Below are 60,975 nucleotides of genomic sequence, written 5' to 3' on the forward strand. Positions count from 1 at the left end.
TCCAAGTCACCTCTATCTCTCTCCTTCCTCTTCTCTTCTCCGTGGTAACCCTGCGAACCTCTCTGGGTGTCCCTCACTGTGGAGAATCTTTTCTCCATTAACCTAGCGTTATCATTATCATCAGTGCTGTACGGATAGAAAAGTTTTGAGGTTACTGTAAGAATAAGACTGAAAGCCAGAGGCAGAAGGCTTAAGTACAAAACCTGAGAACACCAGAAAACTCCTGACTCCAGGGGACATTAATCAATAAAGGCTCATCCAAAAACCTCCATACCTACACTGACACCAAGCTCCACCCAAGAGCCAACCTGTTCCAAAGCAAGACATACCAAGCCAATTCTCCAAAAATGCAGGAACATAGCCCTGAGCTTTAATATACAGGCTGCCCAAAGTCATACCAAACCCAGCTCAAAACTCACTGCTGGATTCTTCCTTGAACTCCAGAGAGGAGACATCCAGCTCCACCCACCAGAACACTGATGCAAGCTTCCCTAGCCAGGAAACCTTGAAAAGACACTTGTCAAATCTCACGCACAGAGAAGAACCTCTACAATAAAGAGGAACCAAAAATTTCCAGCATACAGAAAGGGCACCCCAAACAACAATCTAAACAAGATGAAAAGTCAGAGGAATACTCAGCAGATACAGGAACATGATAAATGCCCACCAAACCGAACAAAAGAGGATGAGATAGGGAGTCTACCTGAAAAACAATTCCGAATAATGATAGTGAAAATGATCCAAACTCTTGAAAACAAAATGGAGTTACAGATAAATAGTCTGGAGGCAAGGATTGAGAAGATGCAAGAAATGTTTAACGAGGACCTAGAAGAAATAAAAAGAGTCAATATATAATGAATAATGCAATAACTGATATCAAACGTACTCTGGAGGGAAACAGCAGTAAAATAACTGAGGCAGAAGATAGGAAAAGTGAAGTGGAAGATAGAATGGTGGAAATAAATGATGTAGAGTAGGAAAAGAAAAAAATAATGAAAAGAAATGAGGACAACCTCAGAGACTTCTGGGACAATGTGAAATACCCCAACATTCGAATCATAGGAGTCCCAGAAGAATAAGACAAAGAGAAAGGCCCACGGAAAATACTGCAGGAGATAATAGTAGAAAATTTCCATAAAATTGGGAAGGAAATAGCCACACAAATCCAAGAAACCCAGAGAATCGCAAATAGGATAAAAGCAAAGCCAAACACCACAAGACAAATACTAATCAAATTAATAAAGATCAGACACAAAGAAAAAATATTAAAAGCAACAAGCGAAAAGCATCAAATAACTCACAAGGAGATCCCCATAAGGATAACAGTGGATCTTTCAATAGAAACTCTTCATGCAAGAAGGGAATGGCAGGACATACTTAAAGTGATGAAAGAGAGAAACCTCCGGTCCAGATTATCATACCCAGCAGGGACCTCACTCAAATATGAAGGAGAAATCAAAAGCTTTACAGACAAGCAGAAGCTGAGAGAATGCAGCACCACAAAACCAGCTCTTCAACAAATGCTAAAGAATCGTCTGTAGACAGGAAACACACAAAAAGAAATGTGTATAAATTTGAACTCAAAACAACAAAGTAAATGGCATTGTGATCATACTTACCAATAATTACCTTAAATGTAAATGGGTTGAGTGACAAAGACTGGCTGAATGGATACAAAACCAAGACACCTATATATGCTGCCTCCAAGAGGCCCACTTCAAGACAAGGGACAAATGCAGACTGAAAGTGAAGGGCTGGGAAAATATTTCATGCAAATGGAAACCAAAAGAAAGCAGGAGTGGCAATACTCATCAGATAAAGTAGACTTTGAAATAGAGGCTGTGAAAAGAAACAAAGAAGGACAATACATAATGATCAAAGGATCAATCCAGGAAGAAGATATAAAAATTATAAATATATATACACCCAACATAGGAACACCACAATATGTAAGGCAAATGCTAACACGTATGAATGGGGGAGCTAACAGTAACACAGTAAGAGTGGGAAACTTTATACTCAACTCACACCTATGGATAGATCAACTAAACAAACAGAAAATTAGCAAGGAAACACAAACTTTAACTGATACAATGGAACAATTAGACCTAGATGATATCTATAGGACATTTCACCCCCAAACAAATTTCATCTTTTTCTCAAGGGCACACAGAAACTTCTTCAGGATAGATGACATCCTGGGCCATAAATTTAACCTTGGAAAGTTTTTAAAATATCAAAATCATTTCAAGCATCTTTTCTGTTCAAAATGTAGCAAAATTAGATGTCAGCTACAGGGTGAAAATTATCTGTTAAAAATGCCAAAATATGGAGGCTAAACAACACGCTTCTGAATAACCAGTAAATCACAGAAGAAATCGAAATATGCATATAGATGAATGAAAATGAAAACACAACAATCCAAAACCTATGGGACATAGTAAATGCAGTACTAATGGGAAGGGTCATTGCAATGCAAACTTACGTCAAGAAACAAGAGGAAAATCAAATAAATAAACTAACTCTATACCCATAGCAACTAGGAAAGAAAGAAATGAAGAACCCCAGGGTTAGTAGAAGGCAGAATATCATAAAACTTAGGCAGAAATAAATGCAAAAGAAACAAAGGAGACCACAGCAAAAATCAACAAAGCTAAAAGCTGGTCTTTTAGAAGGTAAATAAAATAGACAAACCATTAGCCAGACTCATCCAAAAAAAAAAAAAAGTTGGGGGGTGGAGAATCAAATAAACAAAATTAGAAATGAAAATGGAGAAATCACAGCAGACAACACAGAAATACAAAGAATCATAAGAGACTACTATCAGCAACTATATGCCAATAAAAATGACAGTTTGGAAGAAAGGGACAAGTTCTTAGAAAAGTATAGCTTTCCAGAACTGAACCGGGAGAAATATATAATTTAACCTACCCATCAAAAGCACGGAAATTGAATCCATAATCAGAAATCCAGCAAACAAAAGCCTAGGACCAGATGGCTACACAGCTGAATTCTGCCAAAAATTTAGAAACTAGCTAACACGTATATTACTCAAACTCTTCCAGAAAAGTGCAGAGGAAGATAAGCTTCCAAACTCATTCTATGAGGCCACCATCACCCTAATACCAAAAAAAGGCAAAGATGCCCCCGCCCCCAACACACACACACACAAAACTTCAGGCCAATATCACTGATGAACATAGATGCAAAAATCATTACAAAAAATTCTAGCAAACAGAATCCAACAACATATTGAAAAGATCATACATCACGGCCAAGTGGGCTTTATCCCAGGAATACAAGGATTCTTTAATATACATAAATCAATCAATGTAATACACCACATTAATGAACTGAAAGGTAAAAACCATATGATTATCTCAATAGATGCAGAAAAAGTCTTTGACAAAAGTCAACATCCATTTATGATATAAAAAATAGCTCTCCAGAAAGTAGTAATAGAAGGAATATACCTCAACATAATAAAAGCTATATATGACAAACCCACAGCAAACATCATCCTCAATGGTGAACACTTGAACGCGTTTCCACTAAAGTCAGGAACAAGACAAGGGTGCCCACTCTTACCACTACTATTCAACATAGTTTTGGAAGTTTTGGCCACAGCAATCAGAGCAGAACAAGACATAAAAGGAATCCAGATTTGAAAAGAAGAAGGAAAACTCTCGTTTGCAGATGACATGATCCTCTACATAGAAAACCCTAAAGACTTCTCAGAAAATTAGTAGAGCTAATCAAAGAATAGAGTAAAGTTGCAAGATACAAAATTAACACAGAGAAATCCTTTGCATTCCTATATACTAACAATGAGAAAACAGAAAGAGAAATTAAGGGAAAAATTCCATTCACCATTGCAACGAAAATAATAAAATAGTTAAGAGTATATCTACCTAAATAAACAGAAGACCTATATATAGAAAACTATAAAACACTGATGATAGAAATCAGAGGACACAAATAGATGGAGAAATATACCTTGTTCATGGGTTGGAAGAATCAATATAGTGAAAATGAGTATACTTCTCAAAGCCATCTATAGATTCCATGCAATACCTATCAAACTACCGACAGTATTTTTCCAAGAACTAGAACAAATAATTTCACAATTTGTATGGAAATACGAAAAACCTCGAATAGCCAAAGAAATCTTGAGAAAGAAGAATGGAACAGGAGGACACAACCTGCCTGACGTCAGGCTCTACTACAAAGCTACAGTCATCAAGACAGTATAGTATTAGCACAAAGACAGAAATATAGATCAATGCAACAAAATATAAAGTCCAGAGATAAATCCACGCACCTCTGTGTTCTGTTCTTCTTGACAAACCAGAAGCTGGGGACAGGATCTGATGAGAAGACGGCAAAGAAAAGAAGACGGAGGTGACTCAAGTGTCTAGTTGAACAACGGTGTTTTAATCATGGACGAGTGTGCTTATGTATGGTTATACAAGGTATAACCTTTTCAGTTCAGTTCAGTTCAGTCACTCAGTTCAGCTCAGTTCAGTCGCTCAGTCATGTCCGACTCTCCGCGACCCCATGAATCACAGCACGCCAGGCCTCCCTGCCCATCACCAACTCCCGGGGTTCACTCAAACTCACGTCCACAGAGTCGGTGATGCCATCCAGCCTTCTCATTCTCGGTCGTCCCCTTCTCCTCCCGCCCCCAATCCTTCCCAGCATCAGAGTCTTTTCCAGTGAGTCAACTCGTCGCATGAGGTGGCCAAAGTATTGCAGTTTCAGCTTTAGTCTTTCCAACGAACACCCAGGATTGATCTCCTTTAGAATGGACCGGTTGGATCTCCTTGCAGTCCAAGGGACTCTCAAGAGTCTTCTCCAGCACCACAGTTGAAAAGCATCAATTCTTCAGCGATCAGCTTTCTTCACAGTCCAACTCTCACATAAATACAGAACCACGGGAAAAACCATAGCCTTGACTAGACGGACCTTGGTTGGCAAAGCGATGTCTCTGCTTTTTAATATGCTATCAAGGGTGGTCATAAGTTTCCTTCCAATTTCTTTTAATTTTAAAATAAATAATTAATTCAAAGTTCCATTGTCCATGAAATCACTCCCTTGTTGTTGCTGTTGTTTTCGGTGCCAGTTGATTCCTTTCACCCCCTTGCTGATCACGTCAAGGCCCTCTTCCACCTTTACGTGTTATCCTGGAAGATTCCAAAGTCTTGGGGTTCTCTTGTGTGTGGGACCGACCTGCAAAGAGGCACGCAGGTCTGGAAGTGCTTGCCACAGACAGCAGAGTGCTCTGCACTTTGTGTTCTGTATGCTCCCATTGCCTTGGAGAGGTGCACAGCTCCAGTCATTTTGGCATCACTCCACTCCCTGAGTTTTCCTTCCAGGAACCACACCCAGAGGCGGGGGCCTTGGGCTCAGCTGACTTGGAGCTTGTGCTTCGCAACCTGCACCTCTCAGGATCATTCCTGGTCAATCTCCTGCCCTCATCACGGGTCCAGCACTGCCCTGGGACCCAAACCCTCCAGAGCCAGGTGCCCCTGTTCTTCCTAACTGGATACTTCTCACTTTGCAGCCGCTTGCCTTTTCACCCAAGGGTTATGTCCCTGTAGAAGGAAAACACCAAATAGACTGGAAATGGACTATGATTTGTTCTGTTTAGTTCCTTCGTCTTCATTCTAACTTATGTTCTTTTCTCTTTGCAGACCTCTTGACACTGAGCTAGTGACCCACGTTTGCTCTCCTAAGCCACCAAATTAGCTCTCAGTTTGCAAACCTGCCAGGGAACTTGCAGAGGCGGGAACGCTTGGAACTCAGAGCAGGATTCGCAAATCATACCTTACTGGCATTTGCCAGCCTGGCAAAGGGTCAATGAGGGGAAATGATTGAAAACCACAATAGTTCACTCACCTCCTTTCTCTCTGAAAGTAGAAATAAATGCATGTGATGTTACCTTCCCTGTGACACGAGGCTAGAAAGAATCCTTGTCCAAAGAATGAGGGAATGGACGGGTAAGAGGGCAACAAAAACAAAACGCTCACGGTTCTTTATTTCTGTAATTTTCCAAGCAAAGATTCTTTGTTGGGGTAAATCTATAAATAAACATTTGTCCAAAGTCATATGCCCTCAGCCTGCTTCAGGCACTTCAGGGATCCTATTTCTGACTAAGTTGGCTGGGGGTGTCTGGGAGAGATTTTCCTCCGTGATTAGAGAGAAGTTCCTGAGACCTGTTCCCTTTTCATTTGAATGGTGGCATGTTAGTATGTGAGGTATGGCGCTGTGGCAGCTGTTATGAAATCATGAGGCAATATAGCAGGAACGAAAAGGCCCAGGATGTGTAGAAAGTTAAGAGCAAAGTGATGCAAAGTGATACTTGGTGAATTTTAGGACGAACTCAAACAATCTAAGGTACCTCTACTTCTAATCTTGTTAGGTGAGCAGGTGTTGAAGTCTTCATTACAGCTAAAAGATACTGAGCCTTTTCACTGGCCTCAAGTATTAACTGAGTGAACAGAGGGTGCTTGATGAACATATATGAACGCCCCCAGTTCTGTGGTATATCTGCTGCCCTGAGAGGTTCTAATCCTAGAGCCGAGAAACTATACAAGTGTCCTTTTGGTTGCAGGAGCACAGAAACCCTTTCCTGCCGCTGGGGCCCCTACACTTTTGATAGCTGGGTCAGGGCAGGCCTCACTGGAGGGGTGACACTTCAGGAAGCCCCAGAGAATGGGAAGGCAGGGGCCATGCAAATGTCGGGGGAGGTAGTCAAGGCTGAAGACACAGCAAGTGCAGACGCCCTGAGGAGGGTTTGAGCTTGGGAAGTCATGTTCTCCGCTGCCTATGTGCCTCTCGGTCCTCAGTGGGCACTTAATATTTGTGGAATGAATGAAAAAAGGAAGGGAGGGAGAAAAAGAGGGGTGGTGACTTTCTCAAAGTCCTCGATGGACAGTTCCTTTCCTCTTTTGCCCAAATGAAGCAGAAAATGATCCATCATGGGCAACAGATGCCATCTCTTTCATGCCTTTCAGCTCCCCACTCTCCTCCCCTCAGCCTGGCTGAGCCTTTCATTCTGTGCACCGATGGATGTTGGTGGCAACATGGTCAAACCAGTCCCTGTTTAAACAATGTAATTAATGTTTCTGGGAGGAAATGAGCACAGGGCAAGAGACAGTTTCAGCAGCGTCCCTCCCAGGACTGGTGGCTGCAGAGCCCAGGTGGATTTATCACTGGTGGAGAGGCGGAGACAAATGACCTGCTCAAATGGAGATGTTGAGAACCCGGTCAGTGTGAACAGCCAAAGCCCCCCGGCCTGTCTCCATATTTCACAGTGTTCAGGTGTCCATGGCCGGGGCTAACGAGGCCCATCCATCAGGCCAGGAGAGCAGCTAGAGCACAGAGTTTCTCATGAACGGGCTGAGGCTGCTGCTTCAGACACTGGTGGGAATTTTCAGGGGAGCTTGTTGTAGCGGGGCAGTGTATGCTAGTTTTCTTTGGTGGACTCCACTCTCTTTTTACCGGCTCAGGCACGCGGAGCGACAGTGTTTGAAACTGCTAAGTCCACCTCCTTCCTACCAGGTGTTTTCAGCAAAACACATAGCAGTTTACATGTACCAGCTGTGTGTCTTTCCGTTCCGTTCCGTTCAGTCGCTCAGTCGTGTCCGACTCTTTGCGACCCCGTGGACTGTACCCTACCAAGCTTCTCCGTCCATGGGGTTCGCCAGGCAGGAATACTGGAGTGGGTTACCATTTCCTTCTCCAGGGGATCTTCCCGACCCGGGGATCGAACCCGGGTCTCCCGCATTGGAGGCAGACGCTTTAACCTCTGAGCCACCAGGGAAGCCCCTGTGTGTCTTTAAGTAAATTAAATAACCTCTCTGAGTCTCTCTCTAAACTGAAGGGGTATGGTACCCATTTGTTGGGGGGGGGGGGCAGTGGTTGGAGGATTAAATAAAATGATGACCATCAGTAATAAAGAGTAGTGCGTAAGTCCTCGGATTAGGTAGGGTGCCAGTTACAGCCCCACCAGCTGCCAGCTGTGATGCAGACAGCTGACTGTCTCCCTGCATTCGTTCTCCCATTCTCTCTCAGAACATCTCCCGTATTTGTTTCTCTCCTTGCTAGGCAGGAGTGGCTGAAAATAAAGGGTACATCTTCCAGCTCCCTTGGTGGCAAGGTGTGATTTTTCTGACTCGGTGACGTGGCTGAAGGGATCTGAGCGGCAGTGATGTCGACATGTGTCAGCTGTGCTCTTAAAGGGAATAGGAGTCGATCCCTCTTCCCTCCCCCTTTACTTTCCTGATGCAGGGGGATTGCAGTCTTGAGGGGCTGAGAAGCCAGCTTGGCCTGTGTAGTTAGAGCAGTACTTGGATTGGCGGAGCAACAAGACAAAGGGGGCCTGGGTCCCTGGTGCTCTGGTAGCTCTATGGGCAGCTAATGGGAGACAGACCGCTCTCGACTGTTGAAGCCGCTGGTCGGCATCACTGGCAACACAAACTCTGTCGCACAGAACCTGGCCCCGCCTGGGACCACCTCATCCCCTCCCTCAGCCTGGATTCAGTGATACACTGCTCCTGTGGTCTTTGCCCAAACAAGACATTGAGGTGAGTTTCCTTACGTGCACAGATTTTTGTTTTGTCCTCCTCTCTTAAGGTATTTTATTAGCTACTTGCAAATTAGGTCAAATGAATACTTTTCCTACTTCTGACATTTTAGTATTATTTTCATCTTAAAATTCATTTGCTTGATATTTGAAATTTGGCTTTATTTTTGATATCAGTTTACTTTGTGTCTTCTTTTTGTCAGACTTCTCCTGTTTCTTTTATCAATTCTCTGCCCTATTAAAAAGATAAATAAAAGCTATTTATCTTTGGTTATGTTTGTCTTCATTGCCATGAGGGCTTTTCTCTTGTTGAAGGTGCCAGGGGCTACTCTTTAGTTGTGGTATTCAGGCTTCTCATTGCAGTGGCTTCTTCTTTTTTTTAATATAAGTATATTTATTTCAATTGAAGGCTAATTACTTAACAATACTGTATTGGTTTTGCCATACATTGACATGAATCCACCATGGGTGTACATGTGTTCCCTATCCTGAACCCCCTCCCACCTCCCTCCCCATCCCACGGAACCTGTGTCTCTTATGTCTCCTGCATCTGCAGGTTGATTCTTTACCACTTCCGCCACCTGTGGGATGTTGCATACAAATGATTTGTCTTATCTCTTAAAAAATCTTTTTAATGTGGACCATCTATTTTTCTTACTGTTGTTATTTTATTGTCTTACTCTTATTTTTCCAACGTAGTTTTGTTTGTTTAAAAAATGTATTCATTTTAATTGGAGGCTAACTATAGAATATTGTAGTGGTGTAGCCATACATTGGCATGAAACCGCCACGGGTGTCTTGTGTCCCCCTTCCTGAACCCTTCTCCCACCTCCCTCCCCATCCCATCCCTCTGGGTCATCCCAGTGCACCAGCCCCGAGCCCCTTGTCTCATGCATCCAACCTGGACTGGAGTTCAGTTTCACATATGATACTGTACATGTTTCAGTGCTATTCTCTCAAGTTATCCCACCCTCCGCTGTTCCCACAAATTCCAAAAGACTGTCCTATACATCTGTGTGTCTTTTGCTGTCTCGCATACGGGGTTATCGTGCAGTGGCTCCTATTGCTGTCCAGCACGGACTCAGGTCAAGTGGACTCAGTAGTTAAGGCTCCTGTGTTCTAGAACACAGGCGCAGTAGGGGTGTTTCATGGGCTCAGCTGCTCCGTGGTCTGTGTCAGGGGTCGAACCAGTGTCTCCTGCATTGGCAGGTGGATTCCTTACGACTGAGGCACCAGGGAAATCCCCTCTTCTTTGCTTTATTGTTAATCAGAATGTCTGCTCATTCAGTCTTTCCCCTTTGTTCTGTGCAAATTCAGACTTCTGCTCCTGTCTTCCTTCTCCGCTTGCTCCCCTGGAGAGAGAGCATCCTCTGAGTTTCTGAAGATGAATTTAGCTTTCGCCCCTCTCCCCTACCCCCCACCCCCACCCCACAGGCACAGGGAGTATTAACCACACCCGCTTTGGGTTACTGAGGGCTAACTCTGCCCAGTTCCTCGGCTGGGCCCCCTTGGCATCTGTTCTCTGCAGGTGTGACAGATAAAAAGGCAGCTCTGAGAGGGCTTCTGCTGGCTGAAGGCCACACAGCCAACAAAGGCAGAGCAGGGATATAGGGCAACATGCGCTCTCCTGGTCACCTGTTTCTGAGAGAGCCAGGTGGCTGTAGGGTGAGGTGAGGGAGGCACCTGGGACACAGAATTGAAAGAGGCACCTCCAGGACTTCCCTGACGGTCCAGTGGTTAAGACTCTGTGCCTCCCCTGCAGGGGGCGTGGGTTCAGTCTCTGGTTGGAGAACTAAGACCTCAAAAACGAAAAGAAAAAAGAACTCTATTATTCGTCTTTCCTCATAACTCACTTGGTAAAGAGTCCACCTGCAATGCAGGAGACCCCAGTTCCCAGGTTGGGAAGATTCCTGGGTTGGGAAGTTCACCAGGAGAAGGGAAAGGCTACCCACACCAGGATTCTTGGGCTTCTCTGGTGGCTCAGCTAGTAAAAAAATCTGCCTGAAATGCGGGAGACCTTGGTTTGATCCCTGGGTCGGGAAGATCCCGTGGAGAAGGGAAAGGCCACCCCCTCCAGTATTCTGGCCTGGAGAATTCCACAGCCTGTATAGTCCATGGGGCCACAAAGAGTCGGTCACAAATGAGCGACCCCACTTCACTTTAGTTTATGAAGAGGCATCTCTGTCAACTCTGCCTCCTCCTGGTTCACTAAGGGAGGGCGACCCTAGACTAGGCGACCCTAGTTCTTGAAGAAGGAGTGACTGTGACAAATTCTGGTGGTATGATTTTTGACTGTTGTCACGTTATGGGGGGCACGACACATGGTGGCTGGTGCCTGCTTCATCGCATACCTTGGGCTTGAATGGTTTTCAAATGTTCTGCCAGATAGTTAAGTAAGTACAAACCCATTCATAATAACCTGAGTGGAGACCGTTACCTGCTCTTTGTCACTTAAATTTGATAAAAAGCTTTCCAGGGCTGCAACTATTGTGTAAACTGGAGAAGTCTATATTTTGTTTTATTCAGAGCCAGTTTGTGGCAATCACATGATGGCCACAATACCTCCACGGCTTTGTGCATGGCCAAGGTTGCACACTTGTGTCATCTTGCATTTGCCAGGCAGAATCTCAGTGTTGGCACATTTGGGTGCAAGGCTGTGTGCTCAAACATTTACCTACTGGAGCACGTGCTATTGTGAGTATAAATACTTGTGTGTGCTCAGTCGTGTCGAACTCTTTGTGACCCTATAGACCCCAGGCCCCTCTGTCCGTGGGATTCTCCATGCAAGAATACCAGAGCAGGTTGCCATGGCCTCCTTCAGGGGAGCTTCCTGACCCGGGGATCGAACTTGTGTCTCTTATATCTCCTGCATTAGCAGGTGGATTCTTTACCACCACCGCCACCTGACGAACCCTTGTGTATAAATGACTTTGTCTTATTTCTTAAAAGAATTTTTTTTTTAATGTGGACCATTTTTTTCTTACTTTTGTTATTTGTATTGTCTTACTCTTATTTTTGCAACATAGTTTTATTTGTTTAATAAGCATTTATTTTAATTGGAGGTAACTACTTTACAATATTGTAGTGGTTTGGCCATACATTGACATGAATCCACCACGGGTGTACATGTGTTCCCCATCCTGAACCCCCCTTCTCCCCTCCCCCATCCCTCCCTATCCAAACCCTCTGGGTCACCCCAGTGCACCAGCCCCGAGCACTCTCTCTCATGCCTCAAACCTGGCATGGCGATCTGTTTCACATATGCAATATACATGTTTCAACGCTATTCTCTCATATCATCCCACCTTTGCCCCCTCCACTGAGTCCAAAAGACTGTTCAATACATCTGTGACTCTTCTGCTGTCTCACAGATAAGGTGGTCATTACTCTCTTTCTAAATCCCATATATATGCCTGAGGATAGTGTATTGATGTTTTTCTTTCTGACTTCACTCTGTGTAATTGGCTCCAGTTTCATCCAGCTCATTAGAACTGACTCAGAGGGCTGAGTAATATTCCATTGTGCATATGTACCACAGCTTTCTTATCCATTCGTCTGCTGATGGACATCGAGGTTGCTTCCACTTTTGAGCTCTGTATTGCATTTGTTATCATATCGCTTCTGTTTTATGGTGTGGTCTTAAGACCTGTGGGATCTTAGCTCCCCGTGGATAGAAGCTGCACCCCCTGCATTTGAAGGTGAAATCTTAACTACTGGACCACCAGGGAGTTCACTCCCTATCTCTCTGTGTTACTAGATGTTGATCTCCAGGACAGTGTTTTTTCTTTTTTCGTTTTCTTTCTGATTTTATGTTTTCCTGGGGCAGGACAGTTTTGTTTTAAGGAGGTTTTGTTATCCATTAGTATATCATTTCAGGAGAGTAAATGATCATTTCAAACCATAAGCTACCCCAGCCTAAGAAACCCCCTTTAACGTGGGAAGGCAAGTGAATAGCAGTGACAGCTCTATGGACTTCTCTGTCATTCTCCAGGTAAGAACGAGAGGGCATGAACGAGGGTCATGGGGTGCCCATGAACGGAGGCCTAAGCAGGTTCTCCATCTAACTTTGATAGAAGCAAAGTTGATTTTGATCGCTGGCACATGCTCGGGGCAGAGGTTCTTCTCAGTTAGATCTGTACTTGGAAAAGGGGCTCTAGACTCCCCCTCCCACCCCAACAGAGGGCTTCAGGTAGGCTCAGCAGAGACCAGCTCTTGACCTGGCACGCCAATTCTGGATTCATGTGATGATTCATGAGGCTCACAAAAATGTTTTGGTCCGATCATGGTGTATCACCCCTATCAGTCAGTTCACTGACTCAGTCGTGTCTGACTCTTTGTGACTCCATGGACTGTAGCATGCCAGGCTTCCCTGTCCATCACCAACTTCCGGAGCTTGCTCAAATGCATGTCCATTGAGTCAGTGATGCTATCCAGCCATCTCATCCTCTGTCGTCCCCCTTCTCCTGCCATCAATCTTTCGCAGCAGCAGAGTCTTTCTAATGTGTCACTTCTTCCCATCAGGCGGCCTGGTTATCGGGACTTCAGCATCAGTTCTTCCAATGAGTTTCCAGGACTAATTTCCTTTAGATGGGACTAGGTGAATCTCCTTACTGTCCAAGGGACCCTCAAGAGTCTTCTCCAGGCCCACAGTTCAAAAGCACCAATTCTTTGGTGCTCAGCTTTTCCCATGGTCACCCTTATAGCTCTTATTAATATTGACTCCTCTGAATTGAACGTGTGCCATGCCATGAGGCATGTGGGATCTTAGGTCCCCAAGAGGGGTCAAACCTGTGCCCCTGCATTGTGGTCACTGAGCCACAAGTGTTAAGGACAACCAGGTAACAAAGTCCCCCTAAATCAATTCATTTTTAAAGTTACAGGAAACTGCTTTAAAAGGAAGTGCTTGGACTAAAAGTTGAAGTCCCTCCGAAGGCCCCAGGCACCTCCATGACCGCACCGCCCCCACCCTCCCTGCCCTTTGCTTTGTGCATCCCTGAGGGCACTTTGGCTCTTCACAGGAAGCTCTAGCCTTTGGACCTTTGAACTCTTTGCTTCCTCTCCTGAAATTCCCTCCCTCTGATGCTCCCTCGGCTTACTTCCTTTCCTCCCACCTTTGTTCTGCTATCACCTTTGAAACCAGGCAGGCCTTGATCACCACCGATACTCCCAGCCTGCCCAGCCCTAGAGCCTCCTCTGTTCTCCATTCTCCACTTTACCTTTCTCCAAAGCTCTGGTGGTCAACTGACACGCTTGTTACGCTTAGGTGCTGCCTGCTTGTCCTCAGGCTGTGAGCTGAGTGAGGGGTGAGACGGCCTGTGTGTTCTGCTCCCTGGGCGTGCACAGCGATTGTGCAAGAGAGGCCAGCACACAGTAGGTGCTCAGCTAATGGAGCTTACCCTCCGTGTGGAGGGTCGGTGATGAAGCCACGTGTCACAAAGGTAACTCTTCCTTGACAAGAGGGGATAACGCCTTGGAGGAGGAATATGGGGAGCTGGGGGAAGGAAGTGCAGGCAGGCCTGACGAAGCTGGAAGGTGGAAGTGTGAGCTGGGAGGGAATGCTTCCTCCGGAGTGAGGCTGAGGCTGGGAAAGGATGAGTCCAAAGAGCTGGGCAAGGGGCAGAGCCTTCCAGGCCGCCGGGATGATGTATGCAAAGCTCTCTAAGCTTTTCCTTTCCTGAACCCCTCTCTCAGGACCCTCCTTCTTCTCGTGGGTTTCACCCCTAAACATTTCTGCATTTCCTTAGGATCTGTTTCTGAGGCAGGAAGGGGAAAACCAGGTCCCCTCAATTAAACTCTCTGACATTAACATTCCACTTGCCAGGCCTCTGGGTGGGGCGGAGGTGGGGGTGGGGGGGCAGGCTCTCTGGGATGGTGTACACAGGTCCAGACCTAGGATTGTACCAGCTCCTTCTTTTCCAAGAACAGAGCTGTGGCCACCATAATCCCCCCTGCAATGAGAAGCCCTTGCATCACAACCCTGAAGAGTTGGCCCCTGCTCTCTGCAACTAGAGGAAAGGTCCATGCAGCAACGAAGACCCAAAAGAAATCAACAGAGAAATTATTTATAACAAATTCTGGCATTACAGAGATGTTGCAAAGAGCAAAAGAAGCTATTACTATTAGACAAAAAGCCTTCTTAACAGAGCCTAGCTTAGAGGAAACGCTCAATAAACGTTCACTGTTGTCAGAAGTGCAACCACAGAAGAGACAGTAAATCTCTCCTGTAGAACTGATGGTCTATCCGCAGAAAGCAGACAACACAGAAGAATCTAAAAGACTTTCAAGCAAAACTGAAAGGAACTAGTGACGAATGCTACTGAGTGCCTGCTGCACTCCGGGCACAGAATCTTTCCTTTTGTGTGCATTAACAACAAACCTTTCAGTCACCAAGGAAGCAGAATTACTGTTATCCCCATTTCACAGACTTAGAAACTTAGGCTTGGGGAGTAAGAAAGTGGCGGCGTTGGGACTCGAAGTGGGTTCCGTCCAGCTCAGTTCAGTCAGTCGCTCAGTCGTGTCCGACTCTCCGCGACCCCATGAATCACAGCACGCCAGGCCTCCCTGTCCACCACCAACTCTATTTTCCACCTAGTCAAATGCAGCAATCTTGGAGCCCAAGAAATAGTCAGCGACGGTTTCCAAAATTTCCCCACCTATTTGCCATGAAGTGATGGGACTGGATGCCATGATCTTAATTTTCTGCATGTTGAGCTTTAAGCAAACTTTTCACTCCCCTCTTTCCCTTTCATCAAGAGGCTCTTTATTTCTTCGCTTTTTTCTATAAGGGTGGTGTCATCTGCATATCTTAGATGATTGATATTTCTTCCGGCAAACTTGATTCCAGCTTGTGCTTCATCCAGCCTGGCGTTTCTCATGATATACTCTGCATATAAATTAAATAAGCTGGGTGACAATGTACAGCCTTGACGTACTCCTTTCCCAATTTGCAACCAGTCTATTGTTCCCTGTGTGGTTCTAACTTTTGCCTCTTGATATGCATACAGCTTTCTCAATGGCAGGTCAGGTGGTCTGGTGTTGCCATATCTTTTAGAATTTTCCACAGTTTGTTGTGATCTACACAATCAAAGTCGTTGGCAGAATCAGTAAAGCAAAAGTAGATGGTTTTCTGGAACGCTCTTGCTTTATCCATGATCCACCAGATTTTGGCAATTTTATCTCTGGTTCCTCTGCCTTTTCTAAATCCAGCGTGAACATCTGGAAGTTCACAGGTCACATACTGCTGAAGCCTGGCTTGGAGAATTTTGAGCATTACTTTGCTAGGGTGTGAGAGGAGTGCAATTGTGTGGTACTTTCAGCATTCTTTGCCTTTTCCTTTCTTTGGGGTTGGAATGAAAACTGACCTTTTCCAGTCCTGTGGCCACTATGGAGTTTTCCAAATTTGCTGACAAAATGAGTGCAGCACTTTTTCAGCATCATCTTTTAGGATTCGAAATAGCTCAACTGCAATTCCATCACCTCCTCCAGCTTTGTTCATATTGATGCTTCCTAAAATCCTTTTGACCTCACATTCCAGGATGTCTGGCTCTAGGAGAATGATCACACCATCTTGGTTACCTCGGTCGTCAAGATCTTTCAAAAAATTCTAATAAGAGGGACTGATATTTAAGAAAGATTATCTGACATCCACAGACTGCTCTTTGAACTAAGTAGTGTGCATATGTATTTTGTGGTTACAACAGTGCAGTCCCTTCCATTTGCGAACTTTAAAGACCCAGTCACTGTGAGGCTATGACTCTGCTATGACTCTGAGATTAATGTGAGCATCCCTGTGACACTAATTCCTTACTTCGATAGGCTCTCGAGTTTCAATCATTTCTTCTAAAGCTACACACTTTCTTTCTGTGACGTATAGATTAAATTTATGTGTTGTGGCTAGACTATGAGCCAGGGCCTGAGTCAAGGCCTTTTGAAGGATTTTAAGTGTTTGTGGCCCTGGGGTCCAAAGCAACTGATCAGTACTTGCTTTTCGAGTCTGCCAGTGAAAGTCGCTCGGTCACGTTCAACCCTTTGTGACCCCCGGCCAAAATATTGGAGTGTGTAGCCATTCCCTTGGAGAAGGCAATGGCAAGCCACTCTAGTACTCTTGCCTAGAAAATCCCGTGGACAGAGGAGCCTGGTAGGCTGCGGTCCATGGGGTCGCTACGAGTCTGACATGACTGAGCGACTTCACTTTCACTTTTCACTTTCACACATTGGAGAAGGAAATGGCAACCCACTCCAGTGTTCTTGCCTGGAGAATCCCAGGGACGGGGGAGCCTGGTGGGCTGCCGTCTATGGGGTCACACAGAGTCGGACACGACTGAAGTGACTTAGCAGCAGCAGCAGCCATTCCCTTCTCCAGGGGATCTTCCCAGCCAGGGATCAAACCTCAGTGTCCTACACTGCTGGCAGATTCTTTGCCAGATGAGCCACAAGGGCAGTCCAAGAATACTGGAGTGGGTCAGTTCAGTTCAGTTCAGTTCAGTCGCTCAGTCGTGTCTAACTCTTTGCAACCCCATGAATCATAGCACCCCAGGCTTCCCTGTCCATCACCAGCTCCCAGAGTTCACTCAGAATCATGTCCATCGAGTCGGTGATGCCATCCAGCCATTTCATTCTCTGTCATCCCCGTCTCCTCCCGCCCCCAATCCCTCCCAGCATCAGTCTTTTCCAGTGAGTCAACTCGTCGCATGAGGTGGCCATAATATTGGAGTTTCAGCTTTAGCATCAGTCCTTCCAATGAACACCTGGGACTGATCTCCTTTAGAATGGACTGGTTGCATCTCCTTGCAGTCCAAGGGACTCTCAAGCGTCTTCTCCAGCACCACAGTTCAAAAGCATCAATACTTCGGCGATCAGCTTTCTTCACAGTCCAACTCTCACATCCATACATGACCACAGGAAAAACCATATCCTTGACTAGACGGACCTTGGTTGGAAAAGTAATACCTCTGCTTTTTAATATGCTATCTAGTTCGGTCATAACTCCTTCCAAGGAGCAAGTGTCTTTTACTTTCATGGCTGCAATCAGCATCTGCAGTGATTTTGGAGCCCAAAAAATCAAAGTCTGACACTGCTTCCACTGTTTCCCCATGTATTTCCCATGAAGTGATGGGACCAGATGCCATGATCTTTGTTTTCTGAATGTTGAGCTTTAAGCCAAGTTTTTCATTCTTCTGTTTCACTTTCCTCAAGAGGCTTTTGAGTTCCTCTTCACTTGCTGCCATAAGGGTGGTGTCATCTGCATATCTGAGGTTATTGATATTTCTCCCGGCAATCTTGATTCCAGCTTGTGCTTCTTCCAACTCAGCGTTCCTCATGATGTACTCTGCTCATAAGTTAAATAAGCAGGGTGACAATATACAAACTTGATGTACTCCTTTTCCCATTTGGAACCAGTCTGTTGTTCCATGTCCATTTCTAACTGTTGCTTCCTGACCTGCATACAGGTTTCTCAAGAGGCAGGTCAGATGGTCTGGTATTCCCATCTCTTTCAGAATTTTCCAGTTTATTGTGATCCACAAAATCAACGGCTTTGGCATAGTCAATGAAGCAAAAATTTATGCTCTTCTGGAACTCTCTTGCTTTCTCCATGATCCAGCAGATGTTGGCAATTTGATCTCTGGTTCCTCTGCCTTTTCTAAAACCTGCTTGAACATCTGGAAGTTCACGGTTCACATATTGCTGAAGCCTGGCTTGGAGAATTTTGAGCATGACTTTACTAGCGTGTGAGATGAGTGCGATTGTGCGGTTGTTTGAGCATTTTTTGGCATTGCCTTTCTTTGGGATTGGAATGAAGACTGACCTTTTCCAGTCCTGTGGCCACTGCGGAATTTTCCAAATTTGCTGGCATATTGAGTGCAGCACTTTCACAGCATCATCTTTCAAGGTTTGAAATAGCTCAATTGGAATTCCATCACTTCCACTAGCTTTGTTCATAGGCCCACTTCACTTCACATTCCAAGATATCTGGCTCCAGGTGAGTGATCACGCCATTGTGATTATCTTGGTCGTGAAGGTCTTTTTTGTACAGTTCTTCTGTATATTCCTGCCACCTCTTCTTAAAATCTTCTGCTTCTCTTAGGTCCATACCATTTCTGTCCTTTATCGAGCCCATCTTTGCATAAAATATTCCCTTGGACTCTCTAATTTTCTTGAAGAGATGTCTTGTTTTTTCCTATTCTGTTGTTTTCCTCTATTTCTTTGCATTGATCGCTGAGGAAGGCTTTCTTATCTCTCCTTGCTATTCTTTGGAACTCTGCATTCAGATGCTTATATCTTTCCTTTTCTCCTTTGCTTTTCGCTTCTCTTCTTTTCACGGCTCTTTGTAAGGCCTCCTCAGACAGCCATTTTGCTTTTATGCATTTCTTTTCCATGGGGATGGTCTTGATCCCTGTCTCCTGTACAATGTCACCAACCTTCATCCATAGTTCATCAGGCACTCTATCTATCAGATCTAGTCCCTTAAATCTATTTCTTACTTCCCCTGTATAATCATAATGGATTTGATTGAGGTCATATCTGAATGGTCTAGTGGTTTTCCCTACTTTCTTCAATTTAAGTCTGAATTTGGCAATAAGGAATGCATGATCTGAGCCACAGTCAGCTCCTGGTCTTGATTTTGCTAACTGTATAGAACTTCTCCATCTTTGGCTGCAAAGAATATAATCAATCTGATTTCAGTGTTGACCATCTAGTGATGTCCATGTGTAGAGTCTTCTCTTGTGTTGTTGCAAGAGGGTGTTTGCTATCACCAGTTTGTTCTCTTGGCAAAACTCCATTAGCCTTTGCCCTGCTTCATTCCGTGCTCCAAGGCCAGATTTGCCTGTTACTCCAGGTGTTTCTTGACTTCCTACTTTTGCATTCCAGTCCCTAGCCTATCTCTACTCCAGGGGATTTGTCCAACCCAGGAATTGAACTCCGGTCTCCTGAATTGCAGGTAAATTCTTTATCATCTTAGCTCTCAAGGAAGCCTAAGACTCATTAAGGAGATGATGTATAAAGCAATTATCCATATCCAGGAATACAAATCCTACAGTAGCCCATGATTCCTAAAAATCTTATCTCAAAATATCCAGCTTAAGAATTGATCTGACTCTCATATCCCAAGGCTTTGGTGCCCTGGAAGATTATAAGACCCAGATATTGGACCAAAAGCCTGAGGTGTTTGTCCTTTAGTCTTTGACACCTTGTAATTACAGTCTTCTAGGAAATTTAATAGTTGCTCTGTGGCTGAGGAGCCTAATTCCTCAATGGCCATACATGACAAGATATCATTAAAAACTGTAGCCTGTTGATCTGCAAATCTTTTTAAGTCCCAAGACAAAGCCAGTTTGAACAAGTGAGAGCTGTCTCAAAGCCCTTTGGGACAAATGCGGTCCTTGAAAACAAACAAAAACTGACTTACCTAGGCTGATGGAATGTTGATAAAGGCATATTTTAAATCTAGAATTGTAAACTATTTGGCATTTTCAGGTACAGTGGAAGGCAAAGTATAAAGATTGGGGACCACAGGGGTGTAAAGGCACAAGTGCCTCATTGACAATTCTCAAATCTTGAACCAGGTGTTACTGACCACTAGGCTTCCTAAGCCCTAATATGGAGGAGATTATTAAAAGATACTAATAACCCTTCTAAGTTCTATGATTGGTCACAGTCTTTCCTTAGCCTTTGAACTTAGGAGATATTGCTTTGGATAAGGGAAAGAAGTAGGATCTTTAAGTCTGATAAAGTTAGCTCTGCATACTTATTCCAATTTGTCCCCCTCAGCCCATACTTCTGGATCTGCCTGGGGAATGGAAGGGTTCATGTTCAGGTGCACAGAAACTTAAATTGTTACCAATATATCTCATCCCAACAAGGTATAAGAGTTCTCAGGCATTATTAAAAAGGCATTTGAGTTTAAAAAGAACCAGAGTCTCAATTACAGCTATGAGGTTGACTAAAATAGCACTTGTTAAAAAGTTTTTTTATTGGAGGCTATATGCAGATGACACTACCCTTATGGCAGAAAATGAAGAGGAACTCAAAAGTCTCTTGAGGAAAGTGAAAGAGGAGAGTGAAAAGGTTGGCTTGAAGCTCAACATTCAGAAAACAAAGATCATGGCATCTAGTCCCATCACTTCATGGGAAATAGACGGAAAAACAGTGGAAACAGTGTCAGACTTTATATTTTTGGGCTCCAAAATCACTGAAGATGCTGATTGCAGCCATGAAATTAAAAGACGCTAACTCCTTGAAAGGAAACTTATGACCAACGTAGATAATATATTAAAAAGCAGAGACATTACTTTGCCAACAAAGGTCCGTCTAGTCAAGGCTATGGTTTTTCCCGTGGTCATGTATGGATGTGAGAGTTGGACTGTGAAGAAAGCTGATCGCCGAAGAATTGATGCTTTTGAACTGTGGGGTTGGAGAAGACTCTTGAGAGTCCCTTGTACCACAAGGAGATCCAAACAGTCCATTCTAGGAGAGATCGATCCTGGGTGTTCATTGGAAGGACTTATGCTAAAGCTGAAACTGCAATACTTTGGCCACCTCATGCGACGAGTTGACTCATTGGAAAAGACTCTGATGCTGAGAAAGGTTGGGAGCGGGAGGAGAAGGGGACGACCGAGAATGAGATGGCTGGATGGCATCACCGACTCTGTGGACACGAGTTTGAGTGAACTCTGGGAGTTGGTGATGGACAGGGTGGCCTGGCGTGCTGTGATTCATGGGGTCGCGGAGAATCGGACACGACTGAGCGACTGAAATGAACTGAACTGAACTGAATTAGTTTACAATATTATATTGGTTGGTTTTGCGATACAGTGACATGAATCCGCCCCAGGTGTTATTTGGCCAGTCCTCTTATGGCTGCAGATGCCGAGAGCAGACTGGGAGGTCTCAGTGAGAATGGAGAATGTATCCCCAGTACCTAAAAACAAATCAGTAATCCAGCCACCATCAGTTGTACCCTGGACTCCTCAGATGTTATTATAAAGGGGAACTGTGTGGGTATCCCAGGCCTCATCGGTCTTGGTTACTGGGAGGGTCCAATTACTGGGGCCTTTGTCTCTGAGGATTGTTCCTACTCCAGTGTGTTCCTTTACAGACCAGGCCCAGGGCCAGGGGCAGCATAGATGCCTGAAGACATTCTCACATGAAGTCTCTCCTTTCCACACAGGTAATATATTTGCCCCTTACCTGGGACTCCCTGGGCTTGAGGCACCCCTTGAGTCCCTGACTGCCTCATTAAAGCCTGTACAGTCATGACTAGGGCCTCAGTTTTTCCTTAGTCCTTGGCTGTTTACATTTCTCTTCCTAGTGTACACCCAAAAGTGGAAATCAGTGCCATTAGACTGTCTCTCCATCTTTAGACACTAGTGCAAAGTAGTGTGCCAAACTTGGTTAAAAATTACAGGTTCTCATTATCCCCATTTTCAGATTTAGTAATTTACTGTAATGGCTTATATAACCCAGAAAAACATTAACTTTATTATAAAGGAAACAAATTGAACAGCGAGAACAGAAGACACAGGTCTGGAAAAATCTCAAGCTTTCCATTGTGTTTGAGTTGTACCTTTCCGGTACATGAATGCATTTTTTCCCACCAATCTGGAATTCAATTACAAACTAGTTTGTTTGGTCTTAAAAAGTTCCAATACACATGCATAATTGATGAAGTTAGTCATTAATGATTAACTGAATTCCCAATTCCTCCGACTTCTCAGGAAATCAGGAGTTAAGGGAAACTTCTAAATCTCTAATCTCATGGTGAGTTTCACTGGTAGCTAGTCTCCATTCTAAAGCTATCAAGTGGCAACCCAAAGTCACCTCTTTAGTGTCAACTCACATATTTTTGAAAGAAGCGTATAAATAACAAAATGCAGTCCTGTTACCAAAACCACTCAGGCAATTCCACAGGTTTCAGCAATTCTGTGCCAGAAACTGGGAACAAAACCTAGTACATATCAAATACATAAATACATATTTCATATGTGATTCCTGGATAGCTCCACTGGTATCAGTCTGCAATGTAGGAGACCTTGGTTCAGTTCCTGGTTGGTGAAGTTTCCCTGGAGAAGGGATAGGCTACCCGTTCTAGTATTCCTGGGCTGCTCTGCTGCCTCAGATGGTAAAGAATCCACTTGCAAGGCAGGCGTCCTGGGTTCCATCCCTGGGTTGTAAAGATCCTGTGATGGAGGGCATGGCAACCCGCTCTAATATTCTTACCTGGAGACTCACTATGAACAGAGGAGCCTGGTGGACTATAGGCTATGGGGTCTCAGAGTTGGACACAACTAAGCACAGCACATCACATGCATATTTTGTATGTGTGTGTGTGTAGACGTTTTATATATGCATATTATATATATAAATTCAATTATATACATACCTATATGTATGTGTGCACATACACAAACATATGTACAGAATGAACCACAAGTCCCTGTGTTGCAGGAAGGGGGACGCCATCCAGGTCCCAAGAGTGGACTCTTAACCTGACACTCAGAAATGAATTGTCTGAGAAAACACTTGTGCTAACAAGTTACTTTATTGGGAAAGGGTACCCAAAAGGACAGCAGTAGGATAACGGAACCTAGGACTGCTCTGCCAGGTGGCTGGAAGCCTCAGGTTTTATGGTGATGGGATCAGTTTCCAAGTTGTATTTGGCCAGGCATTTTGATGTAAGATCCTTCCTGGTGGTGCAGACATTGTTCAACCAGGAAGAGTGCCAGTGAATATAATTCTGGGAAGTGTTAGAACACATGGCATCTCCTTTTGATCTTGCTGAACTCTTCTGTTGGTGGTGGTTTATTATTTCCATGTTCCTTACCAGGACCTCCTGTCATAAAATAACTCACATAAATGGTTACTATGATGCCTGGATAGGGTGTGCAGTTTCAGTGAATTTCACAGAACATTTCTATAAACACCAGCTCATCAGTGTTTATAGACTGAGGCTGTATCATGGCATTTATAGGGATGCTTTCCACAGATACTTTCATAGGTTTTCCAGTGGTTGGATCATGGTACTTATAGGGACACTTTCCACAGACCAGACAGATAACAATTATATGCATTATATGAAATTGATCTTTATGGAAATTGTACCCGTTTCCTTTCAGGGGTTTTATGGCTTATACCTAATAATGTAGGCCAACTCACAGCTTCCAAGTCAGTGTATTGAAAGGACAAGTTCAGAATACAGTGAGAAATCAAGAAAATTTTATGTTAATAATTATTAACTTCTTAATCCTGACAAGAAATAAAATATATGAGTGGAGAGAAAAATACAAGATTAAATCTTGGGTGGTATCTTTAGAAAATCACATTATGTGTCAGCTACAAATTGCCACTTGCCAAGAGCACTGCCAACAGCTGAACAAGAACATTTACTATCTGCCCTATGCTGCGGCGGCTGCCAACTATCAACACCCCTTGAGAGAGTCTAGTGTGCAGTGAGGCATTCTGTGCTCCAGGGAATCTAGACCGACAGGTTTTAGATAGTTGGTGATTTTCAGGAACTGATTTCATGATCCCAATTCCTGCATCTCCTCACGGTTAGAAAAGCACTAAATCCCATCAGCTCCTTGACTACCAGAAAATCTTTGTAACCTGAATCCTTAATTGTATTGCACTCCCCTTCACCAGGGGCTCCCCTGGTGGCTCAGTTGGTAAAGAACATGCTTGCAATGCAAGAGACTTGGATTTGATCCCTGGGCCAGGAAGATCCCCTGGAGGAGGAAATGGAAAGCCACTCCAGAGAATGCCATGGACAGAGAAACTGCAGGTTACAGTCTATGGAGTCACAGAGTCTGACACACCTGAACAATTAACACTTTCACTTTCCCCGTCACCAAAATATTACATATTGACCTCTCCTGATGCACCTCTTTCGAGTAGTCTGTCAGAGCTATCTGAGGTGCTGCCCCCCACACTGCAGTCCTGATTTTGCCCCAAAGACAACTTGTAACTTTCAAGTTGGGCATCTTTCTTAGTTGACAGAAATTTGCATATTACTTACTCATGAACAAAATTATGTGGTTAAGTGGTATAGCTAAAATTTTGTTTTATGGCATAAATATATTTTTCAGTGACTGCCATGTAACTAAATGACAGTAAAACTAAGGCAGTTTTAGTTGTTACAATAGGCAGATAGCTATGAGAAGAGAAATGGAGACAGTGGGCATGTGGCAGGAAATCATTCACCCTGTTAACAGCAGGGGTCCATAGGCAGACAACAGCAGGAATGTCCAGACTGACAGGAAATCACACATTTTCTATAAGTGTCCCAAAGTCAGCAAAGAAATGTGTGGAATGGAAGGAATCTCCTGTGTTCACATGTAACCTATTGCTTATTATGCTTTCATTACAAAACAATTAGCCTTGCAAGAAAGAAATACCAGATCATGCATCAACACCATGACACTTCTGATCTAAGGTAAATAAAGACAACAGTCCCTCCTCCCCTCAGGAGACTGGAGCTGGGGTGAAAATCAGGGAAAGGACCTCCAAAATCCTTCCCCTGGGAATATTCTACCCCTTCATTTGTATGCCCCTCATAGCTGGCTTACCAAAGAAATGCAGAGTAGCACTTCCTCACCTATCTGCCTGTTCTCCCTCCAAGGACAGACCCTTGCTTAACTAAAACACTCATTTTACTTCTTATTCTTCCTTTCTTATCTTGAAATTCTCTCTGCAATGAGGCAAGAATCTTAAACTCACTGGGAACATGATGACTATTTACTCATGAAGAAGGAACAAATATAGCTTAACAACTAGTAGAAAACTTTTTTTTTTTCCTTTCTCGTTAATAGGAGAGACTGATTTACCTGAGAAGTCACCAAATTGGAGAGTATTTTTAGAGGTAAAAGCAGAAATTACAACAATTCAAAGTTCAATCTGTATGCAGGTTAAGAAAGGACTCGATTAGGAACAGACTGGTTCCAAACTGGGAAAGAAGTAGGTCAAGGCTCTATACTGTCATTCTGCTTATTTAACTCATATACTGAGTACATCATATGAAATGTCAGATAAGCTGGAATCAAAAGATTGCTGAGAGAAGTATCAATAATCTCAGATGACACCACCCTCATGGCAGAAAGCAAAGAGGAATTCAAGAGCCTCTTAATGAACATGAAAGAGGAGAGTGAAAAAGCTGGCCTAACAGTCAACATTCAAAAAGCAAAGATCATGGCATCTGGTCCCACAGCTTCATGGCAAATAGATGAGGAAAATATGGAAACAGTGACAAGCTTTACTTTCTTGGGCTCCAAAAACAACTGCAGCTGGTGACTGTATCCGTGAAATTAAAAGACAGTTGCTCTTTAGAAGGAAAGATATGATAAACCCAGACAGCATACTAAAAAGAAGGGACATTACCTTGTTGACAAAGTTCCATCCAGTCAGTTACTTTTCCACTAGTCATGTATGGATGTGAGAGTAAGACCATAAAGAAGGCTGGGTGCCAAAGAATTCGTCTTTGGAGCTATGGTGTTGTAGAGGACTCTTGAGAGTCCCTTGGATTGCAAGGACATCCAACCAGTCCATCCTAAAACACATCAGTCCTGGGTGTTCATTGGAAGGACTGATTTTGAAGCTGAAACTCCAATACTTTGGCCACCTGATGCGAAGAGCTGACTCATTTGAAAAGACCCTGATGCTGGGAAAGATTTAGGGAAGGAAGGAGAAGGCGATGACAGTGGATAAGATGGTAGGCTGGCATCAGTGACTTGCTGGACGTGAGTCTGAACAAGCTGTGGGAGTGGGTGATAGACAGGGAAGCCTGGTGTGCTGCAGACCATAGGATTGCAGAGTGGAACATCACTCAGCAACTGAGCTGAACTGAAAGCTTAATTCCTTGGAGTGGTGGAAGAAAACAGGGATACAAACCAAATAACAAAGTTGTGTCCTTAAATGATGGCGAGCTTATGCAGGAAACTGATAATTAAGAAGTTATTTTTAATAAAATATCACTTGAATAAAACAACTTTTAACAAAAAGAACATCTATTCGTTAATTACAACATAGATAAAATTTCATTCAAGACCTAAGCATTAAAAATTACTTTAAGAATGTAGCTAACAGGGCTTCCGGGTGGCTCACTCTTAAAGAATCTGCCATCAATGCAGGAGACATGGGTTTACTTCCTGGTACAGGAAGGTCCCACATGCCAAGAATCAACTAAGCCTGTGAGCCACAACTACTGAACCAGTAATCCAGGAGTCTAAGAACCACTACTACCACATGCCCTAGAGCCTGTGCTGTACAACAAAAGAAGCCACTGCAATGAGAAGCTTGTGTACTGAAATTAGGGAGTAACCACCACCTGCAACAACTAAAGAAAACACCATGCAGCTCCAAAAATCCAGCATAACCAAAAACAAGTAAATAGGAGAATGTCATTAACAAATGAGGTGATAAGGGCCTTTACTGAGAATCTGTCAGGTTCTAAATAGAGTCTGAATATAAGGAAAGATGGGTGGGAAAAGTTTAAAACATTCAAGTCACTTTCACCCTAATTCATTGATAAATGTAAAGCAATGACAGTCAAAGCTCCAGTGTCCTATGGAACTATATAAAGCAAACAGCCAGAAAAATAAAAGATAAAATTGGACAATAACTGAGTTACTTCTGAAGTAATGTGGTACATGGCAATACATACCAGAAATTTTCATTAAGAGAAATGGAATACAGAGCTGAGTGAAGATGTATGTACAGTTTAACTTTTATGCTAGTTTTCACTGGAAAAAATGGTGTTTAACTAAGGAATGAAAATATTTATATCATATATCACAGTAAGAAAAAATAATAGATTAGGTGTAAAAAGTCAAACTAACACTTTTAGAAAGTTATGTAACTTTTTAATTTCAAGATAAAAATTCTTAGCACAAACTACTAAAAGTTTACAACACATACAGAATTAATGAAAAATCACAAGTGAAAAAAGTTTTCTCTAACAGAAAGAACATCAAATTAAAACAAGCAAGATACAAGAAGATAACCACTTTAAGTCAAGGACTTTTTTCCACTTTACTCTGGCTATATAAATGTAGACGATTTCATAGTTGCTAGACACTAAACAAATTGCACCTTTATATTCAGTATATACAGCAAAGCCTGGGATACAGAGTTCTAGGTAAATGTAGAGAAGAAAACTTTATTGTGTAGGTTTTTTAACACAGTTTCTAAAGCAACTTGATATTCTTTATTACTACACACCAGTTTAATGGCTAGGGTCAACAGAAAGGTACAATATTTCTTACAAGATAAGCTTTTTCAACAGGAAATTTTACATTCCTGGGTTAATTGACATTTTCAAATTAAGCCAACTACAGGAACCTGCAGGTCAAACGGATTTTAAAAACAGGAACTCCTTACAAATAAAATGTAGAGAAAACTTATAGTTGAAATTTACTTCTCATTCTCTGTACTACAGACAAATTCATTATATTCTCATGAACGTTTTAACAAGATAGGCTTTTAACTTTGGTTATAATTTTCAGCGTTTACTCTTTCACACGCTCAAAAACAGAATCCTTGTAGCAATGTTGGGGAGAAATTATATTCTAGGCTGCCATTCTCATTTTCTCACAAATGTTGTCACTATGATAACAAGACATCCTGTCAAGGATCTTTCTGTTGCTCAAAGCTTCCAGGGTAGGTAATACAGACACTATTTCCTGTGAATCCGTTATGGTAACTAGAAATTATGCTACAACATTTATACTCTTATTCAGTCCTCACAAACACTACAGCACAACTGAATGAAAATTATGCCTTCATAATGTCTAGTAAAAATGTTACCAAAATATCAAAGGAGCAGTTGCTGACTTTGGTTGGCATTTCAGCAGTTACCAATGCAACTACTCAAAACATATCCTGTTCTTTCTCAGCTTCGTACTAGGATCAGTAACTTACTGCTTATTTTGTACCTGCTTACCTGGACAGTACTGCCTGGTGAACTTCATGTAGAACATGAATGTCACTTTTATGCACTGTCCTTTGTCTTGAAAATGTATTTTAACTATGCCTTTGACGTCTAACATGTGGAACAATCCTAAGAAATTTCTTAATCTGTCTTCTGAGTTTGCCTCAAATGTTATTTTGATTTTATTGTTAATGGAACCTTTAACAAGTAAATTTCTGTTACTTTAAAAGGACACTGCAAATTTCTCCACTAATTTTGCAAATTCCAATTTGTTCTGCAGCGCTTATCCTTGCCTCTTAATAAAAAGTTGATGTATTATTACTGATACCTAGGATTGCCTACAAAACCCCTTAACTTTCCTTATAGATAAGCCTATACTTTTGGGTTATACCAAGTACTCCAAAATGAAGTGAAAATAAGTATTACTTAAAGCATTGCATTTCCAACAAATCTAGAACTGCTTCCTTTCATGAAGATACATACTCAGAATACTTAACTAGTTCAATCCCGACTTAGGTGCAGATTGTTTTCTTTTTAATCGTGGTTGGCACTTTTATCATTTGCCACTTGAATGACTAAGACAATTGATACTTAACTTCAGACTTCTTAAACATTTATTCACACATCTAAATTTTCTTCTGATTTATACTATTGTTTTAAAAAGTTACACAAAAATTTTAGTAAAGATGCAAACATTTCCTTCAGGTTTTTAAGGCCTTGCCAAACCTTCTATACACTGCTTTCAAAAATAACATGTAATATTGTTAACCTAAATATAAAGCAGGTAAGGCTTGCAATGGAGAAATACCATACTGCTTAATTCTGAATGCATTCGTGTGCAAAGACTACAAAGGGAAACTTTAAGCAAACAGCACAATTCACCTTCTAAACAAGAAACAAGTGTTTTTATGCTCGTTTAACCCACCAGTAAAATAAACAATAACACTTTACAAAACATACTCAGAAAATTTAGACATTAAATTTAAAAATTTTAACTTCTATCTTTCAACCAGCAGTAACAAGTATGAAATTACTTTGAATAACTCTATTTTTCAACTTATCTGAATAATTCTATTTTTCAATTTATCTGAAAATTCATGGAGGTGAAAGTTTACAGCTCTTCCCTCCAAAACCAACGGTTTTCTTCAGCAATACTCAAGTACCAGTTAAAACAGAAACTCACAAAAAATTTTCCCATGCCAAGAAAACATTTTTAGTACCTGTTTCTGCCTACTCTTTCAGATCGGCTCCCCCCATGACCTCCCCTGGAAGCCTCACAACCTGAGCTACTGTATGACTCACGAGGAGGAGGGTACACCCTATCCTTGGAGGATGGAAACCCTTGTTCTTGTCTTCCGCCACGGTCACGACCACTTAAGTAGGTATCACTTCGGCTGCTTGAGTAACTTTTCCGACTTCCTCCATATCTGTCTCTTTTACTGCTATAATCATCATAGCGACTGCTTCTGCCGTAACTCAGAGGTGGACCTCTTCCTGATGGAGCACCACGGGAGCCCCCTGTGAAATCAGTAATTGATAAAATTATAAAACTTTTCCCGTTACTTCTATAACATGACTGTAAAGTACTAAATCTTTGAAAGGATAGCCTTTATCTGCCTCTGTGGTGAAGATATGAATTAGCAGCAGTGGTGAAGGGGCTTTCACATTTATTTAAAAGAGCAGTACTTTTTAGTTCCAGTAGTTGAGAAGGCAATGGCAACCCACTCCAGTACTCTTGCTTGGAAAATCCCATGGGTGGCGGAGCCTGGTAGGCTGCAGTCCATGGGGTCACTAAGAGTCGGGCACATCTGAGCGACTTCACTTTCATGCACTGGAGAAGGAAATGGCAACCCACTCCAGTGTTCTTGCCTGGAGAATCCCAGGGACCGGGAAGACTGGTGGGCTGCTGTCTATGGAGTTGCACAGAGTCGGACACGACTGAAGTGACTTAGCAGGAGTTTAAATGTTAATTTTTTGGAAAAGACTAAAATTTTGAACTTCATAATGTTCCTATGCTTCATACTCTCAACAGCACTTTTGCTTTTAAAAATGTTACAATAATTTTTGTGATTAAAAAATGTGAGCTGCCAAATTATCCTTCATATCATTTGAAATGACAGATCAAAAATAATTCAAAGACCTTCAAACCAATCAATTAGGTAGAAATTACATTTTATTTTCTGAGAAAATAGAAGTAAACTTGAGTAAATGATGTAGATCTAGCATGTCAATTCTAATTTTGTCATTTGTAAGCTGTAACTGTACTCTTACCATAACTCTTGTATGAATCCCTGTAGGAGCCTCCACTTCGATGTTCAGAATAATCTCTATCACGGTTTCCACCATAGCCATCACGATCACTACATTTAAGAGAATTAATGTTATAATTAACCATTTCCATAAGTTATTCGATTAAAAACAGAATTGTTTATAGTACCTATGTCCTCTAGAGGAATAATCATCTCGAGAACTTGAATGGCCATAATCACAGTATGCATAGTCTCTAGACGGTGGAGCATAATCCTCGGTGTCTCGCGAACTTGAATAATCTCTGCCTGAGAAACTTAAAACAAACAAACAAAATTAAATGATAAGAATTCAGAAAGAAAGTTTTAAATGTGCAAAGGACTTCAATATACTTTTCCTCAAGGAAGATATATAATTATGAACAAGAATATAAAACACTGCTTAACATAATTGTATTTTAGGGAAATACAGTTTCTCAATCCGAATGAGATATCTACTCTGCACCTAGCAGACAGGCTATATATATAGAGAGATATTTTTTAATATAAAATATAAAACATCAAGTGTTTGTGAACATGCAGAGAAACTGAAATCCTGTGTGTGCATGGTAGAAGTATAAAGCTGTGTCAGACTCTTAGAGACCTTGTGGACTGTAGCCCACCAGGCCCCTCTATTGATGGGACTTTCCAAGCAAGAATTTGCAGTAAGTTGCTGTTTTCTCATCCAGGCAATCTTCCCCACTTTGGGACTGAACCTGAGTCTCTTGCATTGGCAACAGTGCAGTTATGGAGATGAACGGTTCCTTAAAATACTGAAGTTACTGTACGACCCAGGAATTCCAATTCAGAGTTTACACCAAGAATTGAAAACAGGCACTCCAATGTTTGTACACATTAACTACAAAGATGGATAAACAAACCATGTTAACTATACATACAATGGTGTTAACCCCCACTCAAAAACTGAAGTACTGACTCATGCTTCAGCAAGGATTATCTTTGAAAACACTCACACTAATGGAAAAGCCACATATTAAAGGTTACATATTGTTAGGGCTTCCCCGGTGGCTCAGGTGGTAAAGAATCCGAGTGCAATGTGGACGACCAGGGTTCAATCCCTCAGGAAGATCCTCTGCAGAAGGGAATGGCTACCCACTACAGTATTCTGGCCTGGAGAATTCCATGGATAGCGGAGCCTGGCAGGCTACAGTGAACGTATGATATATTCAGGATTAGGTAAATTTACAGACACATGATATAGGTGGGTGTTTACTAGGGATACAGGAGGATAAAAAGTGGGAGCAACTGCTTATGGATTTTGTTTTGGGGTGATTAACTATTTTGGAACTGAACAGAGAGAGTGGTTGTAGAATTCTGAGTATTTTAAATGCTACTGAATTGTTCACTTTTAAAATTTTGTTAGATAAATTTTACCTCAACAAAATGAACTATGACTTAAAAATGCATGTATTTTATTTTTCTTTACCTCTCTTTAGTAGCACAACCATTATCTCTTGGTGACACACAGTTATCTCTCCGAGAAGACATTGGCTCCCTATGAGGACCTCCTCTGTAATTTTCTCTCTGCAATACTGGACCTTTAATTTTAAAATGCTTACATAAGTATCTCAGAATTGAGAGTAATAGTTCAAAGAAAAAAAAAATCAAAAGACTGGTATCTTTCCTCTCTCCAAAACAATTTAAAAAAACTACTTATAAAATCCCATTAATGCACATTTAGTTTGCTTTATACATGTAATTCCTGAACACTTTATTTTCTGACATCATCTGCTCCCTGTACATTTTGCATAATCCTTAAATTACAAGTAATAGAATCTCTCAAAACTTGAGTAAAATCTAATTAATTTTTGAAAACTATTATCACATATTCAATCACAAAGTAGCTGATTCTCTCCTAATGGTGATACATTTAACATAAACCGCAACCTGAATTACTGACCTTTCTAAACAATAGTGCTTTTGAGTTCAACTACTTATTAGTTATAAAGGGTGCACTTGAAAAATGCTGCCTCTTCCAAAACAGGAAACTAATTCCCATAAATAATGTTCACTTCTTGTGGTAATTCTTACTAATTCCTGGTGGTCAGACTTCTCTTGTTTTGTTTGCTTACTGGGCTAATAGTCTAATGAAACTTTAGTTTTCTCAACTTCTTTACTATTTTGAAATCAATACCATATTACACTTGGCTTCAATAATAGTCTATACATAAAATGAAAATTTGATAGTGATTCAAAGTTTTTAACTATACCAGGAGTCAAACAACAAAGTAAAAATATGTCAAGAATCCAAACTAAAGTTAATATGGCAAATTTCAGTTAATGTTTATAATTACATGAATCAGGTAACCAATATAACAGAGCTAAACGATTCTACATTCCAAAATGCTAACTCATAGGATATTAGTTTTCATAAAAATACTTTACCTTGAAACTACATGAAAACTCCTACTAAGCAGCAAATGTTAGCAACTTAAAAAAAAAAAATTCTGAGGAATTCTCTAGCAAGCTTCAGTTCAGTTCAGTCGCTCAGTCGTGTCCGACTCTCCGCGACCCCATGAATCACAGCACGCCAGGCCTCCCTGTCCATCTCCAACTCCTAGAGTTCACTCAAACTCATGTCCATCAAGTTGGTGATGCCATCCAGCCATCTCATTCTCTGTTGTCCCCATCTCCTCCCACTCCCAATCCCTCCCAGCATCAGATTCTTTTCCAGTGAGTCAACTCGTCGCATGAGGTGGCCAAAGTATTGCAGTTTCAGCTTTAGTATCAGTCCTTCCAATGAACACCCAGGATTGATCTCCTCCAGAATGGACTGCTTGGATCTCCTTGCAGTCCAAGGGACTCTCAAGAGTCTTCTCCAGCACCACACTTCAAAAGCATCAATTCTTCGGCCATCGGCTTTCTTCACAGTCCAACTCTCACATCCATACAGGACCATGGGAAAAACCATAGCCCTGACTAGACGGACCCTGGTTGGCAAAGTAATGTCTCTGCTTTTTAATATGCTATCTAGGCTGGTCATAACTTTCCTTCCAAGGAGTAAGCGTCTTTTAATTTCCTGGCTGCAATCAGAATCTGCAGTGAGTTTGGAGCCCCCCAAAATAAAGTCTGACACTGTTTCCACTGTTTCCCCATCTATTTCCCATGAAGTGATGGGACCAGATGCCATGATCTTCGTTTTCTGAATGTTGAGCTTCAAGCCAACCTTTTCACTCTCCTCTTTCACTTTTAGATTTAAAGGAAATGTCTTCCCCACTTCTATGTTAATCACCTACTACACATCTAAAATTAGATGCTAAATAATTATTTTCCAGCTGTGAATCAACAAATAAACTAGTGATCAGTAAACATGTGCATCTTAAAGTTAAGCATTCATTTTAAAATTGCTCACTTTTACTAAGAAACAACAGTCCCTATATTATATAGCGTTTACCTTGTCCTTTCATTCCACTACTGGTTCGCCCTTGAGCAGAAGGAGCAGATCTTTTAGGAGAAGGACTTTCACATCTTGAGGATGGTCCTCTTTTAGGTGGATAAGTTTCTCTTGAAGAGCTCATATTGCGACTATATCCATTATCACCTGTATTTCAGTGAAATCTTTTAAGTAGAATAAACATTAAGTTTCGCTTACTGTTTATAGATATTTACTAAAGAACGACCATTGCCTTCAGCATTCGTATTTGCCTAAACCAATAAAACTAATTCCTCAAATGATACATCAGTTAGTACAATTCAGTTTGAAAAATTTACAAAATGAGTCAAGAACCACTGCTGTGATAGTAGTCTGAAGAGAATAAAGGAGGTGGAGAAAAACCAGGATAAAATAAATTTTTAAACACACTTGGAGGAAAATGATAATAATTCATACTATTCTGGTATCAAAAAAGCTTTTTAAAAAAGTAACACAATAGGGCGGCGGTCCTAAGACAGCGAAGGAACAGAAGAGGGAGACCACTTCCTCCACAAATTCATCAAAAGAGCATTTGAACGCTGAGTAAATTCCACAAAACAACTTATGAATGCCAGCAGAGGACATCAGGCACCCAGAAAATCAGCCCATTGTCTTCGAAAGGATATACAAAAGAGGTAAGGATGGAGATCTGTCCCAGAAAGGGAGTCTAAAAAAAGAAAGAAGGTTCCAAACACCAGGAAACATTCTCACTGGCGAGTCTGTGGCAAGCCTTGGAAACTCAGAGGGCAACATAACTGGGAGGAAAAATAAATAAATAATTAAAACCCACAGATTACATGCCCAATGGTAACTCCCAGTGAAGAAGCAGCACAGACGCCCATATCCGCCACTAGCAAGTGGGGGCTTGGCAGGGAGATGCGGGCTGCATTGCTTAGAGTAAGGACCGGACCTGAAGGCCCCGAGGGCAATCTGAGGGAGCTAACTTGAGATAGCAAAGCAGACTGTGGGATAGATACCCTGCAAAAAGGCAAAAAGCCCAAACCTAAGACACCGCCAGACCTGCTCACAGAACAAAGGACTGAGCAACTTAGCCAGCTGCGGATGGCCCATCCCCCGCCAAGACAGGCAGGAGAGGGCAAGCAGAGCTGTTTAAGGGGGCAATCAAGGCCCCACAGAGGCATCATCTACCAAACTGCAAGCAGGCTTCGATGATAACCAAGTTTTCTTGGGATTCTGGACGGTTGACAACAGCCTGAGAGGGTACGCCAGTTGTATACCCAGAAAACCGAGAAGCAGGGCCCGGGGAGGTGATAAGTCGCAGCGACTGCGCTAGCCAAACACCTGGCCACCTGAGCTGCTCGGACTGGGGAAGGGCCCAATACGCAGGCCCAACCAAGTCTGCGCCTTTGAGGAGTACTACCTGAACCTGAGCGGCTTTGACCTGGGAAGTGCATGCTACACAGGGCCTGCCTCAGACAGTTCCTGGCAGAGCAACCTAGAGCTTGAGCAGTATAGAGAGGGAAAGTACACACGCTGTGAGCAGGGGCAAAGCCAGTGTGGCCGAGACACTGCGAGCACTCCCCACAAATGCCAGTGATATCTGTTTGCAGACTTCCTCCTTCCCCACAGCACGACTGAACGTGAGCCTAAAAAAGTGTCCACCACCGCCCCCTTGTGTCACGGCAGAAGCTAGACACTGAAGAGACCAGCAAACAGAAGAAGCTAAAACAGAGGGAATGGCTTTGGAAGTGACAGATGGAGAAGTCTTGAGGCTACTGCAAGAATAAGACTGAAAACCAGAGGTAGGAGGCTTAAGTCCAAATCCTGAGAACAGCAGAGAACTCCTGACCCCATGGAACATTAAGCGATAGGAGCTCATCAAACACCTCTATACCTAAACTGAAACCAAGCACTACCCAAGGTTCAACAAGTTCCAGAGCAAGCACACAAAGTTCCAGAGCACAGCACACAAATTCTCCAGCCACACAGGAACATAGCCCTTAGCCTCAATATAGAGGCTGCCCAAAGTCACTCCAAATGCACTGATATCTCATAACTCATTACTGGACACTTCATTGCACTCCGGAGAGAAGATATTAAGCCCCACCCACCAGAACACCGGAACAAGCTTCCCTAACCAGAAAACCTTGACAAGCCACACCGTGCAATCCCACCCACAGAGAGGAAACTTCATAATAAAGAGAACTCCACAAACAGACAGAAGACGGAAAGGCCACCCCACCCACAGCAATATAAGCAAGATGAAGCGTCAGAGAAATACCCAGAAAGTAAAGGAACAGGATAAATGCCCACCAACACAAACAAAAGAGAAAGAGACAGGAATCTACCTGATAAAGAATTCTAAATGATAGTGAAAGTGATCCAAAATCTTGAAAACAAAATGGAGTTACAGATAATTAGCCTGGAGACAAGGATCGAGAAGATGCAAGAAAGGTTTAACAAGGACCTAGAAGAAATAAATAAGAGTCAATATATCATGAATAACACAATAAATGAGACCAAAACACTCTGGAGGGTATCAACAGTAGAATAAGGGAGGCAGAAGATAGGATAAGTGAGCTAGAAGACAGAATGGCAGAAATAAATGAAACAGAGAGGAAAAAAAGTAAAACGAATTAAAACAAACGAGGACAATCTCAGAGACCTCTGGGACAATGTCAAATGCACCAAGATTCGAATCACAGGAGTACCAGAAGAAGAAGACAAAAAGACAGACCTGAGAAAATACTTGAGATAATAGTTGAAAACTCCCCTAAAATGGGGAAGGAAATAATCACCCAAGTCCAAGAAACCCAAAGAGTCCCAAACAGGATAAACCCAAGGTGAAACACCCCAAGACACATATTTTTCAAATTAACAAAGATCAAACACAAAGAACAAATATTAAAAGCAGCAAGGGAAAAACAACAAATAACACACAAGGGGATTCCCATAAGGATAACAGCTGATCTTTCAAGAGAAACTCTTCAGGCCAGGACGGAATGGCAGGGCATACTGAATGTGTTGAAAGAAAATAACTTACAGCCCGGATTACCGTACCCAGCAGGGATCTCATTCAAATATGAAGGAGAAATCAAAAGCCTTACAGACAAGCAAAAGCTGAGAGAATTCATCACCATCAAACCAGCTCTCCAACAAATGCTAAAGGACCTTCTCTAGACAGAACACAGAAAGAGTGTACAAACTCGAACCCAAAACAATAAAGTAAATGGCAACGGGATCATAAGTATCAATAATTCCCCTAAATGTCAATGGGTTGAATGCCCCAACTAAAAGACAAAGACTGGCTGAATGGATACAAAAACAAGACCCCTATAACCCCTATATATGTTGTCTACAAGAGACCCACCTCGAAACGAGGGACACATACAGATGGAAAGTGAAGGGGTGGAAAAAGATACTCCTCGCAGAGACCAAAACAAAGCAGGAGTAGCAATACTCATATCAGATAAAATACACTTTAAAACAAAGGCTGTGAAAAGAGGAAAAGAAGGACACTATGTAATTATCAAAGGATCAATCCAAGAAGACATAACAATTATAAATATATATGCACCCAACATAGGAGCACCGCAATGTGTAAGATAATGCTAGCAATTGAGAGGGGAAATTAACAATAACACAATAAGAGTGGGAAACTTTAATACCCCACTCATACCTATGGATAGATCAACTAAACAGAAAATTAACAAGGGAACACAAACGTTAAATGATACATCAGACCAGTTAGACCTAATTGATACCTATAGGATATTTAACCCCCAAACAATCGATTTCACCTTTTCCTCAAGTGCACACGGAACCTTCTCCAGGATAGATCATATCCTGGGTCATAAATCTAGCCTTGGTAAATTCAAAATAATTGAAATCATTCCAACCATCTTTTCTGACCACCATGCAGTAACATTAGCTCTCAGTTACAGGAGAAAATCTATTAAAAATGCCAACACACGGAGGCTGAAGAACACGCTGCTGAGTAACCAACAAATCGCAGAAGAAATCAAAATATGCACAGAAACGAATGAAAATGAAAACATGACAACCCCAAACCTCTCGGACACTGTAAAAGCAGTGCTAAAGGGAAGGTTCATAGCAATACTGGCATACCTCAAGAAACAAGAAAAAAGTCAGCTAAATAACGTAACTCTACACCTAGAGTAATGAGACAAGGAAGAAATTAACAACCTCAGGCTGAGTAGAAGGAAAGAAATCTTAAAACTCAGGGCAGAAATAAATGCAAAAGAGACCAAAGCAAAAAACAACAAAGTCAAAAGCTGTTTTTTTTTTTTTTTTTTTTGAGAGGGTAAATAAAGTTGACAGACCATTAGCCAGACTCATCAAGAAACAAAGGGAGAAAATCCAAATCAATAAAGTTAGAAATGAAAATGGAGAGATCACAACAGAGAACCCAGGAATACAAAGGACCATACGAGACTACTATCAGCAATTACAGGCCAATAAATGGACAACTTGGAAGAAATGGACACATTCTTAGAAAAGTACAACTTTCCAAAACTGAACCAGGAAGAAATAGAAAATCTTTAACAGACCCATCACAAGCACAGAAATGGAAACTGTAATCAGAAATCTTCCAGCAAACAAAAGCCCAGGACCAGACGGCTTCACAGATGAATTCTACCAAAATTTTAGAGAAGAGCTAAGGAAGGTTATGACCAACCTGGATAGTGTATTAAAAAGCAGAGACATTACTTTGCCAATAAAGGTACGCCTAGTCAAGGCTATGGTTTTTCCCGTGGTCATGTATGGATGCGAGAGTTGGACTGTGAAGAAAGCTGAGCGCCAAAGATTTGATGCTTTTGAACTGTGGTGCTGGAGAAGACTCTTGAGAGTCCCTTGGACTGCAAGGAGAGCCAACCAGTCCATTCTAAAGGAGATCAATCCTGGGTGTTCATTGGAAGGACTGATGCTAAAGCTGAAACTCCAATACTCTGGCCACCTCATGCGAGACTTGACTCACTGGAAAAGAGTCTGATGCTGGGAGGGATTGGGGGGGGGGAGGAGATGGGGACGACAGAGAATGAGATGGCTGGATGGCATCACCGACTCGGTGGACATGAGTTTGAGTGAACTCTGGGAGTTGGTGAAGGACAGGGAGGCCTGGCGTACTGTGATTCATGGGGTCGCAAAGAGTCGGACACGACTGAGTGACTGAACTGAACTGAACGCCTCTCCTGCTCAAACTCTTCCAGAAAACTGCAGACGAATGTAAACTTCCAAACTCCTTCTATGAGGCTACCATCACCATAATACCAAAACCTGAAAAAGATACCTCAAAAAAAGAAAACTATAGGTCAATATCACTGATGAACATAGATATAAAAATCCTTAACAAAATTCTAACAATCAGAATCCAACAACACATTAAAAAGATCATACATCATGACCAAGTCGGCTTTATCCCAGGGATGCACGTATTCTTCAGTATCCGCAAATCAATCAATGTAATACACCACATGAACAAACTGAAAAATAAAAACTGTATGATTATCTCAATAGATGCAGAGAAAACCTTTGACAAAATTCAACATCCATTTATCATACAAACCCTCCAGAAGGTGGGAATAGAAGGAACATTCCTCCACATAATAAAAGCTATATATGACAAACCCACAGCAAACATTATCCTCAATGGTGAACACTTGAAAGCATCTCCCCTAAAGTCAGGAACAAGACAAGGGTGGCCACTCTTACCATTACTATTCAACATAGTTTTGGAAGTTTTGGCCACAGCAATCAGAGCAGAAAAAGACATCAAAGCAGTCCAGATTGGAAAAGAATTAAAACTCTCACTGTTTGCAGATGACATGATCCTCTACACAAGAAACCCTAAAGACTCTACCAGAAAACTACTAGAGCTAATCAATGAATATAGTAAAGTTTCAGGATATAAAATCAACACACGGAAATCCCTTGCATTCCTATACACTAATAATGAGAAAATAGAAAAAGAAATTAAGAAAACAATTCCATTCACCGTTCCAACGAAAAGCATAAAATCCTTAGGAATATACCTACCAAAAAACCCAAAAGGCCTATATATACAAAACTATAAAACACTGGTGAAAGAAATCAAACAGGATACTAATAGATGGAGAAAATACCGTGTTGGTGGATTGGAAGAATCAATACTGTGAAAATGACTATACTGCCCAAAGTTATCTACAGAGTCAGTGCAATCCCTATCAAGCTACCAATGTTATTTTTCACAGAGCTAGAACAAATAATTTTACAATTTGTATGGAAGTACAAAAACATCGAACAGCCAAAGCAATCTTGAGAAAGAAGAAAGGGGGGAATCAATCCACCGGACTTTAGGCTGTACTACAAAGCCACAGGCATCAAGACAGTATGGTACTGGCATAAAGACAGAAATATAGAGCCATGGAACAAAATAGAGAGCCCAGAGATAAATCCACACACCGATGGACACCTCATCTTTGACAAAGGAGGCAAGGATATTCAATGGAGAAAAGACAATCTCTGTAACAAGTGGTCCTGGGAAAACTGGTCATCCCCTTGTAAAAGAATGAAACTAGAACACTCCCTAACATCATATACAAAAATAAACTCAAAGTGGGTTAAAGACCTAAGGGGAAGACCAGAAACTATAAACTCCTAGAGGAGAACGTAGGCAAAACACTCTCTGACATAAATCACAGCAGGATCCTCCATGAACCACCTCACAGAATATTGGAAATAAAAGCAAAAATAAACTAAGAGGACCTAATTAAAATTAAAACCTTCTGCACAGCAAAGGAAACGATGAGCAAGGTGAAAATACAGCTTTCAGAATGCGAGAAAATAATAGCAAATGAAGCAACAGACAAATAATTAATCTCCAAAATATACAAGCAACACCTGTAGCTCAAATCCAGAAAAAATAAACGACCCAATCAAAAAATGGGCCAAAGAACTAAACAGACATTTCTCCAAAGAAGACAAACAGAAGGCTAACAAACATATGAAAAGATGCTCAATGTCACTTCTAATCAGAGAACTGAAAATCAAAACCACAATGAGGTGCCATTTCACCCCGGTCAGAATGGCTGCTTTCCAAAATTCTACAAGCAAAAAAGCTGGAGAGGATGTGGAGAAAAGGGAACCCTCCTGCACTGTTGATGCGAATGCAAACTAGTGCAGCCACTATGGAGAAAAGTGGGGGAGATTCCTTAAAAATCTGGAAATAGACCTGCCATACGACCCACCAATCTGACTCCTGGGCATACACACCGAGGAAACAAGAATTGGAAGAAACAAATGTACTCCAATGTTCAATGCAGCACTGTTTTTAACAGCCAGGACATGGAGGCAACCTAGATGTCTATCTGCAGACAAATGGATAATAACGCTGTGGTACATATACACAATGCCGTATTACTCAGCAATTAAAAGAATACATTTTAACCAATTCTAATAAGGTGGATTAAACTGGAGCCTATTATACAGAGTGAACTGAGCCAGAAATAAAAACACCAACACGGTATACTAACACAAATATATGGAATTGAGAAAGATGGAAACAATAACATGGTATGCGACACAAAAGAGACACAGGCGTATAGAACAGTCTTATGGACTCTGTGGGAGAGGGTGAGGGAGGGATGATTTGGGAGAATGGCAATGAAACATGTATATCATCATATGTGAAATGCATCGCCAGTCCAGCTTCGATCCATGATACAGGATGCTCGGGGCTGATGCACTGGGATGACTCTGAGGAATGATATGGGGAGGGAGGTGGGAGGGGAGTTCAAGATGGGAAACACATGTACAACCGGTGGATTCATGTCAGTGTATGGCAAAACCAATATAGTATTGGAAAGTAATTAGCCTCTTAATTAAAACTGTTTATAAAAGATAAAAAAAGGATACATTTGAATCAATTCTAATGAGGTGGATGAAAATGGAACTATTATACAGAGTGAAGTAAGCCAGAAAGAAAAAAAAACCAATGCAGTATACGAACACAAATATATAGAATTTAGAAACATGGTAACGATAACCCTGTATGCGAGACACCAAAAGAAACACAGATATATAGAACAGTCTTTTGGACTCTGTGGGTGAGGGAGAGGGTGCGATGATTTGGGAGAATGGCATTAAAACATGTATATAATCATATGGGAAATGAGTCACCAGTCCAGGTTCAATGCATTATACAGGATGCTGGGAGCTGCTGCTCTGAGATCACCCAGATGAATGATGTGGGGAGGGAGGTGGAAGCAGGGTTCATGATAGGGAACACATGTACACCCGGGGAAGATTCATGGCAATGTAAGGCAAAACCAATACAATATTGTAAAGCAATTCAGGTAAAGCAATTAGCGTGCAATTAAAATTAAATACATACATACATACATATATATATAAAGAATACATTTGAATCAGTTCTAATGAGGTGGATGAAACTGGAGCCTATTATACAGAGTGAAGTAAGCCAGAAAGACTAACACCAATACAGTATACAACACATATATTGGAATTCAAAATGATGGTAATGAGAACCCTGTATTCGAGGCAGCAAAAGAGAAACAGAGATGTAGAACAGTCTTATGAAGTCTGTGGGAGAAGCCAAGGGTTGCATGATTTGGAGAATGGCATTGAGACATGTATGTTATGATATGGGAAAAGAATCGCCAGTCCAAGTTCGATCCATGACACAGGATGCTCGGGGCTGGTGCACTGGGACGACCCCGAGGAATGATATGAGGAGGGAGGTGTGAGGGGATTTCAAGATGGGGACACATGTACAACCGGGTGGATTCGTGGCAGTGTATGGAAAAACCAATATAGAGTATTGGAAACTAATTAGCCTCTAATTAAAATTTTTTATAAATGATAAAACATGAATACTTTTGAATCAGTTTTAATAAGGTGGATGAAACCTAAGCCTACTATACAGAGTGAAGTAAGCTAGAAAGAAAAACCAACACAGTATACTAACACATTTATATGGAATTTAGAAAGATGGTAACAATATCCCTTTATGTGAGACAGCAATAGAGACACAGATATAGAGAACAGTCTTATGGACTCAGAGGGAGAGACAAGCAAGGGATGATTTAGGAGAATGGCACTGAAACAAGTATGCCGACATACGTGAAATGAATCATCAGTCAGGTCTGATACATGATACAGGATGCTCGGGGCTGGTGCACTGGGATGACTCAGAGGGATGGTATGGGGAGGGAGGTCGGAGGAGGGTTCAAGATGGGGAACACATGTACACCCAGGGCCGATTCATGTCAATGTATGGGAAAACGAATTCAATATTGTAAAGTATCAGCTTATAATTTAAATTTTAAAAAAGAATATATTTGAATCATTTCTAATGAGGCGGATGAAACTGGAGTCTATTATACAGATTAAAGTAAGCCTGAAATGAAAACACCAATACAATATACTAACACACACATATGGAAATTAGTAAGATGGGAACGATTACCCTGTATGTGAGACAGAAAAAGAGACACAGATATATACAACAGTCTATGGACTCTATGGGAGAGAACGAGGATGGGATACTTAAGAGAATGGCTCTGAAACATGTATATTATCACATGGGAAATGAATCGTCAGTAGAGGTTCGATGCATCACACAGAATGCTCGGGACTGGTGCACTGGGTTGACCCAGATGGATGATATGGGGAGGGAAGTTCGGCAGGGGGCGGGGGATTCAAGATGTGGAACACCTGTGCACTCGGGGCAGAATCATGTCAATGTACAGCAACACCAATAAAATATTGTGAAGTAATTCGCCTCCAATAAAAATATTTTTTTAGAAAAAGTATACATTTGCATTAGTGGAGAAGGAAAGGGTAGCCCACTCCAGTATTCTTGCCTGGAGAATCCCATGGACGGAGAAGCCTGGTAGGCTACAGTCCACGGGTCGTAAAAGCTTTGGACACGACTGAGTGACTGAACGGAACGGACGGAATGAGGTGGTTGAAACTGAAGCTTATTATACAGTGAGAAGTAAGCCAGAAAGAAAAACACCAATACGGTATACTAACACATTTATACGGAATTTATAAAGATGGTAATGATGACCCTGTATGCGAGTCAGCAAGAGTCACAGATATATAGAACAGTCTTATGGAATCTGTGGGAGAAGTCACGGGTGGGATGATTTGGGAGAACGGCACAGAAACATGTATATTATCATATGTGAAACGAATTGCCAGTCCAGGTTCGATGAATGATACAAGATGCTCGGGACTGGTGCACTGGGAAAACCCAGAGGAATGATACTGCGAAGAGGGAGGGGGTTCAAGATGGGGAACACATGTACACTGGGGCATATTCATGTCAATGTATGGCAAAACCACTACAATATTGTAAAATAAATAGCCTCCAGTTAAAATTTAGAAAATGACTACACTGAAACAGTTCTAATGAGGTGGTTGAAACTGGAGCCAATTATACAGTGTGAAGTAAGCCAGAAAGAAAAACACCAATATAGTTTACTAATCATATATATGGAATTGAGAAAGATGGTAACGATACCCTATATGTAAGACAACAAAAGAGACTCAGATATATACAACAGTTTTATGGAATCTGAGGAAGAGGGCAAGGGAGGGATGATTTGGGAGAATGGCATTGAAACATGTATATTATCACAGGTGAAATGAATCTCCTCCACTCAGGTTTGATGCATGATACAGATTCCTCAGGGCTGGTGCACTGGGATGATTCAAAGGGATATTATCAGGAGGGAGATGGGTTCAAGATGGGAAATACAGGTACACCCAGGGCAGATTCATGGCAAAGTATGGCAAAACCAATACAATATTGTAAAGTAATCAGCCTCCAATTAAAATTTTTAAAAAGATTAAAAAAAAAGAATACATTTAAATCACTTCTACTGAGGTGGATGAAACTTCAGCATATTTTACACAGTGAATTAAGCCAGAAAGAAATACACCAAAACAGTACACTAACACATATATATGGAATTTAGAAAGATGGTAACCATAACCCTGTATGCGAGACAGTAAAAGAGACACAGATGTATAGAAGACTCTTATGGACTCTGAAGGAAGGGCAAATTTGGGATGATTTGGGAGAATGGCATTGAAACATGTACATTATCATATGTGAAATAAATCCCCAGCCCAGGTTTGATGAATGAAACAGGATGCCCGGGGCTATTGCACTGCGATGACCCCAAGGGATGATATGGGGAGGGAGGTCGGAGGTGGGTTCAAGATGGGGAACACATGTACATCCGGGGCGGATTCATGTCAATGTATGACAAATACAACACAATATTGTAGACTAATTAGCCTCCAATTAAAATTTTTCAGAAAGGATTAAAAAAAGTAACACATTTGAATCAGTTCTAATGAGGTGGACGAAACTGGAACCTATTATACATAGTGACGTAAGCCAGAAAGAAATACACCGATACAGTATATTAAAGCATATATATGGAATTTAGAAAGATAGTAACAATAACCCTGTCTGCGTGACATCAAAAGAGATACAGATATCTGTTACTGCTACAACAGTCTTATGGACTCTGTGGGAGAGGGAAATGGTGGGGTGATTTGGAAGAATGGCATAGAAACATGTATATTATCATATGTGAAACGAACTGCCAGTCCAGGTTCGAAACATCTTATAGGAAACTCGGGGTTGGTGCTCTGGAATGACCCAGAGGAATGATATGGGGAGCGAGGCGGGAGGGGGATTCAAGATGGGGAATGCATGTTCAGCCAGGGCAGATTCATGTCAAAGTATGGCAAAACAAATACAATATTTTAATTAGCTTCTAAGTAAAGTTTTTTTTTTTTTTAAGAAAAAAAAAGAGAATACATTTGAATCAGTCTAAATGAGGTGGATGAAACTGGGGCCTATTATACAGAGGGAAGTAACCCAGAAAGAAAAACACCAATACAGTATACTAACACACATCTATGGAAATTTAGAAAGATGGTAAAAACAGCCCTGTATGCGTGACATCAAAAGAGACACAGATATATACAACAATCTTATGGACTCAGTGGGTGAGGGAGAGGGTGGGATGATTTCACAGAATGGTATTGAAACATGTATATTATCATATGAGAAACGAATAGCTAGTCCAGGTTCGATGCATGATACAGGATGCTTGGGGCTGGTCCTCTGGGATGACCCAGAGGAATGACATGTGGATGGAAGTGGGAGAGGGGTTTAAGATGGGATACACAAGTACACCCAGGGAAGATTCATGGCAATGTAAGGCAAAACCAATACAATATTTTAAATAATTAGCCTCCAATTAAAATTAAATATAAATATATATATATATATAAATATATATAACATTGAATCAGTTCTAATGAGGTGGATGAAACTGGAGCCTATTATACAGAGTGAAGTAAGCCAGAAGGAAAAACACCAACACAGTTTACTAACACATTTATATGGAATTTAAAAAAGATAGTAACAATATCCCTTTATGCGAGATAGCAAAAGAAACACATATATAGAACAGTCTTATGGACTCTGTGGGAGAGGGCGAAGTTGGGATGATATGGATGGATGGCACTGAAACATGTATATTATCATATGTGAAATGAATTTCCAGTCCAGGTTCGAGGCATGAAACAGGATTCTCTGGGCTGGGGCACAGGGATGACCCAGAGGGATGATATAAGGATGGAGGAGGGAGGGTGTGTTCAAGATCGGGAAGACATGTATGTCTGGAGCAGATTCATATCAGTGAAAGGCAAAACCAATACAATATTGTAAATTAGCCTTCAATTAAATTGTTTTAAAAAATAAAAAAAAAGAAGCAATTTGAAACTGTTCTAAAGATGTTGATGAATATGGAGCCTATTATACAGAGTGAAGTAAGCCAGAATGTAAAACACCAATACAGTATACTAACACATATATATGAAATTTAGAAAGATTTTAATGAAACTCTTGTATGCGAGACAGCAAAAGAGACACAGATATATAGAACAATCTTATGGACTCTGTAGGAAACGGCAAGGGGGGATGATGTAGGAGAATGGCATTGAAACATGTATATTAATATATGTGAAAATGAATCGGCCATCCAGGTTCAATGCATGGTACAGGATGCCTGGGACAGGTGCTCTGGGATAACCCAGAGGGATGATATGGGGACAGAGGTGGAAGGGGTTTCAAGATGGGGAACTTATGTACACCCGGGACAGATGCATGTCAACATATGGCAAAACATATACAATATTCAAAAGTCATTAGCCTCCAGTTAAAACAATATATATATAAGAATACATTTGCATCAGTTCTAATGAGGTGGATGAAACTGAAGCCTATTCCACAGAGTGAAGTAAGCCAGAAAGAAAAACACCAATACAGTATACTAGTCCATATATATGGAATTTAGAAAGATAGTAACAATAATCCTGTATGTGAGACAGCAAAAGAGACACAGATATACAGAACAGTTTTATGGACTCTGAGGGAGAGGGAGAGGGTGGGATGACTTGGGAGAATGGCATTAAAACATGTGTATTATCATATGTGATATGAATCTCCAGTCCAGGTTCGATGCATGATACGGGATGCTCGGAGCTTATGCACTGGGATGACCCAGAGGAATGATATAGGTTGGAGATGGGAGAGGGGTTCAAGTTGGGAAAGACATGAACACCCAGGGCAGATGCATGTCAATGTATAGCAAAACCAATACAATATAGTAAAATAATTAGCCTCCAAATAAAATTTTTTAAAAATATTAAAAAAGGGAAAAAAATTACAATTGAATCAGTTCTATGAGGCGGATGAAACTGGAGCCTGTTATACAGAGTGAAGTAAGCCAGAAAGACTAACACCAATACAGTATACAACACATATATATGGAATGTAGAAAGATGGTAACAATAACCCTGTATACGAGACAGCAAAAGAGACACAGATATATACACCAGTTACGGACCCCGTGGGTGAGGGTGGGATACTTGGGAGAACGGCACTGAAACATGTATATCATCATAGGTGAAACTAATCGGCAGTCTAGGTTCCATGCATGATACAGGATATTCGGGGCTGGTGCACTGGGATGCTCCAGAGGAATGATATGCGTAGGGAAGTGGGACGGGGATTCAAGATGGGGAACACATGTACACCACGGTAGCTTCATGTCAATGTATGGCAAAACCAAAACAATAGTGTAATTGGCCTCCAATTAAAATTAACATAATAAAAAAAGAATGCATCTGAATCAGTTCTAATCGGTGGATGAAACTGGAGCCTATTATACAGAGTGAAGTAAGCCAGAAAGAAAAACACCAATACAGGATACTAACACATACATAGGGAATTTAGAAAGACAATAACGATAACCCTGTGTGTGAGACAGCAATAGAGACACAGGGCTGGTTGGGATGAATTGGGAGATTGGCACTGAAACATGTATATTATCATATGTAAAATGAATTGCCAGTCTAGGTTCGATGCAAGATACAGGAAGCTCGGGGTTGGTGCTCTGGGATGACCCAGAGGAATGATATGGGGAGGGATGTGGGAGGGGCATTCAAGATTGGGAACACATGTACTCCCAGGGTGGATTCATGCCAAGTATGGGACAACCAATACAATAATGTAAATTAAAAAAAAAAAAAAAAACATGTCACAAAGCTATTTGTACCTCATAGAGAAAGAGAGAATATTTTACATGAAATATACATTGATTTGAATCTATCCAAATATTAAGTCCCAATGTTGCACAAGTGAAACTAATCCATTCTTTTAAATAAACTATACTTCAAATAAATAAAATGTAACAATAATTAAGTCAAAACAATAAAAATATGCACCTAAAAATACAAACAACACCTTTTATAGGAAAATATGCAACTTTTCAAACAACCATGGATACATATATAATTCGATAAAAAACAAAAAATCCTGCTTATAACTGAATTCACACAGATCAATTCTGTTTTGTTCAAGCATAACCTTTAGTGTTAATTTTGAGTAAAAGGCTATGTTCTGTTCAAGTTTAACAGACGTTAAAAATGCATGGTATGCAATGAAAAATTATCTTTTTATCTAACTAGAAAAATGTTGACAGATATATTCCAATTACACTTGGCAGAGTATAAGCTAGTAAACTTTTCCCCTCATCTCTTGAGAAAACAACAGAACTGTGTGATCTTATAATGAACACACGCTGTAACTGAACTTAAGATTTTCTAAAAATGGCACATCTGGTTGTCAAAACCAGAAGTGAAATTTTTTAAAGATTTGCTACTGTTAGTAGAAGAGACAAAGTTCGTTAAATATATGGAAGTTTATGAATGGAAAGTGACTCCCTTCTTCTGTCTTACCAAGTAAAAACTTCTTTGAAAATCTCATATTACCATTTTCAATAACTCACTGTTTTCTAACACACACAAACATGTAAATATACATGTTTTGTATGTAAATATACATACAAAACAGATGCTTTTACATCTGCATCAAAGACAACTTTTCCAAAATGCAAATTATACTATAACAGAACCCAGGAACAAAAGCACCATGTCAAAATGACAGTGGATATTTGCATAGATTTGTCTGCACATTTATGCTCAAGACAAACACTATAAGGTCAGTCCAAAAATATGGAATTTTCACCCCTGAACTGTGGTTATCTGTTATGTAATCTTGAAAATTATCCAGTACTTTTTACAATACAGTAGGACTACTCTGAAAGTATATCAACGTAGTTTTAATTCTTTAAATAAAGTTATTTGCTGTAAGCTGGAAAATTCTAATGTATGATCAACAGAAATGAATTCTGTAGAAAAACTCTTAAAGAGGCATCAATAACAATGGTTAAAAAAAACTTAACAAAATTTAAGTGATTTCCCTGTAAGACGATAAACATTTTTTGCACATACGTAATTTTAAAACTACGACAATTCTTTACAACTTAGAAATAATTTTGATTATCAAGAATGGTAATTTCTCACCTAATATATTCTTATCGATTATTCTGCTCATTACCAATGCAATAAAAATTAAGGTTTACTAGATGTTCAAACTTAACAGGTTTTCAGTGCTATGGCATCCTTATATTTTAATACATTACCAAAGTGTCCTCCTTGAGACACACGCCCTCTTGCTCCTCCTCCTTTTTCACATCTCAGATTTTTCGGATGGCCCCTTTTTCTTGCAGGAGTTTGAGATCTCAGTTTACCACCACTTTCAAATGATGGCTTATTGGCTTGTTCTACTTTAATTGTTTTTCCATCCAAAAACTAAAAGATTAAGTACAGCATCACTAATGTTACATAAAATTTAACTTATTGTTGTAATGAGTTAAATCAGTATTTTTTCCCCAAAAGCAAACATTTTTTTCCTGAAATGACTGTGTCCTTCCTCATGATGAACATGACTTAATTGGCAATTGCCTTTCGTAAGTCATCCACCACAAAGCATATGCATTTATTATCAGAATTTCCTGAAAGGTTCTCTGGTATTAAAAGATGTGTATCTCTCCATTACCATGAAAAAGCACACATTTTTATTTTCTGTAACGTGCTTCATTTTAGTAATTTTTCCATTTAAAATTTGTTTCCCAAGGGTATGTAAAAGCATGCATATTACTTACAGTATTTACTCAAAATTATTGTTCCTATCATAATTACATTTTAGCATTTGTTCTATTAGACACAAACATAAAGAAAATTTCTCAATATAAGTGCTGCTCTGTATTTACTCTAGTTCTATTAATTTTCTTCCTTTTTCTTTTTTAAAACTAGGGTCCTTATTTGGTCTTTAACATTTCTTGCCTTATACAACTGTTTTATTTTGTGTTCCCAAATAGTTACCGTAATGCTACTTCATATTTTTCAGAAATGCTTAAACTTAATTGATCTTCCAATATCTGCCTTAATCTTTTACAGAGACCAAAGGGAGTTTTGAAAACCCAGCAGGAATCATACTATATAGACTCTTGTTATTTCATATTATTTTTGGAAAATAATTTTAAATCCTAAATTCCTACCAGGACTTCTGGCTGAAATGGGCTCTAGCTCAATATAATCAGCCTCAAAAGCCATGTTTTCCCATCTTAGGTCTTATTTTCTATTTTTTGGTTCAAAATATTTTCCACAAATTCATGCACTGCCTCCTTCCCAACGCAGGATTTAGCTTACATTCCTAGATATACCTAAAAATAGTATCCAAAACCCAATAAGCTCTACCAAAATTACTACTTCATTTTCCTTAACATTTCTGCATGTGAAATTAATGTTTCCTCTCGTACATCTTTTCCCTTCACCCTAGAATACCAGTGCTCAAGAAAATAAATACTTTGTCTCATCCATAACCATTAGTCAGCTACTAAATACAATCAATGCCTTACAATATAACACCTATTGAATAAAGAATAATTCAAGTGTAATTTCAGATTACATGTTCCTGTGGCTAGACAACTAGAACAAATTAAAAAACAGCAATTAGTTACCATCAAGTAGTCTCAAGGAAACTTTATCTCTGTGACCCAAAGCTGGGTCAAACTTAACTTTTAGGTATTACCATATCTGAAAAATGAAAGTACAAGGGTCAGCTTGTGCCACATGCCTGAAATATACTAGAACCATAACTATAGATAATAGGGAATTAATGTAGTCACACTAAGGGAATGTAGAAGTTTTAGAGATAATTTAACAATTAACAGGATATCATGAGTACAAAAGCCCATGACCCACAATACAAAATGGGGGAAATAGACTTTTTTATTTAATATAACAATCCACAGAGGGGGAAATCCTGGAGCAAACACAGTGCTCTGTAACTAGCTAAAGAAGTGGGATGCTTATGGCTGATTCATGCTGATAGACTGCAAGAAACCAACACAATATTGTAAAGCAATTCTCCAATGTTTAAAAACAGTTCTGCCTCTAAGGGACAAATTTTTATTCGTAACACTGTAACAGTGAAGACTGACTTAAATAGAAAATGCCAAGACTTAAAATACAGAATGGAATACCGGTAGAGTGCTGAAGGTTAAAACCTATTTGTGTTTACACTTGAATGCTAATAGAAGACAGATTTAATCTATTTTGTTACTGCTGGGTATTAACTTCAATCTCTTCCCAACCAGAGAATCCAGTGTTTATGTGACAAAAGGAGAGTGAAGCCTTACAGAGCATTATACTATTGTAACAATAAAGAAATCTATAAAGAGTACTAGATGAAGAACATTCATTATTAAGACTTACCTTTCCATTCATTCCTTTGGCAGCATCCTTTGCATCTGCCGGGCTCTCAAAAGTAATGAAAGCAAAGCCTCTCGACTTGTTTGTGTTCCGATCCCTTATCAAGAGAACTGTAATATACATAAATCTTTTTAATTTAAAATGTCACATAAAACTGAACTTTATTGTTTTCAAAATAATCACTCCTTTGACGCTTTCTCATAAGACCCCTTTAACATACTTGAATGTTATCAATAGAGTAGAAACTTTTGAAAGTTACTTAAAAGCAACAAAAATCTATATATTATTTTATATATGATATAAAAACACCACACAATTTGATTTTTATGTATAACTTCTAGTATTTTAAAAACTAACAGTAAATAATCTCAAGAATTCTACAATTACCATATCTTATTCTATTTCATGTCCCAGGACCATTAGTACATTTTAAAAGCACTCTTTTCTTCCCTTTTCAGTAAGAGGAGACCCTTTCACTGACTGCCAAGTGCTTAATCAATTAAAAAAAAAAATCTCAAACTACTCAAAGTATACATATGCTTTAACGACTTAATGTATATTGATTCTACAGTTACCTTCCATAATGTGACCGTATTTCCCAAAATCCGCTTCAAGAGACTTCTCCGTTGTTTCAGCACTGAGGCCTCCTATGAAGAGTTTTCCAGGCCTATCTGCTTCCATCGTTTTACTGTTAGGTGGCAAAAAATATGCCAAAAAACTAATTATGAGCCAAAATGTTCAAGTGTCATTTAAAAAAAAAAACTTAACTTTAAAAAATGTTTACTAAGAAGACAAGGAAACTTGTAACGCAAAAAGGAAAACAAGCGCTGAACTAACGAATGACGTTTTTTACAGATGACAAAAGCCTGGAAGTTTAAATTACATTAGACGGCTGCTGTAAATCTCTTTTGAGCTGCATTATTTAAAGGTTTCACTCATTAAAACCTAAATACTGTATCTAAGTTTTATAACATGTGCATAAAATATACTAAACAGATTTTCAAATTTCCTCCATTTTCTCACGTTTATATTCATTACCCTACAAATAATCTTTAAAATACACTTACATTCAAAAACTTCTGCAATGCTAAGTCATAAAAGCCACAAAAGAATAAAATACTTTGTTGAGGGAAATTTAACCTGTGGGCTTTTGTGGTAGAGTAAGAATCATGGCGCCAAACTGAATAATGTTAACTTTTACGAACATTAAAATTTGACCGTTTTTGTTAAAATAATCAACAGTTCGACATTTGAAAACTTTAAAGTCATGTAAGTAAAATGGTTAGGTATATTGGTTAAGTTTTCCAACTACTGTCACTATCTCGGAGAAAAACTGTTTAAAGAAGTGCACGTGAAACCAAACGGAGCCTCGGCTGTTACATCGCGATGCACAATTTGCACACCCAAGGCAAGGGAGAAAACCTAAGTTATACACCAAAGCAATATCCCACGACTAGCAGCCGGAAGCCGAGAGAGAAAAGCTGGATTACGCACCAAAGCAACAGGCCCCACAACTAGCAGCCCCAAGCCAAGGGAGAAAAGCCGGTTTGCACACTGAAGCAACAGTCTAGCGCACTAGCCGCCCCAAGCCAACGTGGGTGGGGAGGTGCGGGGGTGGACCGAATTACACACCAGTGCAACATTCAGCCCGGAGAAGGAAATGGCAACCCACTCCATTGTTCTTGCCTGGAGAATCTCAGGGATGGCAGAGTCTGGTGGGCTGCCGTCTATGGGTCGTTCAGAGTCAGACATGACTGAAGCGACTTAGCAGCAGCAGCAGCAGCCCCAAGCAGAGGGAGAAAAGCCGCGTTACCCACCAAAGCCGCATTCCGCACAACGACCAGCCCCAAGCCAATGTAAAAAAGCCGAATTACACACCAGAGCAACCTTCTGCACGATTAGCAGACCCCAGCGAAGAGAAAAAACACGTATTACACACCGAAGAGGCAATTCGCCCAACAGGCCCAAGGCAACCGAAAAAAAGCCGCATTATTCACCAAAGCAACATTCTGCAAGACTAGCGGCCCCAAGTGGAGAGAAAAAAAGCCGCACCAAGGCAATATTTCGCCAGCAACCAAAGCAAACTTCCACATGACTGCTGCTGCTGCTGCTGCTGCTAAGTCACTTCAGTCGTGTCCGACTCTGTGTGACCCCACAGACGGAAGCCCACCAGGCTCCCCCGTCCCTGGGATTCTCCAGGCAAGAACACTGGAGGGGGTTGCCATTTCCTTCTCCAATGTGTGAAAGTGAAAAGTGAAAGTGAAGTCGCTCAGTCGTGTCCGACCTTAGCGACCCCACGGACTGCAGCCTACCAGGCTCCTCCATCCATGGGATTTTCTAGGCAAGGGTACTGGAGTGGCTTGCCATTGCCTTCTAGCGAGTTCATTTCTACTTTTCACTTTCACACATTGGAGAAGGAAATGGCAACCCACTCCAGTGTTCTTGCCTGGAGAATCCCAGGGACGCGGGACTTCCCTGGTGGGCTTCCGTCTGTGGGGTCACACAGAGTCGGACACGACCGAAGTGACTTAGCAGCAGCAGCAGCAGTCCCAAACCAACGGAAAAAAGCCGCATCACACACCAAAGAAACACTATGCGAGTAAAAACAAAAGCCGCATTACACACCAAAGGAACACTACGCGAGAAAAAACAAGAACACACCAAAGTAACACTAGGCGAGAAACGAAAGTAATATTCCACGCGCTTAGCAGCCCGAAACCAACGGAAAAAAGCCGAACTGCAAACCAAAGCAACATTGCACGAGAAACCAAAGCAACATTCCACGTGACTAGCAGCCCCAAACCAACGGAAAAAAAAACGAATTACACACCAAAAGCAGCCAAGATTCCGCACTAGTAGCCATAAGCGGATGGAGAAAAGCCCAGCGTTATATACCAAATAAAAGAAAGCAAAAGCAGCTTTCTCAGTCCCAGGGAAGGAGTATATGCCCAGTATATCTTCCCACGGCCAACATCCAGACGTTTCAAACCCCCTTCTTTGCCCACCCCCACCCTCCTGTCCATCCCCCAGCCCTCCATTCAGACAAAAGGACTCTCCACCTTCACTGGCTTTCCATGGCTACTTCAGGCACTGATTCTCCAAGGAATAAAAATTAAAGATACTTTTCAAGAATTAAACTGATAAGACTTTTCAGGAGAAGGTACACACACACACACACACACACACACACACACACACATTTCACTCAGTTATTAGTTCTTACAGGAAAAGGCCTGACAGGAAAAAATCAGTCTGAGTTACCATTTTTCTCCAGTAAACACGGACGCTATAACTATAAACATGTTCTCGTAGGGTCTAAATCTGTTTTCCAATCTTAAAATGTGCAACGCCGTACCTTTTTTCGCCTCGTTCTTGCGAACACGCAACACCAACCTTCCTCAGCTGACCGCTAGCTAAACTACCGTTGAAGGCGGCCGTGCCTCTTCCGTCAAGAGCATAAGGAATCGGATGTATGGCGCCAGGAGACGAGCGTAAGAAACCCGGATGTATAGCGAGCTGAGCCTCAGGGAAAGTAGGACAGGAAGAGAATACAGAGGCGGGGGAGGGGTAATTGGAGACCTTTGAGGGAAAGTCTAAAAAATAATAATAAAAGAAGAAGAGCCAAGTGTTCTATGTTTCTTTTTTAATGAATAGATTTACCACTCGCCTTAACTTAATTACTATAAAATACAGAAGAGAACTTTCACCATCACATGTTTTTCGTAATTTATTGCCGTCTCAAATGTCGCCAATATGATCACGCTTGCCTGGCATATTCTTTAGTTGCGTGTGATTTTCTTTTTTCTTCATACAAAACAAAAGTAATAATAAAATTAAGAAAACATAAGGAAAATACTCAAAACATTTAGGAGTCAAAATCTTAGTGTCTTTGAAGTAAACACATTTGGAATTTTCTCAGTAAGCAAATACAGGTAATGCTTTTCACTGAAAATTCAAAAATTAACAAAATGAAGAGATCCACTAAGGAAAATTTCTGCAATTTCTGTCACCTCAGCTTCTGTGTAATAAATACGCTTTCAGCTAATGCATGTCTATACCCGATAAAAACTGGAAAAATTGTAACCTTTTAAAATTGATAAATTATTTTATAAATTATAAAATTTATAAAATTATAAAGTTTATAAATTGTAAATTATTTTCCCTAATATAAAATTCTTCTTTCTAGGAATTAACATGCAAAATCATATGTAATAGAAGAAAATACACTTAATGCAAGACAGAACTAAAACTTATTTTCCAAGGCTTTCCCTAGAATTTATCCACATAGTTTATATACTCATATATAATATACATGCATACACGCTCATAGATACATAAATATTTACATATGTATATATTCATACATATATAAATTTTAATATACTTGTATATTTATATTTGGAAGTATACTAGATTTTACTACTTTTAGAAAAGCAATACTGTAGCTCCATTTTCAGTGTTTATGTCTTATTTTAATACTGATGTCTACTAATCTTTATAATACTTCCCCATTTACAAAAATACTTAGAATTTCTTAGTAAGCTGTTATAAGTAAGTAATATAGTGTTGGCTGGTTCTCCCCTTTGAGGGCTCTAGCCATGTTCCATTCTCTCTGAGAAATGTGAGGAATCCAGATTTCTGTGTTAGGTGCATGTAAGGCAGAATCTTCCTGACACCAGCATGGACCTTAAACACTTGAGGGTCTGGAAGGACCACTGATTTTTCTCAACTCTTTTCTAGCATTTGCCAGCCCTGGGCAGGCACTGATCTGAATCCTCTTTCTCCCTGTGTCATTCCCCACTCCCTCGTCCCCTTCCTTCCTTCTACCACTCTTGGATGAATGGATATTTGTGATGCTAGCTGTTTCATTTTGTTATTGCTGTTTTCCTGTGAATCACACATATTGCAGCAAATTTTGAAAACTCAGCATTGGCCACAGGATTGAAAGAGGTCCGGTTTTCATTCCAATCCAAAGAAAGGTACACTAGTAAAGTAATGCTCAAAATTCTTCAAGCCAGGCTTCAACAGTACATGAACCATGCATTTCCAGATGTCCAAGCTGGATTTAGAAAAGGCAGTAGAACAGGAGGTCAAATTACCAAAATCATAGAAAAAACAAGAGAGTTCCAGAAAAACATCTAGTTCTGCTTTATTGACTATGCCAAAGCCTTCAACAGTATGGACCACAACAAACTCTGGAAAATTCTAAAAGGGATGGGAATGCCCTAAATTTTGACCTGTTCTCAACTTGTAGCAAGCAGTAACATACTAAGGTAGAACATACTTCCTAACAGCTTATACTGAGAATAAGTTGGCAGAAAGAGAAATTTTCTCTTAGAAAGATGATATTTTACTTCCTGCTCACCCATTTGCTTGTGCCCCCATAAGCTTCTGCCTAGTTTCTCCTAGGCTAGGAAAATCATTCCATAATCATTATGGAATGATTATGCTCATTCCATAGTCTTAAAAAAAAACAACAACTTACTTTAAGAATTCTGTTTTATTTTAAAATATTTGCAGATTCTGAGATGGAAATGTTCTTCTATTTAATTCTCTTTTTAAATAAACTTCTTACCAATGTCTCAGTTTGTTTTTCCACTTTTGAGTGCTATGACACAAATGAGTTTTGACATCCTTTGTCCTCTTCCAGTGGACAATGGACAAGAAAGAGTAGGCCATCACATTACTAGAAAACAGACATACGAGTATATTAATAATAATTTCTAAATATCATTAAACATCAAGTGTGTTCAAATTTTCATTCATCAACAGCAAATACAAATCTTTATCCTCCTAGAAATGCTGAGAAAAGCTAAGGGTTCTAACCCAGGATTTGCATCTCTCAATTGAAAGGGTATACATATTACTCTTGAATACAACTCCTTCACCCTACTTGGGGAGTTAAACTGAGGTACTCTCTTCAGTGCCCAAGGGCAGACAGGACTATGAGATCGATAGTTCTTTATAGGCTGTTCCTATTTCCCAGGAACTTGGGCCTGAGCAGACGACATCAGGAGAGATGGTCAGCTTCTACCTAAGATATCAGAACAAGACCCCCAGTTTGAGAAATTCCTTGTCTTTCTGTCCTTGCCATTTATTTGGTCTTTCTTTGCTGAATTTTCATCTCTATCTACTCCACCATCACTTCTGCTGTCCTTAAAACTTTCACCATTACAACAGTAGGTCTCTACTGCAAGCCTTACGTTATATTAGCTGTTTAAAAACTTATTTTTATCGAAGTATATTTGATAACAATGTTATGTTAACTTCAGGTGTACAGCAATGTGAATCAGCTACACATATACACCTATCTGCTCTTCATTAGATCATTTTCCCATATAAGCCATGACAGAGTATTGAACAGAGTTCCTTGTAATAGATACTAGTAAGTCCTTATGAGTTTTATATATATATATATATATATATAGAGAGAGAGAGAGAGAGTAGTGTTTATATGTCAGTCCCAGTCTCTAAATTTATCCCTCTTCCTTTCTTTCATTCCCTCTTGGTATGTTACCTCTTTGTCTTCCTCTACACATGAACCATTTCCCCTGTAAGAATTCCTCTGTCCCTCCAAGGACAGAGGAATTGTCCAAATGTACCTGACTCCTTCATTTGATTTTTCTATTCACTTTCCTTTGGAAAACTGCAGTTTCTTGAAATTCCTATACTGAATAAAGGGCATCATTTGTCTTGAAACTTAGTATGGGCTAGCTTTAAATTCCTCTCTGGATATCAAAAGGAACCTCCATGAACCTCAGTGATTTTCAGAATGAGTAATGTATACTTCCATTGTAACATAACCAAAAGGTTTTTCAGGCATCTTACTGTTTTCAGTTATACTCAGTTGAGTTCAGTTCAGTCGCTCAGTCGTGTCCGACTCTTTGTGACCCCATGAATCACAGCACGCCAGGCCTCCCTGTCCATCACCAACTCCCGGAGCTCACTCTGCCACAAAACCACATGTTCCTTGTCTTGTTGTGTGAATATAGTATACTGAGATGGTCCCAACTATAATGCAAACTTTACTTGGAACTTCTGATTGTCATGCAGTCAAAAACCTGGGAACTTTCATCTTCCAAAATGGATGGTATACTACTTCCATCACAACAGGTCATATGAACTCTAAAATATGAATCCTTTGGACAACCATTTTAATGAACCCTAGGTAATTCCTAATGAGTCATATTTATGACAACCATGTATAAGTTTCACTTTAAGCTCAGTTGTTGGTTATATATTACTTTTTGACCTTAAGTAATTGTCCTTTTAATTTCATTCCTAAGAAGACTTTTCATCAACAGTTATTAGTCCAAAACATGCTCAACCGATGATACAGCTACTATTTTGAGGACGATAATATGATGATGATTCACATTTTCCTAAAGTGAGTCTAGGAATCTCAGGTTGAATCTGGGTTCATTGCAGTGGGCTCATGGTTTCTTAAATAGGGTTGCCCTAGTAGTTCAGCCGGTAAAGAATTCACTTGCAATGCAGGAAGCCCTGGCTCAATTCCTGGGTTGGGAAAATCCCTTGGAGAAGAGATAGGATACCCACTCTGGCATTCTTTGGCTTTCCTGGAGGCTCATATTGTAAAGAATCCACCTGCAATGTGGGAGACCGAGTTTGATTCCTGTGTTGGTAAGATCCCCTGGAAGAGGGCATGGCAACACACTGCAGTATTCTTGCCTGGAGAATCTCTATGGACAGAGAAGTCTGGTGGACTACAGTCCATGGGGTCGTGAAGAGTCAGACACAACTGAGCAACTAAGCATGTAGGGCTGAACTGAAGTGGGTTTCAACGAAAGTCAGTTCAGAGTTAAAGGGCTCCACCCACGGCTTCACAGGTAAAGACTTTGCTTGCAATAAAGGAGACATGGGATACAGGTTTGATTCTTGGGTTGGGAAGATCCCCTTGAAGCAGGAAGTGAAAACCCACCCAAATATTCTTCTCTGGGAAATTCCAAGGACAGAGAAGCCTGATGGGCTACAGTTCATGGTATCAAAAAGAGTCAAACACAACTGAGAAACAAAGCACAAAGCACAGGGTTCCTAAATCGGGACGATATCGTCAGAAGTTAAATAGGATTCTAGAACCAGTAGACTGTCCAGTGTACCACGAGGTAACTTGGAGGTTACTGGAGAGGTGTTTGATTCCCCTGAAGTGGGTTTATGCTTCTCTGAAGTGGATCTGGAAAATCGTAAATTGCTTCTGGAATCTTCTCACCTGGCCACTGAGGATCTGAGATCCCTGACGTGTTCCTTGAGATGTCTGGAAATAAACTGGTTCCCTCACACAAGTTCTGGTTCTTAACAGTAGCCCTGTGGACCGCAGATGTGGGCCTAGAATCCCCAGAAGCAGAACATGGGTGTCCTATATGAGGCTCAGTCTTCTATATTTAGTCACAGATCTTCTGAACCGAGTCTGGATCCCATAATGTTGTTTCGGAGTTTAGGGAGGTGGTCTTGAATGCTAAGAGGTGAACAGCGATTCCTAGGAGTGATTTGAGGCACCATGAAAAGAAATGGTTATTCCTTTACCAGCCAGTAGCTGTTA

General features: G+C 40.8%; 1 protein-coding gene across 3 annotated transcripts; it reads right to left on the bottom strand.

The window, feature by feature from the left end:
• Window positions 1-29,365: 29,365 nt before the first annotated feature.
• On the bottom strand, window positions 29,366-53,099 carry LOC148773136 (RNA-binding motif protein, X chromosome-like). Of its 3 annotated transcripts, XM_088834438.1 has the most exons (9): window positions 52,994-53,099; window positions 52,422-52,528; window positions 50,285-50,453; window positions 34,206-34,352; window positions 32,238-32,349; window positions 32,189-32,199; window positions 30,943-31,075; window positions 30,777-30,865; window positions 29,366-30,023 (listed from the first exon to the last, which is right to left on the bottom strand). In XM_088834438.1, the coding sequence occupies exons 1-9, from the start codon at window positions 53,097-53,099 to the stop codon at window positions 29,719-29,721; spliced, it is 1,179 nt and encodes a 392-aa protein (XP_088690564.1). In that variant the 3' UTR covers window positions 29,366-29,718. The 3 variants fall into 3 exon arrangements, with proteins under 3 accessions (XP_088690564.1, XP_088690563.1, XP_088690562.1); XM_088834437.1 differs by lacking the exon at window positions 32,189-32,199 and having other exon boundaries at window positions 30,943-31,068; XM_088834436.1 differs by lacking the exon at window positions 32,189-32,199 and having other exon boundaries at window positions 30,943-31,068; window positions 34,200-34,352.
• Between the last annotated feature and the right edge of the window lie 7,876 nt (window positions 53,100-60,975).

Source organism: Moschus berezovskii, chromosome Y (genome assembly GCF_049115385.1).
Source record: "Moschus berezovskii isolate FMDL1 chromosome Y, NW_MosBer_1.0, whole genome shotgun sequence".
Lineage (NCBI taxonomy): Eukaryota > Metazoa > Chordata > Mammalia > Artiodactyla > Moschidae > Moschus > Moschus berezovskii.

Excerpts from the sequence above, each read along its gene's own strand:
- LOC148773136 (XM_088834438.1), bottom strand. The coding sequence starts at position 53,099 with ATGGAAGCAGATAGGCCTGGAAAACTCTTCATAGGAGGCCTCAGTGCT. Across the intron at positions 52,529-52,993 it reads ATACGGTCACATTATGGAAG|TTCTCTTGATAAGGGATCGG; the intron begins GTAACTGTAGAA and ends TGTATATTACAG. Across the intron at positions 32,350-34,205 it reads TAGTGGAATGAAAGGACAAG|GTCCAGTATTGCAGAGAGAA; the intron begins GTAAACGCTATA and ends TTAAAATTAAAG.